This window comes from Oncorhynchus mykiss, chromosome 23, assembly GCF_013265735.2.
Source record: "Oncorhynchus mykiss isolate Arlee chromosome 23, USDA_OmykA_1.1, whole genome shotgun sequence".
Taxonomy (NCBI): Eukaryota; Metazoa; Chordata; class Actinopteri; order Salmoniformes; family Salmonidae; genus Oncorhynchus; species Oncorhynchus mykiss.
The window spans coordinates 32,473,045-32,545,133 of NC_048587.1; the positions used below are offsets into that span (position 1 = coordinate 32,473,045).

The 72,089-nt window shown below is 42.7% G+C and overlaps 2 protein-coding genes across 4 annotated transcripts in view; both read left to right on the forward strand.

Annotated features, from left to right (window-relative positions):
- Positions 1-1,608, forward strand: part of mrps5 (mitochondrial ribosomal protein S5) — a 25,867-nt gene extending 24,259 nt beyond the window's left edge. Inside the window, exons 9-11 of the mRNA XM_036960218.1 lie at positions 65-127; positions 719-855; positions 998-1,608. Of these exons, the coding sequence (XP_036816113.1) occupies positions 65-127; positions 719-855; positions 998-1,222 (425 nt within the window). The 3' untranslated portion in view covers positions 1,223-1,608. The remainder of the gene's footprint in view (positions 1-64; positions 128-718; positions 856-997) is intronic.
- Positions 1,609-16,222: 14,614 nt separating this feature from the next.
- LOC110502602 (tau-tubulin kinase 1) lies at positions 16,223-56,156 on the forward strand. Of its 3 annotated transcripts, none has more exons than XM_036960219.1 (15): positions 16,223-16,615; positions 19,354-19,512; positions 19,900-20,047; positions 20,794-20,867; positions 21,121-21,264; positions 21,704-21,808; positions 23,903-23,968; positions 24,144-24,236; positions 24,552-24,677; positions 25,209-25,366; positions 29,408-29,612; positions 29,995-30,176; positions 42,688-43,237; positions 51,436-53,444; positions 53,706-56,156. In XM_036960219.1, the coding sequence occupies exons 2-15, from the start codon at positions 19,405-19,407 to the stop codon at positions 54,157-54,159; spliced, it is 4,422 nt and encodes a 1,473-aa protein (XP_036816114.1). In that variant the 5' UTR covers positions 16,223-16,615; positions 19,354-19,404; the 3' UTR covers positions 54,160-56,156. The 3 variants fall into 3 exon arrangements, with proteins under 3 accessions (XP_036816114.1, XP_036816116.1, XP_036816115.1); XM_036960221.1 differs by having other exon boundaries at positions 21,124-21,264; XM_036960220.1 differs by lacking the exon at positions 16,223-16,615 and adding an exon at positions 17,287-17,452.
- The last annotated feature ends 15,933 nt before the right edge of the window (positions 56,157-72,089 follow it).

Consider the following 72,089-nt stretch of genomic DNA (forward strand, 5'->3'; position numbering starts at 1 on the left):
GACAGGCTGGGATGAACTGACAGCTGGGTTGACTTTGATGGTTTGTTTCTTCTGTTTTTAACAGTTTACCATGATATCAATTCCACTTTCAAGAGGACTACCCTACTCATGAAGAAACAGCATAAAGGTATAGTAGAGGGGGTTCAGGGCTGCCCCTAACAGAATGTGTTCCACCTAAAAGAGCAACGAGTTGATGAGAGTTGAACTGACAGTGCACTGAGAAATGATACCATGACAATGCTGCTCTCATACCCTATACACAAACACACACAGTCTCTCTGATACTGTTCACATAGACACAGTCACAAATCTATTCACTCACACAAAGGAACCCACACATCTCTCTCTCATTTACGCCCTGTCATGTAAACCGCCTAAGGGGCAGTTGGGGTCTTGTGTAAAGGATTATGAAACTCCAGTGTAGTTGTGACACTGGCTTTTGGAGTAGTATCCACTCAGACCTTTGTCCTCACTCACAACACTAGTGTTAGTGTCTGTTCCCCAGTCTTAGACTCAAGCGATGTAGGCACAACCTCTCCTAAATATATCACTTATCAGAGATTAGTTTGGTGTCAGTTAATACTCTTAACCGTGCATGTTTTTCATGTCTATGAGTATGTGCTTCTGTGAATGTCATTTGTTTGCAATGGAAGAGTCATTGACAACACCGTGATAGGCATAGAGGTTGGCTACTAGTCTGACTAGTCTCTCTCTCTAGGTTACGGACTACACTGTCACCGTGCGGTCATCACCATCTGTAAGCTGATTGGTATAGAGGACATGTACGCGAAGGTAGAGGGCTCCGTCAACCTGCTTAACATCACCAGGGCTCTATTCACCGGACTGGCTAATCAGGTGAGCCGTTGTCAACATCGTCAGGGAGACCTGCTGGCTCTGGCCAATCGCAGGAAATCTTCCTGCAAAAACATAGACGAGCTCTAAACACACGCACACAGACACTGCTTTAGACTAACCCTCTCCCCTTCTCTCTGTGAAGGAGACCCACCAGTCCCTGGCTGAAAAGAAGCAGCTCCACGTGGTAGAGTTTCAGCCGGAGCGCGGGCCCCTACCCCTCATCGTGGCCACCCCTAAGAAGGGTGTGCGACCCGACCCTGAACCTGAGGAGGAGATCCCCAACACGCGGCTCAACTGGGACGACGTCCGTGCCTCTCAGGGCATGAAACGCTCTGTCTGGGCCGGGCTCAAGAGGACCATCTGGTGACCACAACACAACCATAACAGTAGACCCGCCCTATGGACCGGTTGAGATAGGTTGGGGCGATGTTTGGCTGGGTTCAGGTTGTTGGGTTGAGAGTGTTACTAGGAAGGAAGCCTGTCTCTCAGGCATCATACGACTCGTAAGATTGGACCCCAGTGGAAATAACATCATCAAACCGAGACATTTACTGTATGCATATGTATAGCATCATGACTTAGTATTTCACCAAAGGTTGTGAAATACTCCCAAAAGAGTTTCACATCTAAACAGTTTAATTCAACCAGTGGATCTTTTAGGCTCTGTAAGAATAATGTTGTTTCAAAATCACTTGTTCATGTGACATTGCTGAAGATCTGAGCTGTCTAATTAAAAATTGAAACTCTCCAAAATGGTTTGTGTTGTGAAGTATTGCTTTTGAAAGAGCTGTCGGGACATTTCATGCTAAGATCACAGTTGTGATTGTTTGTGTATACCATTTCTCCTCAGCGTCTGTCTGTCGCTCGCTCCGGAGGCTCTTGATGTTTTAGCTTTTCAGGGATTTCGGGCCTACACTTCCAGTATGCCACTTGTTACGGTGCGTGAATGAGGACCCAAAAGCGAATTAACTTAAACAGAGCTTCTTTAATTACCAAACATAGGTAGGCTCAGACGGACCGGCAGATTCCGACAGGACAAGACAAGGTTACAGCAAACATGACGACAGTCTGGTTCAGGCATGAAACACAACAAACAAGAATCCGACAAGGACAGGAACAAAAACAGAGAGAGATATAGGGGACTAATCAGAGGGAAAAAGGGAACAGGTGGGAAAAGGGGTGACGAGGTGGTTAGGAGGAGACAAGGCACAGCTGGGGGAAAGAGGGGGAGAAAAGGTAACCTAACAACGACCAGCAGAGGGAGACAGGGTGAAGGGAAAGGACAGAGACAAGACACAACATGACAGTACATGACAGTACCCCCCCACTCACCGAGCGCCTCCTGGCGCACTCGAGGAGGAAACCTGGCGGCAACGGAGGAAATCCTCGATCAGCGCACGGTCCAGCACGTCCCGAGAGGGAACCCAACTCCTCTCCTCAGGACCGTACCCCTCCCAATCTACGAGGTACTGGTGACCACGGCCCCGAGGACGCATGTCCAAAATTCTACGGACCCTGTAGATGGGTGCGCCCTCGACAAGGATGGGGGGGGGGGGGGAAGACGAGCGGGGGCGCGAAGGACGGGCTTGATGCAGGAGACATGGAAGACCGGGTGGACGCGACGAAGGTATCGCGGAAGAAGAAGTCGAACTGCGACAGGATTAATGACCCGAGAAATACGGAACGGACCAATGAACCGCGGGGTCAACTTGCGAGAAGCCGTCTTAAGGGGAAGGTTCTGAGTGGAGAGCCAAACTCTCTGACCGCGACAATATCTAGGACTCTTAGTTCTACGCTTATTAGCAGCCCTCACAGTCTGCGTCCTATAACGGCAAAGTGCAGACCTGACCCTCTTCCAGGTGCGCTCGCAACGTTGGACAAAAGCCTGAGCGGAGGGGACGCTGGACTCGGCGAACTGAGATGAGAACAGCGGAGGCTGGTACCCGAGGCTACTCTGAAAAGGAGATAGCCCGGTCGCAGACGAAGGAAGCGAGTTGTGGGCGTATTCTGCCCAGGGGAGCTGTTCTGACCAAGACGCAGGGTTACGAAAAGAAAGACTGCGTAAGATGCGACCAATAGTCTGATTGGCCCGTTCTGCTTGACCGTTAGACTGGGGGTGAAAGCCGGAAGAGAGACTGACGGAAGCCCCAATCAAACGTCAAAACTCCCTCCAAAATTGAGACGTGAATTGCGGACCTCTGTCCGAAACGACGTCTGACGGAAGGCCATGAATTCTGAAAACATTCTCGATGATGATTTGTGCCGTCTCTTTAGCAGAAGGAAGCTTAGCAAGGGGAATGAAATGAGCCGCCTTAGAGAACCTATCGACAACCGTAAGAATAACAGTCTTCCCCGCTGACGAAGGCAGTCCGGTGACAAAATCTAAGGCGATGTGAGACCACGGTCGAGAGGGAATAGGAAGCGGCCTGAGACGGCCGGCAGGAGGAGAGTTACCGGACTTAGTCTGCGCGCAGACCGAACAAGCAGCCACGAAACGACGCGTGTCATGCTCCCGGGTGGGCCACCAAAAACGCTGGCGAATGGAAGCAAGCGTACCCCGAACGCCAGGGTGGCCGGCTAACTTGGCAGAGTGAGCCCACTGAAGAACGGCCAGACGAGTAGGAACGGGAACGAAAAGAAGGTTCCTAGGACAAGCGCGCGGCGACGGAGTGTGAGTGAGCGCTTGTTTTACCTGCCTCTCAATTCCCCAGACAGTCAACCCGACAACACGCCCCTCAGGGAGAATCCCCTCGGGGTCAGTGGAGGCTACTGAAGAACTGAAGAGACGAGACAAAGCATCAGGCTTGGTGTTCTTAGAGCCCGGACGATAAGAAATCACGAACTCGAAACGAGCGAAAAACAGCGCCCAACGCGCCTGACGCGCATTAAGTCGTTTGGCAGAACGGATGTACTCAAGGTTCCTATGGTCAGTCCAAACGACAAAAGGAACGGTCGCCCCCTCCAACCACTGTCGCCATTCGCCTAGGGCTAACCGGATGGCGAGCAGTTCGCGGTTACCCACATCATAGTTACGTTCCGACGGCGACAGGCGATGAGAAAAATACGCGCATGGGTGGACCTTGTCGTCAGAGAGGGAGCGCTGAGAAAGAATGGCTCCCACGCCCACCTCTGACGCGTCAACCTCGACAACGAACTGTCTAGAGACGTCAGGTGTAACAAGGATAGGAGCGGATGTAAAACGATTCTTGAGGAGATCAAAAGCTCCCTGGGCGGAAACGGACCACTTAAAGCACGTCTTGACAGAAGTAAGGGCTGTGAGAGGAGCTGCCACCTGACCGAAATTACGGATGAAACGACAATAGAAGTTCGCGAAGCCGAGAAAGCGCTGCAGCTCGACGCGTGACTTAGGGACGGGCCAATCAATGACAGCTTGGACCTTAGCGGGATCCATCTTAATGCCTTCAGCGGAAATAACAGAACCGAGAAATGTGACGGAGGAGGCATGAAAAGTGCACTTCTCAGCCTTCACAAAAAGACAATTTTCTAAAAGGCGCTGGAGGACACGTCGAAAGTGCTGAACATGAATCTGGAGTGACGGTGAAAAAATCAGGATATCGTCAAGGTAAACGAAAACAAAGATGTTCAGCATGTCTCTCAGGACATCATTGACTAATGCCTGAAAGACAGCTGGAGCGTTAGCGAGGCCGAAAGGAAGAACCCGGTATTCAAAGTGCCCTAACGGAGTGTTAAACGCCGTCTTCCACTCGTCCCCCTCCCTGATGCGCACGAGATGGTAAGCGTTACGAAGGTCCAACTTAGTAAAAAACCTGGCTCCCTACAGGATCTCGAAGGCTGAAGACATAAGAGGAAGCGGATAACGATTCTTCACTGTTATGTCATTCAGCCCTCGATAATCTATGCAGGGGCGCAGAGACCCGTCCTTCTTCTTGACAAAAAAAACCCCCGCTCCGGCGGGAGAGGAGGAGGGGACTATGGTACCGGCGTCAAGAGCTACAGACAAATAATCTTCGAGAGCCTTACGTTCGGGAGCCGACAGAGAGTATAGTCTACCCCGGGGGGGGGTGGTTCCCGGAAGAGGGATAGCAGACATTAAACATTTCACATGACAAGAGACGTTCCAGGAGAGGATAGAATTACTAGACCAATTAATGGAAGGATTATGACAAACTAGCCAGGGATGGCCCAAAACAACAGGTGTAAAAGGTGAACGAAAAATTAAAAAAGAAATGGTTTCACTATGATTACCAGAAACAGTGAGGGTTAAAGGTAGCGTCTCACGCTGAATCCTGGGGAGAGGACTACCATCCAGGGCGAACAAGGCCGTGGGCTCCTTTAACTGTCTGAGAGGAATGTCATGTTCCCGAGCCCAGGTCTCGTCCATAAAACAGCCCTCCGCCCCAGAGTCTATTAAGGCACTGCAGGAAGCTGACGAACCGGTCCAGCGTAGATGGACCGACAAGGTAGTGCAGGATCTTGAAGGAGAGACAGGAGTAGTAGCGCTCACCAGTAGCCCTCCGCTTACTGACGAGCTCTGGCCTTTTACTGGACATGAAGTGACAAAATGACCAGCGGAACCGCAATAGAGACAGAGGCGGTTGGTGATTCTCCGTTCCCTCTCCTTAGTCGAGATGCGGATACCTCCCAGCTGCATGGGCTCAGCACCCGAGCCGGCAGAGGAAGATGGTAGTGATGCGGAGAGGGGGGCGACGGAGAGCGCGAGCTCCTTTCCACGAGCTCGGTGACGAAGATCAACCCGTCGCTCAATGCGAATAGCGAGTTCAATCAAGGAATCCACGCTGGAAGGAACCTCCCGGGAGAGAATCTCATCCTTTACCTCTGCGCGGAGACCCTCCAGAAGACGAGCGAGCAAGGCCGGCTCGTTCCAGCCACTGGAGACAGCAAGAGTGCGAAACTCAATAGAGTAGTCTGTTATGGATCGATTGCCTTGACATACGGAAGACAGGGCCCTGGAAGCCTCCTCCCCAAAAACAGATCGATCAAAAACCCGTATCATCTCTCCCTTAAAGTCCTGATACTGGTTAGTACACTCAGCCCTTGCCTCCCAGATTGCCGTGCCCCACTCACGAGCCCGTCCAATAAGGAGAGATATGACGTAGGCGACACGAGCAGTGCTCCTGGAGTAAGTGTTGGGCTGGAGAGAAAACACAATATCACACTGGGTGAGGAACGAGCGGCATTCAGTGGGCTCCCCAGAGTAACACGGCGGGTTATTGATTCTGGGCTCCGGAGATTCGAAAGCCCTGGAAGTGGCCGGTGGATCGAGGCGGAGATGGTGAACCTGTTCTGTGAGGTTGGAGACTTGGGTGGCCAGGGTCTCAACGGCATGTCGAGCAGCAGACACTTCCTGCTCGTGTCTGCCTAGCATCGCTCCCTGGATCCCGACGGCTGAGTGGAGAGGATCCGAAGTCGCTGGGTCCATTCTTGGTCGGATTCTTCTGTTACGGTGCGTGAATGAGGACCCAAAAGCGAATTAACTTAAACAGAGCTTCTTTAATTACCAAACATAGGTAGGCTCAGACGGACCGGCAGATTCCGACAGGACAAGACAAGGTTACAGCAAACATGACGACAGTCTGGTTCAGGCATGAAACACAACAAACAAGAATCCGACAAGGACAGGAACAAAAACAGAGAGAGATATAGGGGACTAATCAGAGGGAAAAAGGGAACAGGTGGGAAAAGGGGTGACGAGGTGGTTAGGAGGAGACAAGGCACAGCTGGGGGAAAGAGGGGGAGAAAAGGTAACCTAACAACGACCAGCAGAGGGAGACAGGGTGAAGGGAAAGGACAGAGACAAGACACAACATGACAGTACATGACACCACTTCTAACATATTCGCCACATTTTACAAACATGAAAACGAAACTCAGTGGTAACAATGCACCAAGAAAATGGCTTCAAAGAACTAGTGCTTTTAACAGTGAATGACTTGGTAAACACAAAGTATTAAGTTCTGCCATACTTTACCGTACTCTTTCCATGTTATCTCTCCTTGACTATAATCTGACTCTGTTAATGTGTATAATTATTCTCTTTTAATGGCCCCTGTAGTCAATTTATAAATTATAAATAATTCTGTGTGTGTGTGGCAGGGAGTCTCTTGGTTTGAAGTATGAAGAAGCATTAATTCACACATGAGAAGTTCTCCAAAGAAGAGATCCTACCAATAGTGCCATCTGTCTTAAGCCGGACAGGCATTTCAATAATGTTCTATTCATGCGATTTTGAATTTGCCTTGAACTTGGTGGTGGATATTATAGTAGGATTCAAGCAAAGTAGTAAACTCTTTCAGCTGAAAATGTAGGGTAGCACAGGACTAGGGTTGCAAAGCTACCAGTAATTTACAGAAAAATCTATGGTGACTTTGGTAATTGGGTGGGACTTTACATCTTCGTCATACTTTTCTATTCTTCTTCTGTACACTACTCTTTTACACGTTTAATCTCTACGGGATTGGTGGCCTATTTTTGGACTATTAGGCCTAGTCCAGTAAATCTTGCATGCGGACTAGCCTATAGCCTATGTTCTATTCAGTTTGAGATAAAGAGCGTGAAGATGAGGACCGGAGGTCAACTTTGATAGCTTTAAAAACATGTTTATTGCACATGATGTATTTATCAGAGTTCTTGACCTCACAAAAAGCCAAATTTGAGTCATTTACATTGTGGTCCTGAAAATGGAAGCGGCAGCCGTGGCACAAATAAATCGGAAAAGGACCGCTCATGGTGCTGAAAGTAGACACATTTGAGTAGGCATAATTCATTTCAAACATCAAATCCGAGACACCCCAATCAGTATGATATGTTAGGTTTCATATGGTATGTATTCATTTTTGGGTGTCCTTCACCAATTTCGTATGATATGTTACTAATTAGAATTCATATTGTATGTTACGAATTTGAAAAATGTACAATATGTTATGAATTTGCAGAAGGTATGATAGCTTACTAATTTGCAAAACGTATGATATGTTACGAATTTAGCTAACTCACTAATGCTCACCCATCCACCCCGACCAACCATCCTACAAACGTAACATACGTAACACCTAAATGGGGTGTTTCGGATTTACGTACAGAATGATATGAAATGCTCTATGTATCATTTTAAATCGTCTTATTTAATTATTTCATATTTTAAATGTGATAAGGCCACAGAGAACCAGATATGATTACAGACACCTGTGATAATCTGAAGCACCCAAATAAGGCCAGTAGATGTCACCTTATAAATTCCTAATAAACCGTGAACGTTACCACAATTCTGGTAGTTTACTGGTAATATACCTTCCATTTGCAACCCTACACAGGACAGGTGCATTGTGTCATGTGACCTCTCCACCACCTGGGGGTGTTACTACTAGTATATCTGATATTCAGGCTTCTCATTATTGTTTGTCTTTATTTGTAGATACAGACAGGATCATTTCTTTGGTCATGAGTGATATGGAAAAAAACAACGTAAATGTCTCTATTGAATTATCTTATAGCTCAAGTTCCTTGGCTTTCATGGAAAATCTGTAGATGTATTGTAAAGAATTACAATAGCTGTATCATCAGAGGGACTAGGTTGCTTTCTATAGGTAGTACATGTGACTAAAAGCAGATATGTCACACTTATTGTAAACAGTGGGATCTATATCCATTCTCTGATTGAGTTTCTGTAGTGCTAGCTGAGCAGACACTTAGCACAAGTATGACTTATAACACAATTGACCAACATCATATAAATGCAATCAAGATAATTAAGCATATTTAACAAAACTAGTCAGAGAGCATGGCATGTTGAAATAGTTTTTTTATGCAGTCTAATGAATATCATATAAAGAATTGTTAAACTAAAGAGTAATTTCAGTTGCAAGACTATACCTTACACTCGTTTTGTACCATATCACATTAAACATTCAATAGCCTTGACAAAATGAATTGTGCAATAGTTATAAAACATATATCATTGGTAAAAATGTGAACTGGTATGTAAAGTGATGGTAAAAGATGGGGTGCCCAGACAGTGGCTGTTTGGTTAGTCAAGTGTACTTTAAAAAAAGGAATTACAGACATACATATATCACCAATGGACTACAGTATGTGACAATATTGCATATACAAAAACAAAAATAAACAACAGGATGATGAGTTCTTTAAAGGCCCAATGCAACCATTTTTATATCATTATCAAAAATAATTTCTGGCTAACAATGACCGCTGCCGCCCATCCGCCCTTGTTTTTGTGTCCTCTGGCGGCGAAGATGACGAGCCAGAGGAAGGTCATAATGAAGCAGAACAACGACACAAACAGCCCTGTGGGTTCCCTGGCTTTACATGGGTGGATGCCACCAGGATCCACACCAGACCCCCGAATATCTGTACACTCGCACACACACACACACACACACACACACAAACACTCACACAACCACAACAGCCTGCTCAAAAACGAATCAAAACAATCCTGTCCATACATGCTACTCATCTGTACTCTCTACAAAGGTCTCCTGAAGCCTTCATTGACTTGGAATGACATCAAGTGCAAGGCTGTGTCCCAATAGTCTTCAATTACTCTTGTCGGGGATCACTGATTTGTCATGGCTGGAAAGGGAAAAGCAATATGGTGTGAATTCAACTCTTTCCCCCTTCAGTCAATCTTCTTAGTTCCAACTGAAAACCAGGGAGTCTCAAATTCAAAGTGTGAGCTATGTATGTAATGACTGACCATCCATAATATCAAAATTCCAGTGATAACCCTGTTTTGAGGCTATACAGTGTTTGTTTATAATTACTTTGTTTACAAACAGAGTATAATAAGCTTATATTTTAACTAAGCTCATTAGGCATTTATAATTTATATTGTTGAAGAATCAATGCCGTTTATTCAATTTATATGTCCAAAAATTGATGTAGCAACTAAAGATTGTAGCTTTAACTTTTTCGACAATTGACAGGACAAATGTGAAAGAGATCATGCCTATTTGAGTGGAATAAAAGCTGTATTGTGAAATTAGGGATGGTGAACGTTCAGGCAGCTGCACATACTCTATAATATAAACGCTCTAGTCAGTGCACCCAGTTCAATTCTGTTTGAGAGACTTTTTAAACTCTCTAAATGGTTAAATGAGTAATAAATATATGTAATTGTTGCAGTAGTTTGTGAGTGTACATAGTGAGTGTACATAGTGAGTGTACATAGTGAGTGTACATAGTGAGTGGGCAGTACATAGATACAGTATACAGTGCATTGGGAAAGTATTGAGACCCCTGGCTTTTTCCGCATTTTGTTACGTTACAGCCTTGTTCTAAAATGTATTCAATCGTTTTTCCCCCTCATCAATCTACACAGAATACCCCATAAAACAGCCACATCTAATAAGTGTTCTGCTCTCAGCTGTGACTGGACCACTGGCATTGCTCTTTACTCTAGAAATATTGGAATGAATTGGCTTTACATTAACAGAGGGAGATAAAGAGATTTGATTGTTTCATGTAATATTTGGGTATGCATGCATGCTGTAATTCAGAGTGTACTGTGAGAAAGGAGTATTACTTTAGAATGGTATAGACTCATACCAAGCACTTAAAGGCAAACTTGTGGATGAACCCTTGCCCAAGAACCCTTGCCCTGTGCCCAAGAACGCCAACGGAACCTGTAAAAATGACTATTGCCCCATAGCACTCACATCTGTAGCCATGAAATGCTTTGAAAGTCTGGTCATGGCTCACATCAACACCATCATCCCAGGATAGCACTCACATCTGTAGCCAAGAAATGCTTTGAAAGGTTGGTCATGGCTCACATCAACACCATCATCCCAGGGTAGCACTCACATCTGTAGCCAAGAAATGCTTTGAAAGGCTGGTCATGGCTCACATCAACACCATCATCCAAACACACTAAGACAGTTGTGAAGAGGGCACGACAAAGCCTATTACCCCTCAGGAGATTGAAAAGATTTAGCATGGGTCTTCAGATCCTCAAAAGGTTCTACAGCTGCACCATCAAGAGGTTGCATCACTGCCTGGTATGGCAACTGCTCGGCCTCTGACCGCAAGGCTCTACAGAGGATAGTGCGCCCAGTACATCACTGGGGCCAAGCTTCCTGCAATCCAGGACCTCTATACCAGGCGGTGTCAGAGGAAGGTCCTAAAAATTGTCAAAGACTCCAGCCACCCTAGTCATAGACTAGTCTCTCTGCTGCCGCACGGCAAGTGGTACCGGAGCACCAAGTCTAGGTCCAAAAGGCTTCTTAACAGCTTAACAGCTTAACAGCCATAAGACTCCTGAACATCAAAGGGCTACCTAGACCTCTATTTTACGGTGCTGCTACTCTCTGTTTATAATCTATGTATAGTCACTTTAACTCTACCTACATGTACATATTATCTCAATTACCTCGACTAACCGGTGCCCCCGCACATTGACTTTGTACCGGTACCCGCTGTATATAGCCTCACTATCGTTATTTTACTGCTGCTGTTTAATTCAAATCTAATCAAATCAAATGTATTTATATAGCCCTTCGTACATCAGCTGATATCTCAAAGTGCTGTACAGAAACCCAGCCTAAAACTCCAAACAGCAAGCAGTGCAGGTGTAGTAGAAGCATGGTGGCTAGGAAAAAACTCCCTAGAAAGGCCAAAACCTAGGAAGAAACCTAGAGAGGAACCAGGCTATGATGGGTGGCCAGTCCTCTTCTGGCTGTGCTGGGTGGAGAATATAACAGAACATGGCCAAGATGTTCAAATGTTCATAAATGACCAGCATGATCAAATAATAATAATCGCAGTAGTTGTCGAGGGTGCAGCAAGTCAGCACCTCAGGAGTAAATGTCAGTTGGCTTTTCATAGCCGATCATTAAGAGTATCTCTACCGCTCCTGCTGTCTCTAGAGAGTTGAAAACAGCAGGTCTGGGACAGGTAGCACGTCCGGTGAACAGGTCAGGATTCCATAGCCGCAGGCAGAACAGTTGAAACTGGAGCAGCAGCACGGCCAGGTGAACTGGGGACAGCAAGGAGTCATCATGCCAGGTAGTCCTGAGACATGGTCCTAGGGCTCAGGTCCTCTAAGAGCGAGAGAGAAAGAAAGAGAGAAAGAGAGAATTAGAGAGCGCATACTTAAATTCACACAGGACACTGGAAAGACAGGAGAAGTACTCCAGATATAACAAACTGACCCTAGCCCCCCGACACAAACTATTTGTTAATTATTTGTTACTTTTATTTTATATTTTTTACTTATCTATTTTTTTTACTGAACACTTGTTTTTCTTAAAACTTCTTAAAGCATTGTTGGTTAAGGGCTTGAAAGTAAGCATTTCACTGTTGTATTCTGTGCATGTGACAAATCAAATTGGATTTGATTTGATCCCAGACACCCTGGACCCAATCTAATTCGAAAACCACCCCAACAGATACACAGATGACATTTCAACTCCTATGGGTTAAAGAGCACATTTGTAAATATTTCATAGGCCTACAAAAGCTACAACTATGATGGTTGGCAAGTCCGAGCCAACCAAGCTAGTTGGTGAAGTTAATAGTGACGTTTCCGTTGATGGCACAGGAAGGGAGGAACTGTCCATGGTCTTGGCACTGGTTGATGACAGTGCTTCCAAACTCGATTTGGAAGTGCTTGCCTCTTTTTTGGTAGAGAATGGGACGTCTAACTCACATCTTTGCCAGCTAAAATGGCACCCCCGTGCTTTTTGTTCTCAATGTTAGGCTGCCAATAACTCTTGGGTGAGCTCTCACACCGATGGCCACTCACAGCCATTACCGCATCGGAAAAGTTTTGCATTCTAAAGTTGCGACCCAACCAGGCTGTTCATTAGGTATTTTGTCATGTTTTGACCCCGTCGTTAATTGTATGTTCAATGTTGCGTTGCGAAACAAATCATATGCATGTAGCTAGCTAGCCGAGATTCAATTATGATGAGCGACAACTCCTCCTGACATGTTAACCCGCAATAGGACAATTTGGTCCTGCCGTACATACCTACACATACACAAGACGCAGGCCTCCTAATTGTCCCTAGAATTTCTAAGCAAACAGCTGGAGGCAGGGCTTTCTCCTATAGAGCTCAATTTTTATGGAATGGTCTGCCTACCCATGTGAGAGACGCAAACTCGGTCTCAACCTTTAAGTCTTTACTGAAGACTCATCTCTTCAGTGGGTCTTATGATTGAGTGTATTCTGGCCCAGGAGTGTGAAGGTGAACGGAAAGGCTCTGGAGCAACGAACCGCCCTTGCTGTCTCTGCCTGGCCGGTTCCCCTCTTTCCACTGGGATTCTCTGCCTCTAACCCTATTACAGGGGCTGAGTCACTGGCTTGCTGGTGCTCTTTCATGCCGTCCCTGGGAGTGGTGCGTCACTTGAGTGGGTTGAGTCACTGATGTGATCTTCCTGTCTGGGTTGGCACCGCCCCTTGGGTTGTGCCGTGGCGGAGATCTTTGTGGGCTATACTCGGCCTTGTCTCAGGATGGTAAGTTGGTGGTTGAAGATATCCCTCTAGTGGTGTGGGGGCTGTACTTTGGCAAAGTGGGTGGGGTTATATCCTTCCTGTTTGGCTCTGTCCGGGGGTATCATCGGATGGGGCCACAGTGTCTCCTGACCCCTCCTGTCTCAGCCTCCAGTATTTATGCTGCAGTAGTTTGTGTCGGGGGGCTAGGGTCAGTTTGTTATATCTGGAGTACTTCTCCTGTCCTATCCGGTGTCCTGTGTGAATTTAAGTATGCTCTCTCTAATTCTCTCTTTCTCTCTTTATTTATCTCTCTCAGAGGACCTGAGCCCTAGGACCATGCCCCAGGACTACCTGGCATGATGACTCCTTGCTGTCCCCAGTCCACCTGGCCGTGCTGCTGCTCCAGTTTCAACTGTTCTGCCTGTGATTATTATTATTTGACCATGCTGGTCATTCTTTAAGAGGAGCCTCTTAAAGAAGAAGTTACAGGTCTGTGAGAGACAGAAATCTTGCTTGTTTGTAGGTGACCAAATACTTATTTTCCACCATAATTTGCAAATAAATTCATAAAAAATCCTACAATGTGATTTTCTGGATTTCTTTTCTCATTTTGTCTGTCATAGTTGAAGTGTACCTATGATGAAAATTACAGGCCTCTCTCATCTTTTTAAGTGGGAGAACTTGCACAATTGGTGGCTGACTAAATACTTTTTTGCCCTACTGTATAAACTGGTTATCAATGTAATTAGAACAGTAAACAAGTAGTTTGTGTCATACTCATGGTATATGGTCTTACTGTATATATCACAACTTTCAGCCAATCAGAAAAATCTGAATTCAGGGCTTGAATGATCCGGTTTATAATTCTAGTTGTAGTATACCAGGGAAGTCAGTACATTTTCAGAGTGCAGGAAGTCAATGGCACACTTTTATCCATTTTCATCCAAGGTGTGGCAAGTGAATGTTGACATTGGTTACTTTCAGAAGTAATATGTGATGTCATTTCTGCTGGCAATTGTTACCATAGTACTTGAAAATGTGTTGGGTCATGGTGATTTCTGTTTTGTGAAAATCTTTGAAATCTTTATCTAAAATTAAAACTCTGGATGTCGCAAGTTCCAGGCCGTATCAAACTGGTATTCATCCTCTCTTCACTGGCATGTTTGTCGAAGGGAGGAATGTGTGTTAATAGAGTTCAAAAGGTACTTGCACTAAATTCATGACAAGGAATGAGGCAGAAATACAAAAATAATATACTTAATTTTAAACCATGGTCGCAAGAATTCCTAAGGGTAAAAGTGCAAGGTGCTTAAAAATAGGAGCATACATTTTGGCTTCTAAACCTTCATCAGTGCTGTATCAGTGCTGTTAATAGAGTTTGGAAATTATTGTGATGTTGTGTGGTGGAAAAAGTATGCAATTGTCATACTTGAGTAAAAGTAAAGATGCCTTAACAGAAAATGACTAAAGTAAAAGTGAAAGTTACCCAGTAAAATACTACTTGAGTAAAAGTCTAAAAGTATCTGGTTTTAAATGTACTTAAGAACAGTGGTAGAAAAAAGTACTAAATTGTCATACTTAAGTAAAAGTAAATGCTATAGATCAAATTCCTTATATTAAGCAAACCTGACGGCACTATTTACGTATTATTTTTAATTACGGACAGAAAGGGGAACACTCCAACACTCAGACATCATTTACAAACACAGTAGTTGTGTTTGGTGAGTCCGCCAGATCACAGGCAGTAGCTATGACAAAGCGTTATATTGATAGGTGCCATAATTCTGTCCTGCTTTAGCATTTTAAATGTAACGAGTACTTTGTGATACACAAATGTAAGGAATAAAAAGTACATTATTTTCTTTAGGAATGTAATGGACTAAAAGTAAAAGTTGTCAAAAATATAAATAGTAAAGTAAAGTACAGATACCCCAAAAAACAACTTAAGTAAACAACTTCAAAGTATTTTTTACTTAAGTACACCACTGCATATCGGCTATACCAGCACTGTATCTGCAAGCGGTTGGCTAGAGCACACATGCCAATACCAATCCATTCGCTATACCCACCCATCATTTTTAGTGTCTGTAACCCATCAATATGGTTACAGATGAAAATATGATGGACACTCATTTCATTTGTATTTTTTATTTGGTACATGGCAATTTAATCACAAATAGTATTTTTATGTGCACTACGTCATCACACACAGCTTTTTATCTGCAACAAGTCCATCTCTGGTGGGAAAATGTGCATATTGTTTTTATGCGGAGTTTCGAATATTCACGTGAAAATATGTTGCCAATTGGATGGAAACCTAACTAGTGCTAAAGTAAATTGGTTGCATTTCAACCCATTCTGCCATGGGGCTGAGCAAAAATGTAAAATGCTGTAGTTTCAAAGGTAATATCTGCCAATTCTACATATTTTTCCCATCTGGTGGTAAGAAACTTTGGCAGTTGTAAAGCTAATTTCCTGCAATTCTACACATTTTGCCATGACTTATGCCAGGTTCATGATATCTGAATGAGTGTGACTAGCAAAATCAATGACTGCCCCGCTGGAGTTCAAGGACCCGGGCACATGCCCTACTGTATGTGTCTGGTTGTTGATGATTGGGCCAACTACACGGTTTAGATTTGAGTGACTATCAGACTGACATAACAAGTGGAAAACTGCTGATGCACTACCAAATGTCGAAATTGCACCTTGTTTATTCTACCTTTCTAACACTCAACAGTAAATTGAGTACCCCCTCCAAAAACAAAAGTCTGTAATCTGCATATAGGCAGAGGCGCTTCGGTTATGAGGGCCAAACGTCAAGGTTAAACGCACGAATGAGAACTGGAATTTATCTGTGGAGAAACAGTGCCCTCTTGCGTGTAAAATTAATCTACACAAAGGAGGTCATGGTTAGTGACTCAGTGAAACCATTGTGCACTAGTGCATTTTGCATTTGCCTAAGATCCTACAGACACACTGTTAGTTTGGTGCTGCTACTGAATCTGCTATTTCTGGCACATTTCACACAATACATAATTTCTCAACAGGCGCTTATCGAGCGCCGTGCGCTCCTCACGTTACCACGCAACAACCATCCATGGTCATGCAAGACTGCGCGCGTTGCGTAATGGGAGAATCTCAGTGATGCTGATTCAGAGGCGTAGAGGCGTATAACGGGGAGGATGGAGAATGGTGCAACGATAACCGACACATATGTCATTAACACGACCTCGCACAAGGACTGATGCACCTCTCAAATGCCTCGCGAACCGAGACCCTACAACGATGTCAGAAAATCAGGTCTGGATACAATGTTTTGCTCTTTGTTGAATTGATGTAGATGATCTTGCGGACATAAAGAACATCCAAGGCATTGGCACTTTGTCAATAATGATGCTGAATACAAGGTCGCTCGCTTTGGTATGATAACTTGGGAGAGCAACGCCACCTCGATGCGCTGTTTCTCGAGAATAAAGCAATCTGGAATAGATCACGGTGTCTGTCCACAACACAGTTATTGGCAATGATGCCAGATGACGTAAGGAGCTTGAACATAACAATTAGTATTTTTTACATCTATATAACAAGAATCATGAATAATTTAGAATGAAGCATCATAATGCAGACTTACGTCAGTGATTTGAGTCGCTCACACAGGAGGTGTAGTCTTTTACAAGCATCTAGTCGGGTCCCTTTGCATCGGCTTTCCCGACTATAAACGACATTTCCCAAAGTGCAACTCGCGGCTTACCGGCTGATTGACTGATATTGATCCAATGGGTGATTCCTGAAATATGTTTTAGGGGCGGAGTAAAGGTACACAACCTGTCCATTGGGCCAGGGGCGCAGGGCGATGGTGAATGTTGATACTTAGAAAACGTCAATCCTAGAATTAGAACTCTGTATGGGCTGTGCGCACCGCCTGCCGCTTGGATGGTAACCCTCCCTACCCGTTGAGAGAGCGCCGGAACTGCAGTGCGGAGAAAATGTAACAGTAGGAGGAGAATGATAGTAGAGCTTATGGGCCTGGGGACTTCTGTTAGTTGCGATGGAGGAGAGGTTGTGTCTTATGGAATGATATCTAAGGAAAGCCTATTGGAAACAGAACGTTTCCCACCCTGTGATTGTAGCAGTAAGGTGAGAGCGCAAATTACAAGTAATTCATAGGCCCAACATTAGACAGTGCAGTGGCCTACTAAAATGTTACACCCTTTTCCTAATTCTAAATATAAATGTAGCTGTAAAATGTAGCCTAGTTACATACTTGAAAATTATCACAGGGTTTTCTTAGTAGCCTACTATGATAATGGATTTTGGGTGTTGCAATTGACCAGTCTATTTTTTGTGATGGGGTTCGTTATAGATTTGGAAGAATATAAAGACATGGTTTAAATATTGGCCTACTAAAAGTGTTTTGCCAACACTGGGTGTGTGGTATTGGAGTTGTTCAATCCAAAGTCCCCAATGCAGGTGTACTTAACTTGAATCACCCAAGTGTAAATTGACATTATTGAACCTTGAGGTAATTGCATGACAGAGTTAATTAACTTGAACATTGCTTTATTACTTTGCATTGTTGCATTGAGTGTACCTTCAGCACATGAACTGTCTAGGGCAGTGGGAAGCTTCCACACTAGTGTAAGGCTCAGGATGTTCTCTCCTGCTTCTGCATTTGATTTGGGAATGCTTTTAGCCCAGCCGTTCTAATACAGGTAACTGACAAAATAAAGGAAACTTGCGTAAATGAGGGATATAAGTTATATTGAAATCAGGTGCTTCGACACAGGTGTGGTTACTGAGATATTTAAGCAATTAACATTCTATGCTGAGGGTCATGTATAAAAATGCCCAGTTGTCCATTATTTTGGCTACCATGACTAGAAGAGATCTCAGTGACTTTGACAGAGGGGACTCAAAGGAGCATAAGGGGTTTAAAGGGTGTGTGTGTGTGTGTGTGTGTTTATCTCACCAGATCTCAACCCAATTGAACACTTGTGGGAGATTCTGGAGCAGTGCCTGATATAGCACTGTCCACCACCATCAACAAAACAATCAATTATGTAATTTCTTGTGGAAAAATTGTTGCATCTCTCCAATAGAGTTTCAGACACTTGTAGAATCTATGCCAAGGTGCATTTAAGCTGTTCTGGTTTGTGGTGGCCCAACACCCTATTAAAACACTTTATGTTGGTGTTTCCTTGATTTTAGCAGTTACCTGTAGGTATGCTGTCTGGCAGGCAGCGCAAGCCTAAAGCAGTGTTTCCTAACTACAGTCCTCTAGTACCCCAAACAGCACACATTTCTGTAGTTGCCCTGGACAAACCCACTTAATTCAACTCATTGAGTGCTTGATGATTAGTTGAATCAGGTGTGCCTGTCTGGGGCTACAACAAAAAAGTGTATTTGAGGAGTGGGGAAACACTGGCCTAGAGAATGCCAGCAAGTGTGTTAAATGAGGGGTGCTGCGGCGCTGTCCTTGGCCAGCACGTTGCTGTAATGAGTGGTGCTGTCCAATGTGCTGAAAAGACAGCTTCAGTCACACCTATGCCTATGGATTCCATTTGTAGCAAAATTGCATGCAATCTATCTAATATTTTAGCGCTAACTGTTGTTGTCCCTAGTGCTGAATCTGTGACCAACACATTTGTTTTAAACACGGGTCGCAGTGCTTTCCGTGGTGCTGAATTGTTGTTAAGCGAGGATAGTGGTGCTGTCTGTGGTGCTGAATTTTTGTTAAGCACGGATAGCGGTGCTGTCCATTGGGCCAAATTGTTTACTTATGACCACATAGACATATTTGTGGTTCAGAGACGTTAGTGACATGTCGACAGTTTACCATGAGACCGAGGCTAAATCTGAAGGCTGAGGTTAAATTCCTGACATATTGGTTTTGTGGCCTCATTGTATTGTCAAGCTTGTACCTTGTTGTTTTAAAATGAGTTAGTCAGTTTAGAGAATACTTTTTTTATTCATAATGTATGTGTTGTATACTCTATTTGTGTATGTTGTAGCTTACATTACTGTGTTCTTCTTCACAGGTAAATGGCTGAATCAAGTTGGGAGCTGCTGTGTCTCTGTCTGGCCGGCCAATGCAGTGCGTAGGGACGGCCGCCCAGCCCGACGAAAACATGAACGGAGCGGGGGAGCAGGTGGACATCCTGCCCCCAAACTGCTTGGTAAAGGACCGATGGAAAGTGGTGAGTTTGGTTTTATCTTCAGAGACATTTTGACCATGTAATTGAGTGACTGGTGGAATAATTAAGCAATTGATTAAAATGAAACACATAATGCAAGAGTTGAGAGTCCCTGATTTAGAATGTTCCTTCACCTGATGAGAACTAGCCTGGTCACAGATCTGTTGGTGCTGTCTTGCCAAATGATATGGTCATTGTTAGGCGTGATAATGACCATAGAAATTGGCAAGACAACACCAACCGATCTGGGACCAGGTTAGTGGAGAACTAGCATTTTCTAAATGTTCACTTTAAAGAACAGGCAGCAAACAGTAAGAAGCAGGCATCCACAATCCTGACTTTTCTACTGTGTTTATTCCACCCTTGTTTCTCCTCTGCCACCATTCCCAGCTGAAGAAAATTGGCGGGGGAGGTTTCGGGGAGATCTACGAGGCGTTGGACCTGCTGACCAGGGAGAATGTGGCTCTCAAGGTAGAGTCAGCCCAGCAGCCTAAACAGGTCCTCAAGATGGAGGTGGCTGTCCTCAAAAAACTGCAAGGTAAGGGCCTATGTGTTTAAGCAGTAACACACAATCACACGTACAGCTGTGTGTCTGTGTGGTTAAGTGGTAACGCCACTAATACAAGCATGTATTAGAACCTCAAAGGTTGTAGGTTCAATCCCTGTGACCTTTGCCACTTTCTCTTCTCCTGCACTACATGTCACCCTTTGTGATGAAATTCCACTTTACTGTTATGAAAAAGAAACTGCAAGGTAAGGGCAGGGCAGGCAGATACCGGGGACAGATTGGGTTCACTAAGGACATGATCAATCAATGACAACATCACCTTGTACATGAATAAGCATGGCAAGGTTAATTAAGTTGTCTGGCTATGGTCTGATGTGACATCTGACTGTCTAGCCATTTGATCAGTGTGATAGGCAAGGTTGTAGGTGTGGTGATTGTTTGTTCTTTTCTGGGGTTTGATGAGTTAGGGAGTCAATCAGTTGACATGTCTGCTGCACTGGGGTTTATACTGCTTTGTGCAAAATTATATTTTGGCAGTGAGTGTTTCACATCGTCGATCTCTTAGGCAGTATTTATTTTGGGGTATTTCTGTGTCTGTCAGCTTTGCTTGTTCTGGTCTGTTGTCCCAAAAACAGATGCTAAAAGAAAGTCATCGTAATCTTAAACATCCAACTGAATCAGTTGTTTAACTGTGATGGTACAAGTAGATTCGTAGATAGCTCATTTTATTATGACTGTATAATCACATTTACACTAACCTCTCACTTCTGTCACAGGAAAAAATCATGTCTGTAAATTCATTGGATGTGGAAGGAACGAGAAGTTTAACTATGTGGTCATGCAACTTCAGGTAACCATTTATCAGAACAGTCTGATACAATTGCTTTAGGTAGAGAGAATCGTAGCCAAGGCTACAACTAAGTAGAAAAAAATGAATGAAAAATATTTCTCTCCCTCTATCTCCCCGCTCTCCCTCTCTCTGTCCCCCCTCTCCCTCCCCCTGTTTTCTCTCATCTCTCTCTACCCTCCCTCCCTCTGACCCCTCCATCTCACTCTCTCCCCCCACCTTCCCCCTCTTTCCCTCCCCCTTCTCTCCACCCCAGCAGGGGAGAAACCTAGCGGACCTGAGGAGGAGTCAACCTCGTGGCACTTTCACCATGAGCACCACGCTACGCCTGGGCAAACAGATCCTGGAGTCCATAGAGGCAATCCACTCTGTGGGCTTCCTGCACAGAGACATCAAGCCTGTAGGTGGCCCTCTCTGTAGCACTTTACCTAAAGCTTGCAGGTATAAGGCATTGTGATGTGTGGTTATAATGCATTGTAAGACTATTTAATCTATTCTAGAGTTCATAGAGGCCATTGACTCTGGGGGATTCCTGCACTAAGCCATCAAGCCTGTAGGGGGCACTTTACATGTCAGAGATAGAGAGGGGTGGGTGAGAGAAAGAGCAAAGATGTGAGATAGAAAGAGTGGGTGTGAGATAGAGAGAGGTGTGTGTGTGTGTGTGTGTGTGTGTGTGTGTGTGTGTGTGTGTGTGTGTGTGTGTGTGTGTGTGTGAGAGAGATTGCGCGAGAGAGAGGGTGTGAGCTAGGGTCATGTCTATACACTGCTTTGGGCTTCACTTGTTGACATGCCTGTGATGTCCTCGACTCAACTCTGTTTTTCTGTTGTTTTTTTCCCAGTCTAACTTTGCCATGGGTCGACTCCCCTCCACCTATAGAAAGTGCTTTATGTTAGACTTTGGCCTGGCTCGCCAGTACACCAACACTACCGGAGAGGTCCGACCGGTAAGTAGCCGTGGAAGGATTTTCTTCATTTAATTTATTATGTTATGAATACAGCAAGAATATAGGACATGGGGAATAAGGTTTGCTGTTTTGGTGTTGAGTTAGGAGGGGTAGTTCACACAACCTGGGGGTAGTGGCAATGTTTTTTTTGCACAGGAAATGCTTGGTCCTCAGGGCACAGTGGGTAGGAGCACAGGGCATGTGCCTTTTTGTGATGTGATTAATAGTTGGCTAGCCTGATACAGACGGATCTAGAGTTGGCTAGCCTGATACAGGCTGATGGAGAGTTGGCTAGCCTGATACAGGCTGATGGAGAGTTGGCTAGGCTGATATAGGTTGATGTAGAGTTGGCTGATATAGTTTGATGGAGTTGGCTAGCCTGATATTGGCTGATGTAGAGTTGGCTAGCCTGATATAGGTTGATGTAGTTGGCTAGCCTGATATAGGTTGATGTAGTTGGCTAGGCTGATATAGGTTGATGTAGTTGGCTAGGCTGATATAGGTTGATGAAGTTGGCTAGGCTGATATAGGTTGATGAAGTTGGCTAGGCTGATATAGGTTGATGTAGTTGGCCAGGCTGATATAGGTTGATGTAGTTGGCTAGGCTGATATAGGTTGATGTAGTTGGCCAGGCTGATATAGGTTGATGTAGTTGGCTAGGCTTATATAGGTTGATGTAGTTGGCTAGGCTGATATAGGTTGATGAAGTTGGCCAGGCTGATATAGGTTGATGAAGTTGGCCAGGCTGATATAGGTTGATGTAGTTGGCTAGGCTGATATAGGTTGATGTAGTTGGCCAGGCTGATATAGGTTGATGTAGTTGGCTAGGCTGATATAGGTTGATGTAGTTGGCTAGGCTGATATAGGTTGATGAAGTTGGCCAGGCTGATATAGGTTGATGAAGTTGGCCAGGCTGATATAGGTTGATGAAGTTGGCCAGGCTGATATAGGTTGATGAAGTTGGCTAGGCTGACATAGGTTGATGAAGTTGGCTAGGCTGATATAGGTTGATGAAGTTGGCCAGGCTGATATAGGTTGATGAAGTTGGCTAGGCTGATATAGGTTGATGAAGTTGGCCAGGCTGATATAGGTTGATGAAGTTGGCCAGGCTGATATAGGTTGATGAAGTTGGCTAGGCTGATATAGGTTGATGAAGTTGGCTAGGCTGATATAGGTTGATGAAGTTGGCTAGGCTGATATAGGTTGATGAAGTTGGCTAGGCTGACATAGGCTGATGGGCCACAGTGGAGATTCTTTCTGCTTTTCTTTTTGCTGACTCAGCCTCCACTCATCGATTAGAAGGGCGGGTCTGTACTGCAGATTTAGAACAGCAACTAGACCACACACACACACACACACACACACACACACACACACACACACACACACACACACACACACACACACACACACACACACATACAGTATACATACACACACACACACACACACACACACGCTGTTGTAAATTCTAACATGCAGTTTCTAAGGTAATATTCATAGGACTACCTGCCGAATGGAATGGGTGTTATTATCAAGGTCAAACCTGTCATCCTCCACTCTTGAGCCAAAATGGTGATGCAGATTCCAGTTATTATATCACAGATTCCAATGACTATAAGATACTACAAATATTAGGAAGATATCACAGGAAAATGATACATTTAAATGATGCCTTATGCTTTGTAAATGCATTAGTTCATAGTTTGTTACTGTAAATTACTGCAACATTGTTTCATATATTATGTTCACAAAGTGTTGATGTTAATAAAGCGTTTACAGTTGTTTTGCTGCAATGTGATGCTGTCCTTTTTTCACCTGTGTGATTTTATGTTTTGCAGTTTTGCTGTTCCTTTTTGGCCTTTTCTGTTCGGTGCGCATGCTTGTGATCCGTCTCATCAGTAAGGTGCTTGATCCCATTTCAGTTTTTATTATCTCTCCCTGCCTGAGATATTTTCCATATCCTTCCTCGTCTCTTTTGAGTTTTTAATTGAAATACTTTATTTCCATCAATCTTTTTCTTTCTAGTTGTCAGTGTGAAATTCTTTTAGGTTTCATGCTGAAAAGAGAATTTACCGAATTTTATTTTTCCAGCCCAGAACTGTAGCGGGATTTCGGGGCACTGTTCGTTATGCTTCAGTAAATGCTCATAAAAACAAAGTAAGTGTCTTTTTGGATTCGAAAAATGCAATGCACTACAAATTAATTTAGACCTGAGGGTTTTGTGTATCATCAGTTTGTCGGGAAATCCAAAATAACTGTTGCAGATGTACTTCAGGAATTCTAATAAGTCATGAAAATAATTAATTGATTCATTCATTCTTTAACTTCTCAGGAAATGGGTCGCCATGACGATCTATGGTCGCTATTTTACATGTTGGTAGAATTTGCAGTCGGTCAGCTACCATGGCGAAAAATAAAGGATAAGGTGAGCTACTGTCTACTGCAGTTTAAGTTATTTCCAATATTTCTGTATCCTGGTGCAGTGAACCCAAATGGGTGCACATTGTTATGTTTGGCCGAGCACTACACACCTGGTTAGACTCAACTATTCATCATCAAACCTTTGATTAGTGGAATCATGTGTGTAGTGTTAGGGCAAAAACCAAAAATCCCTTCTTTGGGTCCCCAGGAACAGGATTAAGAAACCCTGCAGTAGAGAATGGTTACTGGTGTCTACTGGTGTCTTGCTGGGCTCAACTGATTTCTAATGGTTTCTACTGTATCTCTTGTGTGCCACCAGGAGCAAGTGGGTCAGATTAAGGAGCGCTACGACCACAGAATGCTGCTCAAACACATGCCTTCTGAGTTTCATGTGTTCCTGGATCATGTTTTAGGCCTTGACTACTTTACCAAACCAGATTACCAGGTACGTACTGTTCACTTGGAAAAGAAAAGGAGAGCCACACACTCTAGGAGCTCAGATGCAATAATTGAATAACCTAATAACCAACGTTTCAACAGACAAGCTGTCTTCATCAGGGTATAATGACAAACACTGCAGATCACTAGTTTATATAGTGTCAAAGGACACACACAGGTGTCTGTAATCATGGCCGGGTGAGGCGTGATATCATTGGTTAATTCTTAGACATGAATACGTACTGTTCACTCCCTGCACGTGGATTCACCTTGTTAATCCCCACGGAACCTTGATTTCCTTGCGTTCACTTCAATAGCAGAGTGAACAAGACCTGGAAGTGTTGCAATGTGAGACTAACTCCCATACTATACCCGCTCTCTTAAGTGTCAGTAATAAAACTACAGTATATCGAAACTAAACAAAAGTAAATAACTTTTAGTACTTAAAGTAAAGCCTATTATTTTATAGCATTGTAGGTTTGACTGAATTCCACCTTTATACCTTACTTTTTACATTTCTCTGTGATCCTCTTTGCAGTTGCTGATGTCTGTCTTTGAGAACAGTATGAAGGAACGCATCATCACAGAGAACGAGTCTTTTGATTGGGAAAAGGGAGGGACGGATGGAGTGCCTCTGTCCACCTGCACGTCAACGCCCCCTCAACAGAACACACGACAGACCCCCGCTGTGGTTGGGTAAGGAAATCAAAATGAGCTATTTAGGTTTATTACAAACGCATCTGTCACGCCCTGACCTTAGAGAGACGTTTTATTTCTCTATTTGGTTAGGTCAGGGTGTGATGTGTGGTGGGCATTCTATGTTTTGTTTTCTATGTTTCTTTATTTCTATGTTTTGGCCGGATATGGTTCTCTCAATCAGGGACAGCTGTCTATCGTTGTCTCTGATTGGGAATCATACTTAGGTAGCCCTTTTTCCCCTCCTTTCAGTGTGGGTAGTTATCTTTGTTAGTGGCACTTAACCCTGTGAGCTTCAGTTGTTTTTCGTTTGTTGGCGACATTTACTAAAATAAAAGGAAAATGTACGCCCACCATGCTGCACTTTGGTCCAATTCTTATGACGGCCATGACAGTATCAAAATAAAGATGAAGAAAGCTGACATTTTACGTGTCTCTAACCGATTGTGTTTTTTTTGTTAGTTTCTTTGCGTTGTTTGTAACTTATTTCTTTACTTATTTTTTACATAATGTTGCTACTACCGTCTCTTATGACCGAAAATATATTCTGGACATCAGAACTGCGATTACTCACCACGAACTGGCAGAATCCTTTTTTTCCTTTAACGAGCCCGATGAGCCCGACGTGAATGACATACTGCTTTCCCGGGAACAGGCCCAGATGCCCATCATTTGCGTAGAGAAGGCAGAGAAAAAGGGGCCGGAGGGCGGGCTGCCTTTCGAGAATTTGTAGGCGATCAAATAAACCCCCACTGCCTTCCATTCTGCTAGCAAACGTGCAGTCTTTGGAAAATAAAATCGATGACCTACGCGGAAGATTAAACTACCAATGGGACATTCAAAACTGTAAAATCTTATGCTTCCCAGAGTCGTGAGTGAACGACGACATTATCAACATACAGCTGGCTGGTTATTCGCTGTATCAGCAGGATAGAACACTGGAATCTGGTAAGACAAGGGGCGGTGGACTATGTATATTTGTAAATAACAGCTGATGCACAATATCTAACGAAGTCTCGAGGCTTTGCTTGTCTGTGGTAGAGTATCTCATGATAAGCTGTAGACCACACTATCTACCTAGAGAGTTTTCATCTGTATTTTTCTTAGCTGTCTACATACCACCACAGACTGAAGCTGGAACTAAGACCACACTCAATGAGCTGTATTCCGCCATAAGCAAACAGGAAAACATTCACCCAGAGGCGGCACTCCTAGTGGCCGCGGACTTTAATGCAGGGAAACTTAAATCTGTCTTACCAAATTTCTATCAGCATGTTAAATGTACAACCAGAGGGAAAAAAACTCTAGGCCACCTTTACTCCACACACAGAGACACATACAAAGCTCTCCCTCGCCCTCCATTTGGCAAATCTGACCATAATTCTATCCTCCTGGTTCCTGAATAGTGGTCAGATGAAGCAGATGCTAAGCTACAGGACTGTTTTGCTAGCACAGACTGGAATATGTTCTGCGATTTCTCCGATGGCATTGAGGAGTACACCACATCAGTCATTGGCTTCATCAGTAAGTGCATTGATGACGTCGTCCCCACTGTGACCATACGTACACACCCCGACCAGAAGCCATGGATTACAGGCAACATCCACACTGAACTAATGGCTAGAGCTGCCGCTATCAAGGATTGGGACTCTAACCCGGAAGCTTATAAGAAATCCCGCTATGCCCTCCGACGAACCATCAAACAGGAAAAGTGTCAATGCAGGACTAAGATCAAATCGTATGTGGCAGGGCTTGCAAACAATTACAGACTACAAGGGAAGCTCAGCCGAGAGCTGCCCAGTTACACAAACCTACCAGACGAGCTAAACTACTGATATGCTCGCTTCGAGGCAAATAACACTGAAACATGCTTGAGAGCACCAGCTGTTCAGCAAGTCTGTGTGATCATGCTCTCCGCAGCCGATGTGAGTAAGACCTTTAAACAGGTCAACATTCACAAAGCCGCAAGGCCAGATAGATTACCAGGATGTGTACTGCGAGCATGCGCTGACCAACTGGCAAGTGTCTTCACTAACATTTTCAACCTCTCCCTGTCCGAGTCTGTAATACCAACAGGTTTTAAGCAGCCCACCATAGTCCCTGTGCCTAAGAACACTAAGGCAATCTGCCTAAATGACTACCGACCCGTAGCACTCACGTCTGTAGCTATGAAGTGCTTTGAAAAGTTGGTCATTGCTCACATCAACACCATTATCCCAGAAACCCTAGACCCACTCCAATTTGCATACCGCCCAAACAGATCCACAGATGATGCAATCTCTATTGCACTCCACACTGCCCTTTCCCACCTGGACAAAAGCAACACCTTTGTGAGAATGCTATTCATTGACAATAGCTCAGCGTTCAAAACCATAGTACCCTCAAAGCTCATCACTAAGCTAAGGACCCAGGGACTAAACACCTCCCTCTGCAACTGGATCCTGGACTTCCTGACGGGCCGCCTCCAGGTAGTAAGAGTAGGCAACAATACATCCGTCACACTGATCCTCAACACAGCGGCCACTCAGGGGTGCGTGCTCAGTCCTCTCCTGTACTCCCTGTTCACTCATGACTGCACGGCCAGGCACGATTCCAACACCATCATTAAGTTTGCAGATGACACAACAGTGTTAGGCCTGATCACCGACAACGATGAGACAGCCTATAGGGAGGAGGTAAGAGACATGGCCGTGTGGTGCCAGGACAACAACCTCTCCCTCAACATGATCAAGACAAAAGAGATGATTGTGGACTACAGGAATAAGAGGACCGAGTGGAGCAGGTTGAGATCTTCAAATTCCTTGTTGTTCACATCACCAACAAATTAACATGGTCCAAGCACACCAAGACAGTCATGAAGAGGGCACAACTAAACCTATTCCCCCTCAGGAAATTAAAAAGATTTGGCATATGTCCTCAGATCCTCAAAAGGTTCTACAGCTGCACCATCGAGAGCATCCTAACTGGTTGCATCACTGCCTGGAATGGCAACTGCTCAGCCTCCGACCGCAAGGCACTACAGAGGGTAGTGCATACGGACCAGTACATCACTGGGGCCAAGCTTCCTGCCATACAAGACCTCAATACCAGGTGGTGTCAGAGGAAGGCCCTAAAAATTGTCAAAGACTCCAGCCACCCAAGTCATAGACTGTTCTCTCTGCTACCGCATGTCAAGCAGTACCAGAGCGCCAAGTCTAAGTCCAAGAGGCTTCTTAACAGCTTCTATCCCCAAGCCATAAGACTCCTGAACATCTAATCAAATGGCTACCCAGACTACTTGTATTGCCCCCCCCCCCCCCTTTTTGCACCGCTGATACTCTCTGTTGTTATCATCTATGCATAGTCACTTTAATAACTCTACGTACATGTACATTTTACCTCAATTACCTCGACTAACCAGTGCCCCCCCGCACATTGACTCTGTAGCAGTACCCCCCCCTGTATATAGTCTCACTATTGTTATTTTACTGCTGCTCTTTAGTTACTTGTTACTTTTTATTTCTTCTTCTTATTTGTATTTTACATTCTTTATAACTGTATTGTTGGTTTGGGGCTCGTAAGTAAGCATTTCACTGTAAGGTTCACTGTTGTATTCGGCACATGTGACTAATAACATTTGATTTGATTTGATTTGAACAGTGTATCCACTACTTATCAACCAGATTGAACAGCAGAAAGGAATTCAAATGGGATCACACTTAAGAACATTTTGGACACATTAATATTAAATATTAAAACCTCCAGCTAGCCAAGAGATTGTACAATTCCCATTACCTGTAGCCTAATTTACATTCAAAAATCAGGAACAAATAGTCCAATGCCTTGTTGTGATAATTCATTCAGGATTAGAATGCCACTATGAGAATTTGTAGCACACTGTTTGCATTTGAAGTGGTACAGGATATTTTCGACAACACAAATCTATTTAATTTACTGGTTGTTTTGGAAAAGAGAATGTGTTCTCAATAACTTACCTGGTTAAATAAAGGCAATCAATAAACAAATAGTAAAAATGTCAGTGTATGTTCTGTGCTTTCCCAGGGTGGTGAACGTGACTCTGATTCCTGGGGAGCTGCCGAGGGAGAACACAGATGACGTTCTACAAGATGAGCACCTGAGTGACCAGGAGAATGCTCCACCTGCAGTACCTAGCAGGCCTTGCGAGGGGACACGACCCCAGGCGGAAGGCGAGGCATGGAACGACACCGACTTCAACCGCAACCAACTCAGGATCAGCATCAGCAAGGTACAGGAGGGACCATCTAATACATCCTCTGTGTGTCTCACTTTGGTGATGGCAGCACTGTAAAACATGGCCTTACATTCTTTAAATATACTCAAAGTTAGAAATAAATTAAAAGGGCTAGTTTAGTTTCTTGTTGGTTTTCAATTACCATCTATTACATTCAGAGGATATAGACATACCTGGTTGTAGATAGAGCAAGAGATATATTTCAGGTACTGTGTTTACCATGAATTTACAGTGCTCAAACATGGTAAAGCAAATAGTAATGCATTTACAGTACAATTCAAGCTAGAATTCTTATTTGAAATTAGTCAACAGAATAGGTCTAACTCTTGACAGTGCTTTCTAACAGTGGTAACCCTAGAAACCCTCATTCCCCCAGGGACAGTTGGCTGCGGAGGAGGAGCCTGCTAGAGGGGTGTGTCCTGAGGCCACTGTGGGTGGAGCTCCCCCAGAAATGACTGGTGCTCAGGTCTGCGCTCTGCGGTACCGGAGGATCAACAGCCCAGAGTCAGACCGTCTGTCCGGCGCAGATGGGAGACCAGATGTCTACGATAAACGAGGGTGAGGGCTCTATAGAGTGCAGACAAGTTATAATACACTTTTGTGGAGATGTATACTTTATGTACACCATACATGCATGAAATTGATTTTATAAAGACCTTTTTGCATCAGCACCAGCCTCAAAATCAAATCAAACCTTATATGTCACACGCGCCCGAATATAACAGATAGACCTTACATTGAAATGCTTCCTTACCAACAATGCAATTTTAAGAAAATACTTTTTTTTAAGTAAGCGATAAGAGAAACAAATAATTAAAGAGCAACAGTAAATAACAATAGCGGAGCTATATGCAGGGCGTACCGGTGTTGAGGTAATTGAGGTAATATGTACATGTAGGTATAGTTATTAAAGTGACTATGCATAGATAATAACAGAGAGTAGCAGCGGCGTAGAAGAGGGGGGGGCAATGCAAATAGTCTGGGTAGGCATTTGATTAGCTGTTCAGGAGTCTTATGGCTTGGGGGTAGAAGCTGTTTAGAAGCCTCTTGGACCTAGACTTGCCGCTCCAGTACCGCTTGCCGTGCGGTAGCAGAGAGAAGAGTCTATGACTAGGGTGGCTGGAGTCTTTGACAATTTTTAGGTCCTTCCTTTGACACCGCCTGGTATAGAGGTCCTGGGTTGCAATAATCTTGGCCCCGGTGATGTACTGGGCCGTACACACTATCCGCAGTAGTGCCTTGCGGCCGGAGGCCGAGCAGTTGCCATACCAGGCAGGGATGCTTTCGATGGTGCAGCTGTTAAACCTTTTGAGGATCCATCAAATCTTTTCAGTCTCCTGAGGTGGTTTTGTCGTGCCCTCTTCATGACTGTCTTGGTGTGTTTGGACCATGTTAGTTTGTTGGTAATGTGGACATCAAGGAACTTGAAGCTCTCAACCTGCTCCACTACAGCCCTGTCCATGAGAATGGAGGCATGCTCAGTTCTCCTTTTCCTGTAGTCCACAATCATCTCCTTATTGTCTTGATCATGTTGATTGAGAGGTTGTTATCCTGGCACCACACGGTCCTCCCTATTTTTTTAAATTGTATTTTACCTTTATTTAACTAGGCAAGTCAGATAAGAATAAATTCTTATTTTCAATGACAGCCTAGGAACAGAGGGTTATCTGCCTTGTTCAGGGGGCAGAATGACAGATTTGTACCTTGTCAGCTCGGAGATTCGATCTTCCAACCTTTCGGTTACTAGTCCAACGCTCTAACCACTAGGCTACCTGCCACCCATGTGTCGGTGATCAGGCCTACCCCTTTTGTGTCATCAGCAATCTTAATGATGGTGTTGGAGTCATGCCTGGCCGTGCAGTCATGAGTCAATCAATCAATGTGTTTTTAAAGCCCTTTTTACATCAGCTGATATCTCAAAGTGCTATATAGAAACTCAGCCTAAAACAGCAAGCAATGCAGATGTAGAAGCACGGTGGCTAAAAAAAACTCCCTAGAAAGGCAGGAACGTAGAAATAAACCTAGAGAGGAACCAGGCTCTGGGGGGTGGCCAGTCCTCTTTTGGCTGTGCCGGGTGGAGATTATAACAATACATGGTCAAGATGTTCAAATGTTCATAGATGATCAGCAAGGTCAAATAATAATAATCACAGTGGTTCTAGAGGGTGCAACAGGTTTTACCTCAGGAGTAAATATCAGTTGGCTTTTCATAGCCGATCATTCAGAGTTAGAGACAGCAGGTGCAGTAGAGAGAGTTGAAAACATCAGGTCCGGAACAAGGTAGCACGCCTGGGGAAAAGGTCAGGGTTCCATAGCCGCAGGCAGAACAGTTGAAACTGGAGCAGCAGCACGACCAGGTGGACTGGGGACAGCAAGGAGTCATCAGGCCAGGTAGTCCTGAGGCATGGTCCTAGGGCTCAGGTCCTCCGAGAGAAGAGAAAGAGAGAAAGCGAGAGAGAGAATCAGAGGGACCATACTTAAATTCACACAGGATACCGGATAAGACAGAAGAAATACTCCAGACATAACAGACTGACACTAGCCCCCGGACGCATAATTTCTGGAGGCTAAGACAGGAGGGGTCTGGAGACACTGTGGCCCCGTCCTACTATACCCCCGGACAGGGCCAACCAGGCAGGATATAATCCCACCCACTTTGCCAAAGCATAGCCCCCACACCACTACAGGGATCTTCAACCACCAATTTACTACCCTGAGACAAGGCCGAGTAGCTCACGAAGATCTCCGCCACGGCACGAACCCGAATGGCGCCAACCCAGACAGGAAGATCACGTCAGAGACTCAACCCACTCAAGTGACGCACCCCTCCTAGGGATGGCAATGAAGAGCACCAGTAAGCCAGTGACTCAGCCCCCATAATAGGGTAAGAGGCAGAGAATCCCAGTGAAGAGAGAGGAACCAGCCAGGCAGAGACAGCAAAGGTGGTTCGTCGCTCCAGTGCCTTTCCGTTCACCTTCACACCCCTGGGCCAGACTACACTCAGTCATAGGACCTACTGAAGAGATGAGTCTTCAATAAAGACTTAAAGGTCGAGACCGCGTTTTCGTCTCTCACATGGATAGGCAGACCATTACATAAAAACGTAGCTCTATAGGAGAAAGCCCTGCCTCCAGCTGTTGCTTAGAAATTCTAGGAACAATAAGGAGGCCTGCGTCTTGTGACGTGTAGGTATGTACGGCAGGACCAAATAGGAAAGATAGATGGGAGCAAGCCCATGTAATGCTTTGTAGGTTAGCAGTAAAACCCTAATATGATCACATTTTTTGCCTCTAGTCAAGATTTTAGCAGCCGTGTTTAGCACAAACGGAAGTTTATTTAGTGCTTTATCCGGGTAGCCGGAGAGCAGGGCATTGCTGTAGTCTAATCTAGAAGTGACAAAAGCATATATACATTTTTCTGCATAATATTTGGACAGAAGGTTTCTGATTTTTGCAATGTTACGTAGATGGAAAAAAGCTGTCCTTGAAACAATTTTGATATGTTCGTCAAAAGAGAGATCAGGGTTCAGAGAAACGCCAAGGTCCTTTACAGTTGTATTTGAGATGACTGTAAAACCATCAAGATTAATTGTCAGATTCAACAGAAGATCTCTTTGTTTCTTGGGACCAAGAACTAGCATCTCTGTTTTTCCGAGTTTAAAAGTAAAACATTTGCCGCCATCCACTTCCTTATGTCTGAAACGCAGGCTTCCAGGGAGGGCAATTTTGGGTCTTCACCATGTTTCATCGAAATGTACAGCTGTGTATCGTACAGGGAGTACAGGATCGGACTGAGCACGCACCCCTGAGAGCCCCCGTGTTGAGGATCAGTGTGGTGGATGTGTTGTTACCTACCCTTACCACCTGGGGGCGGCCCATCAGGAAGTCCAGGATCCAGTTGCAGAGGGAGGTGTTTAGTCCCTGGGTCCTTAGCTTAGTGATGAGCTTTGAGGGCATTATGGTGTTGAACGCTGAGCTGTAGTCAATGAATAGCATTCTCACATAGGTCTTCCTTTTGTCCAGGTGGGAAAGGGCAGTGTGGAGTGCAATAGAGATAGCATCATCTGTGGATATGTTGGTGTGGTATGCAAATTGAAGTGGGTCTAGGGTTTCTGGGATAATGGTGTTGATGTGAGCCATGACCAGCCTTTCAAAGCATTTCATTGCTACAGACGTGAGTGCTACAGGTCGGTAGTCATTTAGGCAGGTTGCTTTAGTGTTCTTAGGCATAGAGACTATGGTGGTCTGCTTGAAACATGTTGGTATTACAGACTCGGACAGGGAGAGGTTGAAAATGTCAGTGACACTTGCCAGTTGGTCAGCGCATGCTCGGAGTACACGTCCTGGTAATCCGTCTGGCCCTGCGGCCTTGTGAATGTTGACCTGTTTAAAGGTCTTACTCACATCGACTGCAGAGAGCGTGTTCACACAGTCATCTGGAACAGCTGATGCTGTCATACATGTTTCAGTGTTACTTGCCTCAAGGCGAGCATAGAAGTTATTTCGCTCGTCTGGTAGGCTCATGTCACTGGGCAGCTCTCGGCTGTGCCTCCCTTTGTAGTCTGTAATAGTTTGCATGCCCTCCTACATCCGACGAGCGTTGGAGCCGGTGTAGTATGATTCGATCTTAGTCCTGTATTGACACTTGGCCTGTTTGATGGTTCGTCAGAGAGAATAGCGGGATTTCTTATAAGCTTCCAGGTTAGAGTCCCACTCCTTGAACGCAGCAGCTCCTTGAAAGCGGCAGCTTAAACCCCAAAGAGCAAGCAATGCAGAGGCAGAAACACAGTGGCTAAGACACACCCCTGAAACGCAGGAACCTAGAAAGAAAGCTAGAGAGGAACCAGGCACAGAAGGGTGGCCTGTCCTCTTCTGGCTGTACCGGTGGAGATTTAAGAGTACATGTGACCATTAAGGCCAGATCGTTTTTTCAAAATGTTAAAACGTTCATTGATGACTAGCATGGTCAGATTAGTAACCATGATGGCTATAGAGCAGCCATGCTCAACAGGCGGTCTGGATCCGGACCCGGAATGGGGTCAATACGGACCGCAGGTCCCTACACAGGGGGGGAGTAGTGGGAGAATGCATTAGATCACAGTACACCAGATAAGACAAGCTGACCCTAGCCCCCAGGCACATACAAGCTATTGCAGCATAACTACTGGGGACTGAGACATGGGTCAGGAGACACTGTGGCCCCGTACAACATCACCCCTGGACGGGGCCAACCAGGAAGGAGTTAACCCCAACCACTCTTCCAAAGCTCAGCCCCCACACCACTTAAACCTAGAACCGCCTGACCTTTCAGCCTATAAGTACCCACTAGAGAACGTTGCCGATCTTCCTCTTTAGTATATGCATCAGATGCATATAAATCTGCAAGATGCAGCAAACATTATATTTGTGTAAATATAGTGCATTTGGAAAGTATTCAGACCCCTTGACTTTTTCCACATTTTGTTCCCCCAAATCAATCTACACTCAATACCCCATAATGGCAAAGCAAAAACAGGTTTTTAGATTTTTTTGCAAATGTATAAAAAATAAAAAGCTGAAATATCACATTTACGTAAGTATACAGACCCTTTACTCAATACTTTGTTGAAGCAACTTTGGTAGCGATTACAGCCTTGAGTCTTCATGGGAATGACGCTACAAGCTTGGCACATCTGTATTTGGGGAGTTTCTCCCATTCTCCTCTGCAGATCCTCTCAAACTCTGTCAGGTTGGATGGGGAGCTTAACTGCATAGCTATTTTCAGGTCTCTCCAGAGATGTTCGATCGGGTTCAAGTCCGGGCTCTGGCTGGGCCACTCAAGGACATTCAGACACGTGTCCCGATGCCACTCCTGCATTGTCTTGGCTGTGTGCTTAGGGGCGTTGTCCTGTTGGAAGGTGAACCTTCACCCCAGTCTGAGGTCCTGAGTGCTCTGGATCAGGTTTTCATCAAGGATCTCTCTGTACTTTGCTCCGTTCATCTTTCCCTCGATCCTAACTAGATTCCCAGTCCCTGCCGCTGTAAAACATCCTCACAGCATGATGCTGCCACCACCGTGCTTCACCATAGGGATGGTGTCAGGTTTCCTCCAAAAGTGACACATGGAATTCAGGCCAAAGAGTTCAATCTTGGTTTCATCAGACCAGAGAATCTTGTTTCTCATAGTCTGAAAGTCTGTAGGTGCCTTTTGGCAAACTCCAAGCGGGCTGTCATATGCCTTTTACGGAGGAGTGGCTTCCTTCTGGCCACTCTACTATAAAGGCCTGATTGGTGGAGTGCTGCAGAGATGGTTGTCGTTCTGGAATGTTCTCCCATCTCCACAGAGGAACTCTGGAGCTTTGTCAGAGTGACCATCGGGTTCTTGGTCACCTCCCTGACCAAGGCACTTCTCCCCCGATTGTTCAGTTTGACCAGGCGGCCAGCTCAAGGAAGAGTCTTGGTGGTTCCAAACTTCTTCCATTGAAGAATGATGGAGGCCACTGTGTTCTTGCGGACCTTCAATGCTGCAAAAATGTTTTTGTACCCTTCCCCAGATCTGTTTCTCGACACAATCCTGTCTCGGAGCTGTACGGACAATTCCTTCGACCTCATGGGTTGGTTTTTGCTTTTACATGCACTGTCAATTGTGGGACCTTATATACACAGGTGTGTGCCTTTCCAAATCATGTCCAATCAATTGAATTTATCGCAGTTGGACTCCAATCAAGTTATAGAAACATCTCAAGGATGATCAATGGAAACAGGATGAATCGGAGCTTAATTTCGATTCTCTTAGCAAAGGGTCTGAAGACATATTTAAATAAGGTATTTCTGTTTATTTATTTTTTGACATTTGCCCCCAAAAATGAAAAACCTGTTTTCGCTTTGTGATTATGGGGTATTGTGTGTAGATTGAAGATTTTTTTTTTTTTTTAAGTCAAGGGGTCTGAATACTTTTCAAATGCACTGTTTATAAAAAATATATATATATAAAAATAACAATAGTTATTTGTTTAGATAGAGTCATGGATATGTTTTGTGCAAGTCTACAAAGTCCTAGAAAAAACATAGGCCTGTAGCCTATTTTAGTTTCCCTTTATCACGAGATACTAGGAGTGGTGGGTGGAATCAGGCGCAGAGAACAGGGTTCAGTAGATTGTCAATTTATTCTCCGGCGCACAAAAACGGTCACGCCAACACACAGTGACCATACAATTGACCAGCCCAAACACAGGACCAAAATAGTCCGGAGAATACATACACGAAAACCACCATACAACAGAGTAACAAAAACAATAAACTAAATAACAACCGTGAAGCTAATGCGAACTGCGCTGAAACAAGCAATCAACATAGACAGGAACAATCACCCACAAAAACCCAACACCAAACAGGCTACCTAAATATGGTTCCCAATCAGAGACAATGACTAACACCTGCCTCTGATTGAGAACCATATCAGGCCAAACATAGAAATAGACGAACTAGACATGTAACATACAATGCCCACTCAGATCACACCCTGACCAAACAAAACATAGAAACATACAAAGCAAACTATGGTCAGGGTGTGACACCCTTACAATAAAAACATTACAGTGTAATCAATTTGAACAGCTTTATTTGCAGAATCGATTAGTCATAGAGTTAGTAATAGAGTTATAGTAATAGAGTTATAGTAATAGAGTTATAGTAATAGAGTTATAGTAATAGAGTTATAGTAATAGAGTTATAGTAATATAGTTATAGTAATAGAGTTATAGTAATAGAGTTAGTAATAGAGTTATAGTAATATAGTTATAGTAATAGAGTTATAGTAATAGAGTTAGTAATAGAGTTATAGTAATAGAGTTATAGTAATAGAGTTATAGTAATAGAGTTATAGTAATAGAGTTATAGACATAGAGTTATAGTAATAGAGTTAGTAATAGAGTTATAGTAATAGAGTTAGTAATAGAGTTATAGTAATAGAGTTAGTAATAGAGTTATAGTAATAGAGTTATAGTAATAGAGTTATAGTAATAGAGTTATAGTAATAGAGTTATAGTAATAGAGTTATAGTAATAGAGTTATAGTAATAGAGTTATAGTAATAGAGTTATAGTAATAGAGTTATAGTAATAGAGTTAGTAATAGAGTTATAGTAATAGAGTTATAGTAATAGAGTTATAGTAATAGAGTTATAGTAATAGAGTTATAGTAATAGAGTTATAGTAATAGAGTTATAGTAATAGAGTTATAGTAATAGAGTAATAGTAATAGAGTTATAGTAATAGAGTTATAGTAATAGAGTTATAGTAATAGAGTTATAGTAATAGAGTTATAGTAATAGAGTTATAGTAATAGAGTTATAGTAATATAGTTATAGTAATAGAGTTATAGTAATAGAGTTAGTAATAGAGTTATAGTAATAGAGTTATAGTAATAGAGTTATAGTAATAGAGTTATAGTAATAGAGTAATAGTAATAGAGTTATAGTAATAGAGTTATAGTAATAGAGTTAGTAATAGAGTTATAGTAATAGAGTTATAGTAATAGAGTTATAGTAATAGAGTTATAGTAATAGAGTTATAGTGATAGAGTTATAGTAATAGAGTTATAGTAATAGAGTAATAGTAATAGAGTTATAGTAATAGAGTTATAGTAATAGAGTAATAGTAATAGAGTTATAGTAATAGAGTTATAGTAATAGAGTTATAGTAATAGAGTTATAGTAATATAGTTATAGTAATAGAGTTATAGTAATAGAGTTATAGTAATAGAGTAATAGTAATAGAGTTATAGTAATAGAGTTATAGTAATAGAGTTATAGTAATAGAGTTATAGTAATAGAGTTATAGTAATAGAGTTATAGTAATAGAGTTATAGTAATAGAGTTATAGTAATAGAGTTATAGTAATAGAGTAATAGTAATAGAGTTATAGTAATAGAGTTATAGTAATAGAGTTAGTAATAGAGTTATAGTAATAGAGTTATAGTAATAGAGTTATAGTAATAGAGTTATAGTAATAGAGTTATAGTAATAGAGTTATAGTAATATAGTTATAGTAATAGAGTTATAGTAATAGAGTTATAGTAATAGAGTTATAGTAATAGAGTTATAGTAATAGAGTTATAGTAATAGAGTTATAGTAATAGAGTTATAGTAATAGAGTTATAGTAATAGAGTTATAGTAATAGAGTTATAGTAATAGAGTAATAGTAATAGAGTTATAGTAATAGAGTTATAGTAATAGAGTTATAGTAATAGAGTTATAGTAATAGAGTTATAGTAATAGAGTTATAGTAATAGAGTTATAGTAATAGAGTTATAGTAATAGAGTTATAGTAATAGAGTTATAGTAATAGAGTAATAGTAATAGAGTTATAGTAATAGAGTTATAGTAATAGAGTTAGTAATAGAGTTATAGTAATAGAGTTATAGTAATAGAGTTATAGTAATAGAGTTATAGTAATAGAGTTATAGTAATAGAGTTATAGTAATATAGTTATAGTAATAGAGTTATAGTAATAGAGTTATAGTAATAGAGTTATAGTAATAGAGTTATAGTAATAGAGTTATAGTAATAGAGTTATAGTAATAGAGTTATAGTAATAGAGTTATAGTAATAGAGTTATAGTAATAGAGTTATAGTAATAGAGTTATAGTAATATAGTTATAGTAATAGAGTTATAGTAATAGAGTTATAGTAATAGAGTAATAGTAATAGAGTTATAGTAATAGAGTTATAGTAATAGAGTTAGTAATAGAGTTATAGTAATAGAGTTATAGTAATAGAGTTATAGTAATAGAGTTATAGTAATAGAGTTATAGTAATATAGTTATAGTAATAGAGTTATAGTAATAGAGTTATAGTAATAGAGTTATAGTAATAGAGTTATAGTAATAGAGTTATAGTAATAGAGTTATAGTAATAGAGTTATAGTAATAGAGTTATAGTAATAGAGTTATAGTAATAGAGTAATAGTAATAGAGTTATAGTAATAGAGTTATAGTAATAGAGTTAGTAATAGAGTTATAGTAATAGAGTTATAGTAATAGAGTTATAGTAATAGAGTTATAGTAATAGAGTTATAGTAATAGAGTTATAGTAATAGAGTTATAGTAATAGAGTTATAGTAATATAGTTATAGTAATAGAGTTATAGTAATAGAGTTATAGTAATATAGTTATAGTAATAGAGTTATAGTAATAGAGTTATAGTAATAGAGTAATAGTAATAGAGTTATAGTAATAGAGTTATAGTAATAGAGTTATAGTAATAGAGTTATAGTAATAGAGTTATAGTAATAGAGTTATAGTAATAGAGTTATAGTAATAGAGTAATAGTAATAGAGTTATAGTAATAGAGTTATAGTAATAGAGTTATAGTAATAGAGTTATAGTAATAGAGTTATAGTAATAGAGTTATAGTAATAGAGTTATAGTAATAGAGTTATAGTAATAGAGTTATAGTAATAGAGTTATAGTAATAGAGTTATAGTAATAGAGTTATAGTAATAGAGTTATAGTAATAGAGTTATAGTAATAGAGTTATAGTAATTCATAAAGTCCAGTTACAGCACAGGTGAAATGATTTACTGTATTCCTGAACAAAAGCACCAGTGCATAAACAACTAAAATATGAATTGCATAAATAAATAGCATATTTTAAGTTTATTATGTTACTAGTTTTTGCTTAGAAGCCAGATCAATGCTTCCGTGCGAGTGGTGCTGAATGCATGGACAGCATGGATATTCTTGGAAAAAGTGAAATTTGGAAATAGAGCTGGACCTCTTGAATTATGAGTTATTTGACAAAGGTATGTGTAATAGAAACTGCAGAATATTCTCTTTCTAACATGCTGACCACACCGCTCGTTCACGTAGCGTGCGTGAGCATGGCAAAATAAAATGTACACATATATGTTATTCAATCTTTGCACTCACACTGCTCGCGTGCGTCAATGAGCATCTGCGTAGCCAGGCGCTAAAATAGAACTTGGTTTTATTTGTGACGCTTGACGCGCTGAAAGTCCCGGCTCTCCCATCTTCTCCTTGGTTTTTAGAAGCATATAGCCACGCGGGTGATTGAAAGATTACTGAGGTCCACACTCCAGTCCAGAGTTGGTAGTACAGTTGTAATCCACCTTAAAGTTGGTTGCCAACCGCAATATAAAGACCAAAGAAGAAGAAGCCTGAAGGAGGATAGATTACTAGAATCAAACTTCCCCATTATTCTGTGGATTAATTGTTGGAGAAGAGGACCTTGTGCATTTCAGGTAAAATAACAACCCAATGTTTATATCCCAAAATAAATTACCTAGCAACAGCAAGCTAGCCAGCTAAATTGCCATAAATGTTTAATGCTTTTCGACCTCTCCCCAAATTAATATAGTTGGTTGAGTTTATTTTTTATATTTCAACCTGTGTGTCCTGATCGCGTCTGGTGTGGGTGAACAAAATCAACATGCGCGCGATGTCCGTGTGCGGTCTGATCAGCATGTAATACTAAATAGAAATCGCAATGTTTTACCTGCATGTGACTCTGAAGGAGGATTTGATTAAGTGATGCTCCTTTACATGCATCTGTTAATTACAAGATGCGCCCATCTCTTAATGTACAATTTATCAACTGATAGGCCTAATATTGTCACTCATTACATTATTGTCAATATAATCTTGTCTATAAGTTGTCTTATTATGTGTGAAATTAGCTTCGGTATAGTTTTGGTATAGTTTAGGTGTAGTGTTGATGTGCAGGCTGACTGGCATCGTTTCTTTCCCGCTCATCAAGTTGGGTGCAGTCAAGGATATGTTTTTCATTATTCTAAAGTCCCAAAGCAGCACACAGCATGTTTTCGTTTCCCTTACAATGTATTTGATTAGTAATACAGTTATAGTAAATAAAACAGTTATGTAACAGCTTCCTTTTACAAATTAAAATGTAAAAGAGAATGGTATCAACACGCAAGGCGTGCGGTCAAATTATTAACATGAGCGCCAACATAGATAAATAAGCGTAACACAAACTCATCGTTACACTATTGTTGTTTTAAATTAAAACGACCTCTTCACCCTCATCATTCAGTTAGGCCTAATTCAGATTCAGTTGTGAAGTAAGGTGCACAATTAAATCACCCATTCATCAGTTTGGTCATTCATACAGTGAGGAAAGAGAAGCATTAGCATCTGGCTGGGTACCAGCGTCCTACAGCACATTGTCTTGGCGGATTGAGTTAGGAATAGGTGTGGTCAGCATGTTAGGAATAGGTGTGGTCAGCATGTTAAGAATAGGTGTGGTCAGCATGTTAGGAATAGGTGTGGTCAGCAGGTTAGGAATAGATGTGGTCAGCATGTTAGGAATAGGTGTGATCAGCATGTTAGGAATAGGTGTGCTCAGCATGTTAGGAATAGGTGTGGTCAGCAGGTTAGGAATAGATGTGGTCAGCATGTTAGGAATAGGTGTGGTCAGCATGTTAGGAATAGGTGTGGTCAGCATGTTAGGAATAGGTGTGGTCAGCATGTTAGGAATAGGTGTGGTCAGCATGTTAGGAATAGGTGTGGTCAGCATGTTAGGAATAGGTGTGGTCAGCAGGTTAGGAATAGGTGTGGTCAGCATGTTAGGAATAGGTGTGGTCAGCATGTTAGGAATAGGTGTGGTCAGCATGTTAGGAATAGGTGTGGTCAGCATGTTAGGAATAGGTGTGGTCAGCATGTTAGGAATAGGTGTGGTCAGCATGTTAGGAATAGGTGTGGTCAGCATGTTAGGAATAGGTGTGGTAAAACAGGTAAAAAGGCTCCAAATGCTTTTCTGTTTGTGATTTTAAAAGTCTGACAAATTAGCAGTGTAAGATACAAACATTTAGGAAAAGTCAGGGAAGGAGCAGGACATAGTTTTTTGGGGGGGTTCTAGTGTTATGGGATGTGAACAGACCACTAACTTACTACCCTGAGACAAGGTTGAGTATAACCCAGGAAGATCTTCCCCACCGACTCACACACACACACACACACACACACACACACACACACACACACACACACTGAAAACGCAACACACAGTCAAGTTACCAAGATTTTGGACAGTGATTTTTTTGTCTCCCCACCAGGTCTCGTATGGACATCCTGGGATCCCCGTCCCGCTACGTGCACTCCTCCCAGCCAGCCCAGATGCACTCCCTGGAGGGAGGAGGTGGGGACCGGCAGGGTGGCGGTGGGAGACCAGGCCAGGAGGTCTCCGTTGCCTCCGCGGCTGACCCCGAGGCCCACAGTAACGCCTTCATCCGGTCTGTACCACTCGCCGAGGAGGAAGACTTTGACAGCAAGGAGTGGGTGATCATTGACAAGGAGACTGAGCTCCAGGACTTCCTGGGTCTCCTGGGCCCGGGTGCCGAGCCCACCACCTCGGGGCCCACCACCGATGAGGAGCCGGAGGAGCTGAAGCCACTGGATGAACTGGAGGAACGGAGGAGGTTACGGGGAGCTGTAGGTGGAGAGGTGGTGGTGAGGCCTAAGATGCGAGCAGGAGGCATAGTGGCACTTCCGGAAGGGGAGGGGTCTAATGGGGCTAGTCCTGGACACTCGGGTTATCACACTCTGCCTCATAGCCGTGGACAAAGACCACGGCCACAGTCGGAGCACTTTGGAGCTCAAGGACAGGTAAGATCAAGGGACTGCGGGGTGGAGAATTGGTGTGTGTCTTGGTGTGTGAGTGTGTTTGTATGGGTTGGGGTCCATTTGAACTGAATTGAAATTCTAATTAAATTGAAATGTACTTGGCCACCTGTCTGTCTTCGTCTGCATCTGTGTTTGTCTTTCTGCGGGTATATGTCTATGTTATTTTGGGCCGTGGGCCATTTCCTGTTATTTCCTGTGTCGACAATGTAACTGGACACAATTTGAATGAATGGTATACTTATTCTTAATCTTCTCAGCCATTGGTAGTTACTTTTTGAAGGTCAATTTATGTACACCCAGTGTTAATTTGACCAATAACAGTGCATTACATAGCTTACTGTATTTTTGCTTCATCTATCCACTGACTAAAGCCTATAATTACCAAGCTGTCATAAAGTCAATGGATAATGTTTTATTTATACCGGTAGTATTGTATTTAATAAGTCATCCAGTGTGTGCAAGAGGACTGCAGATTCCTATCTCCTATGAAGAATGAATTCCCTCCATCCGGGATACACAGCTGTGCAAGTGAAACACACTTCATGAAGCACAGCAGTGTGGAGGAACAGTTATCGGCAATGGTTCAATTCTGGCCATAGTTTTAATAACATTAATTTTGTCAGCTACTGAAATGGGTGGAGCGAACGTTCCTTTGTAGTTTGCTTTTTTAATTTTTTTATACAAAGAGTTATTTTGCAAGAGAGACCTGTTCAAGATAGCAACCATTGCAACCATTTTGTGCTGATGATGCAGGATAATGCTGTTGTGTGAATACATGTTCTGATAGATGATATGTTATGGGTTCAGACGGTAAACTGCTCCAGACAGTTACACAAAAACTGTTTCACAAAACAAGTAGGGATATGTTTCTCCTCTCTCTCCTCTCTCTCAGCGCCATGTCAATCTCAGCCCCTCGGAAACCCCATTCAATATCTTGCCAGAACAACTTTGGCCCTGTGCCTGCATATCCATATCCAGTGACAGTCCGCAAACACTGAAATGCTCGAACATCTGTTTTTATTCATTCAAAATAAAACCCAACCCAAACCATTGCGCTTCGGTCTCGTTTATCCCTCCCTAAAAAAAGAGATTGAAAAATAGATCCCTCCCCTTATATTTCTGCTGTATGTGCGTGTGTGTGTGGTGTGCTCACTACAACATGCACACAGACACACAGAGACCCAGACATTCCCCTGCCAGCAGAGATAGAGAAGAGACGGAGTCTTCTTGGCCACACCCACGCCTGATGCCTTTCTCCTCCACTCTTATTGGTCTTTTTCAGTTGGAGGAGGACAGGCCCCACCCCCACCACTCTTTCCCGAGGCCCAACCAATTGAGGAGATTGGCGTCGTACGTGTTCTCGTCCTCTACCCTGGAGACGGAGCAGTATCCCCATGGTAATTCGGAAGCTGGGGCGTTGATCCAGAGAAGCCGCTCCGCCGAGAGCAGCCCCGCCCGTCTCCCCTCGCGGCGCCACATACCCCTGGTACCCGGCAGCCCCGGGGGGTCGCGACCCAGACACTCTGTCCTCAACCTGTCCCGACTCCAGATACAACAGATGCTGGCCAAACTAATGAATAAGACGTGATCGGATAAAAAACCCAGTAAGGGTTGTAGCTAGCGTTTTGTGTAATCACATACAGCGCTTTTTCCCAAACCACAACAACAATACATTCTGCTCCCTCCTCCACCTCGTCACAGAAATAAACACAATCCTGGCTATATCTAAGTGGACTGGAGGGTTTAACAAAAGGGAATATTACAACAAATATTACTTTTTTATTTATTGTGCAATAAACTGGGGCCGGCCTGTACCCTGTGCTCCAGATAAGCCTGTGGGCCTGTAGACCAGGAGTAGTATGGTCGGGTTTCGTCCTTCTGGAGGAAATGCAGGCAAGGTCACTGGATACGAACCTCAGGCTCCTAAAATGGCCACTCCACGAGGCATACAGCTCAGTGGATATTGTGGATGTGGAGGGAGAGAATAGAGCTGGGAAGATAAACCGAAGATTATCAACACCGACCATAACGATCACTAAACGCAGGCATTTTGCTGATATTGTTCATTACGATAAGTAGCCTATACTAGAGAAATGTCAAGTTTGAAATGAAATATGTTTGCTAATATGGGTGATTGTATGGAGCGATTTTAGTGCCAACAGAGCCAAATTCATAGTTAGAAAATTCATGTAACATGCAAAATTAGCTTCAGAAACCGCCAGAAGTTTCTACCACAGAGAGAGTTTGATTATGTCTGTTCTCCTCTACCAGTTCTATAAAGGCAATGTACCAGGATGTTGTCTATGGTTTTGAATCTGAATTTAGAGAACTGAATTTGAAAACTGAATCTGAGCGCATCTGAGAAGTTGAATGTATGAAACTTTGATCAACTTGAAATAATAGTTTGTAAACTTCATACACAGACAATGAATGCAATATCGGAATATCTAAATATTGAATTTGAATATTCAATTTAATTGAAAATTAATTTTAAATATTCATTCAATTCAGTTTAAAATCATGAAACACAAGTTCAATTTATGAATTAAATTATTAAATTGTTGCATTACAAATTCAAAAATATTACATTCAAACGCAATATCCGAATACAAATAAAAACATTATGGACTTCAAATATAATTTCTGTTGGCACTGAAATCACTCCATGTGATTGTTAATGGCACAATTGATGGCTACAACCAAGTTAGTAGTAGTACTCGTTTAAAGAAGAATAAAACAACTGTGGTGCAATTTTATGTTATAAACTTTTTATCGTTTTTGCATCAATTTAGGCAATTTATCGCGGTATGGATTTTTGTCTATATCACCCAGCTTTAAAAGAGAGACAGAGGGAGAGATGGGTATTGTGAGAAAAGAGAGAGGAGAGAGAGAGAACGATCCACATGTTTCAAAAACTTGTACACCACAGACACTGTACACTCCACTTTACTGTACACTCCACTTTACTGTACATTCCACTTTACTGTACACCCCACTTTACAGTACACTCCACTTTACTGTACACTCCACTTTACTGTACACCCCACTTTACAGTACACTCCACTTTACAGTACACTCCACTTTACTGTACACTCCACTTTACAGTACACTCCACTTTACTGTACACCCCACTTTACTGTACACCCCACTTTACTGTACACACTTTACTGCAAAGATGCTGTTTTTATTCAAGCGCTGAGTACTGTAGCTTTGTTAGAGGTAGACTTTTAGGGAAAGAGTTTTCTGCTCATTTCTGCTCTGCCCAGGCTTTCATCTGCACATGCTTAAAGTGCTTTAAGACTGGCTTTTGTGTGTGTGTGTGTGTGTGTGTGTGTGTGTGTGTGTGTGTGTGTGTGTGTGTGTGTGTGTGTGTGTGTGTGTGTGTGTGTGTGTGTGTGTGTGTGTGTGTGTGTGTAGGGGGGATAAGTATTATTCCCCTTCTACTCATTATTATCATCATCACCACAAACACAATTACCCTCTTCATCACCATGTATTGTTCTTGTTTGATCAAGTTTAAGGTTTTGTTATTTAAAATAACGAAGCATAGCAAAATGTTGAATGGCTATTCCGGATGCTGCTTTATCATAGTCAATGTGCCAGGATGCAGAGATGAACAGAGATGGATTCTATATGATTGTTTACTGTCTGAGGGTCAATTATGGGCCATTATAGGCAATAGATTCATAGGCAATAGATTGATAAGCAATAGATTGATAGGTAATAGATTCTATCATTTTAGTGGAATGCTGCTTTGTCTTACCACATATAAATGTTTATAACATGTATGTAGAATGCCTATAACATGTCTATAATATTGTATTATTCATATGCACACAAACAATTGCATCTGTTTTTTTTCATGTCAGTTTTGACAGTTTTACCAGTGTTACCAGCAATAATTATTCATTTTTCATAATTTTATAGTTTATAATGTTTATTGTTGTCAATCGTTTCATTTCTCTTGCCTTTGATACTGCTGTTTGGACTCTGGATAGAAGACAGATCTTGTTGCTTCAAGAACATGCCTTCATTTTGCTGCACCAGTCACAACTATAGATTGTGTGAAATGTCCATATTGTCAAATTTGTTGCTCACTTATGTAATTGTTTAAAAGGAGGGGATTAAGGACGAAATTCAATTGAACCTGTCCTAGCTATGTTTATGCAATGTTTGTTTACAAACATATATACTTGTGAGAGGAGTCTACCTGGTAATAGTAGTAGATTTAACTTTTTTACAAAGTAGAACGGAATTTCCGAACTCCTTTAGTTATAATTGTTTCATGACAGGATAGGAGCAGAAGAAGGGAGACAGAGTAGAGGGAGCAGAAATAGCTCATGCGAGGATCAAACTGGGATCCATTCTGCAGGGGGATGAAGGCCTTCAGTGCATTCGGAAAGTATTCAGTCCCCTAGACGTTTTCCACATTCTGTTACATTACAGCCTTATTCTAAAATGTATTAAATAGTTTCCCCCCCCCCCCCCCATTATTCGACACACAATACCCCATAATGACAAAGCAAAAACTATTTTTTAGAATTTTTTGCAAATGTCAACAAAAAAAACCCCGGAGAATATCACATTTACATAAGCATTCAGACCCTTTACACAGTACTTTGTTGAAACACCTTTGGCAGCAATTACAGCCTCTTGGGTATGACGCTACAAGCTTGGCACACCTGTATTGGAAGAGTTTCTCCAATTCTTCTCTGCAGATCCTCTCAAGCTCTGTCAGGTTAGATGGAGAGCGTTGCGGCTCAGCTATTTTCAGGTCTATCCAGAGATGTTTGATCGGGTTCAAGTCCGGGCTCTGGTTGGGCCACTCAAGGACATTCAGAGACTTGTTCCGAAGCCACTCCTGCATTGTCTTGGCTGTGTGATTAGGGTAGTTGTCCTGTTGGAAGGTGAACCTTTGCCCCAGTTTGAGGTCCTGAGCGCTCTGGAGCAGGTTTTCATCAAGGTTCTCTCTTTAGTTTGCTCTGTTCATCTTTCCCTCGATCCTGACTAGTCTCCCAGTCCCGGCCACTGAAAAATATGTCCACAGTATGATGCTGTCACCATCATGCTTCACCGTAAAGATGGTGCCAGGTTTCCTTCAGAAGTGACACATGGAATTCAGGCCAAAGAGTTCAATCTTGGTTTCATCAGACCAGAGAATCTTGTTTCTCATGGTATGAGAGTCCTTTAGGAGCATTTTGGCAAACTCCAAGCGGGATGTTATGTGCCTTTTACTGAGGAGTGGCTTCTGTCTGGCCACTCTAGAAATAAAGTCCTTGTTGGTGAAGTGCTGCAGAGATGGTTGTCCTTCTGGAAGGTTCTTCCATCTACACAAAAAGTCTGGAGCTCTGTCAGAGTGACCATTGGGTTCTTGGTCACCTCCCTGACCAAGGCCCTTCTCCCCTGATTTCTCAGTTTGGCCGGGCGGCCAGCTCTAGGAAGAGTCTCTTGCTGGTTCCAAACTTCTTTCATTTAAGAATGATGGAGGTCACTGTGTTTTTGCGGACCTTCAATGCTGCAGACATTTTTTGGTACCCTTCCAAAGATCTGTGCCTCAACACAATCCTGTCTCGGATCTCTATGGACAATTCCTTGAACCTCATGGCTTGGTTTTTGCTTTGACATGCAGTGTCAACTGTGGGACCTTATATAGATAGGTGTGTGCCTTTCCAAATCATGTCAAATCAATTGGATTTACCACAGGTGGACTCCAATCAAGTTGTAGAAACATCTCAAGGATTATCAATGGAAACATGATGCACCTGAGCTTAATTTCGAGTCTCATAGCAAAGGGTCTGATACTTATGTAAATAACGTTTTTCTTTTTTTTTTTTTTTACATTTGCAAACAAATCTCAAAACCTGTTTTTGCTTTGTCATTATGGGGGTATTGTGTGTAGATTGAGGAGGGTTTTTATTTATTAATCAATTTTAGAATAAGGCTGTAACGTAACAAAGTATGGAAAAAGTGAAGGGGCCTGAATATTTCCTCGAATGCACGGTATATGGTTCCAGAGCAGAGAGTCTCATCTGCTTGCTTTAGGCCAGTAGTAGTAGGATTTAACCATAGAGATCCAATAAACATTGATTGATGCTCAATGTTAAATTCCAGTCTTCCTTCCATCAAATCTAAGCCGATGTGACACCCATGTCGATGAAACTTTGCAAGTAAACTTGGTTGGAGGTACACAACATATTCCCTCCCTCTCATCATGATCCATTTGTATTCTAATTCCTAATTCTATGGATTTAACAGTACCCAACACCGCTCTGTCATTTCATTTGACCGTGGGAAAGGAAGAGCTATGCAGCGTAAACAAGACAATGCAGGTTTAATTGAATTGAGACCATGTAAAGATTGTTATAATGAGCAAAAAATATCTTCTAATACACTTGCCTTTTTGGTCTTCCATCAATTTCACTTTTTCAGAGATCTAATAATGAAACTCACTGAATGTATTTCTCAACCTCTGGTTAAGCTCAGTTCTGAGGCTGTATGTATCCAGCATCTCAAAATACAAGTGCTGATCTAAGGTCAGGTACCCCCGTCCATGTAATCTTATTAGTTATTAGTTATTAGTTTAAAATGAAAAATATATCCTAGATCAGCACTCCTTATCTGAGACGATTTGTGAATAGGGGCCCTGATCTCAGTTCAGTTCTCACAATAAACAATAATGGTTGCCTCTTTGCTTGAACTATATTTGGTCAAGTCTGATTTGTATGTGATATGTCCTTGTGTACGTTGGTCTAGAGTTTATCTTCTGCACTTTGGTTTATTTCCAAACCAAATAAGGATACTCACGGATCAGGGATTACCTTAGTAGGCTTGGTAACCATGTGTTAAAAACATGCATGTCAAACATTTTGTTTGGCTGGTAAACGTTGAAATGCGTTTTGGGACTTTTCCTGCCGAAGCATTTTCATGTAAAATTACATGCAATCATATACTGTAATGATGCTGCTTTAGCCTGTGTTATGTTGCCCCGGTCTTGTGTGTACGTCAGAGGAGGCTGGTGGGAGGAGCTACAGGAGGACGGGCTCATTGTAATGACTGGAATTGAGTCAATAGAATGGTACCAAATATCAAACACTTGGAGACAATATTTTTGACTCCGTTTCATTAGGGCCTCTTCTATGAAAGTCCTTCCTGACCAAATTCTTCCTAGGATGTATAATGATTTGCAGTACTTGCATACCTGTGCTTATGATCTCCTCCAGTTCATTGCAGATAATGTATGTGTGCGGTGGGGTGGGTTGGCATGGGAATGTGTAAGATAATACAGTACCAATCATTATTTTCTAACACTTTGGAGTGAATGTAAAAGATGTCAACCATTATTTGAACAACATCGTGATCTGTGAGTGTCTTTCTCAGTAAAGGAGTACGGGATAGTCCCTATCGCCTTTTGTGAATATATTATAAGCATTTGTTTTTGTATCGCAATAACCCTGTAGAGTCATGTATTACATAATGTATTTAAAAGCATGTATATCAAGCAATTTTTTCAATAAATGTTTAAAAACATGTATATTAGTACATTGCTGGATCAACAACATTGCAACACTTTAATGTCAGCATGTCATGTGATCTTGTATATCTGCTTCACACCTGTACATACATTTGGCAACACACTGTTTTTAATCATGGCTACACCTTGGCCACACTTGAAATCAAACCTGGTTTGAGCATTTTAAAAGAAAACAGAGAACATAACATGTACATACAGACAGTATGGACTTTCCGTGCCTTTTCTATCCATGGATGTAAACTATACTAGACAATCCTCAGACGCTTGTATACAACCAACATATGATTCAAGGATTTGGGGAAGTACTTTGCGGAAATGTTGTCTTTGCGTGAGCTGTTTTGATGCTAGGATAGTCATTTTAAACATATCTGAATTGTTCTAATAGATACATATTTTTAAGGTCATACACTGGTTCTGCTCTGCAACTGTTTACAGGTGTCTGCATTCATATGTGTACTAAAGTCGTTGTGACGGTGTTCTTCAAATATGTTTGTTCTGTTTTCATTTCTGTAACACATTGTTAGATAATACATCTGATATTTCATTATTATATACTGTATGTATTATGTCCTAGGCTTCAGGGAAAGTGTTTCCTTTTCTTTGATACTCATGTACTACAGCCAGCCTCTCTCTTTGTCATATGTTATAGGCCCAGGAGCAGATCAACACATACCAGGGTGGCAGTGTGGAGGACCAGAGAGAGAGACCTGACCTTACCATGCTGGCCCAGCATCGCATACATCGGGTGGACTTCCTCTCTGCCATGCTCATCGCCACCCTTCCACCTCTCCAAACCTCTTTTGAGGTTGGTTCCAGAACCCTTGTTGAGCAGGATCGTGATGGGGATATGAATGGGGCCGGGGTTGGGTCCAGCGGTGTCGGGAGCCCCAAAAGTAGCGAGCACAGCCAGGAGGGTGATGATGGAGCGCCCTCTACTCTCCTTGCAGACGAGCCTCCTCTGGACTACCCTCACCTGGTCTCTGTGGGAGTGGGGTTGGGGGGTGATCCGGACCTGGAGCTGGAGGAAGGCTCCAAGACCCTGGTGCTCTTCTCCCCTGGAGACATGAGGAAGTCCCTTGCCGTGGTGGGCGATCTGCCCCCTGACGATACCGCGAGCCACCAGGGGACCCTGGCAGCCGTCACACCCCAGTGCGAGAGAGCCCTGGGAGCTCTGGGAAGCCTGCTGGACGTATCTGAGCCAGGTACTCTGTCCTCCCAGCTGAAGTCCGAGCCCAAATTGTCTTTGACAGCCGTCACTGCCATCCTGGTCAATATGGCATCCAATGTGGTTGCTCCCACTAGCACCTCCCCTCCTTTCACCAAAGTGGAGCGTACATTTCTCCACATTGCCGAGACCACCCACCATAATGTGATGAGCTCCTCGGGTACCCTGCAACCCAGGCTGCTGCTCCCTGGGCTGGTTGAGGAGCCCACAGCTGAACAGGAGGACTGCTTGGAGGGAGAGAAAGAGGAGGATGTCTCCGATGGAGAGAAAGAGAAAGGTAGGGAGAGCAGATCCAATGGGGACCTTTCAGAAAATGACGTTGAGAAGGGGACGGAGAGGGAGTCTGAAGGTGAGGTCCCAAAGACATACAACGTACACAGGAGGGAGAGTGGATCAGAAGGCAATGTCTATGACAAAGTCGAGGAAGGGGACAAAGAGAACAGGTTTGAGGAGAACATTCCAGAGAGCGACAAGGAGGATGAGAAAGATCCGGATGAGGAGAAGAGAGATGGTAGGTCCAAGGAGGAAGTTCCAGAGAGCGAAACCCCAGGTTCCCCAGATGGAGACATGGCTAAGGAGGAGGAGGAAGAGGATGTTGCAAAGAAAGAGGTTGAGGAGTTAATCTCTCCAGAAAAAGAGAAGGAAGAAGAGACGGAACTTGGGGCGGAGGCTCCTCCAGAGATACAGTCAAACCTCTCCTCTCCCATTCTCTGTCCCTCCGAAGAACCTGAAGCCCAGGATGTCCTGGTCGTTTCCACAGAAACCAAGTTATACTCTGAACAAGAGGATACCCCTATTGCCGTTTCCCCTGAGAAGGCGCCTGCCCAAGACGTGACAATGGCAGAGATGGAGAACCAGGTCCACCTCAAACGAAACATTGAGGCTTCTCCACAAGAAAAACCTAAGGACTCTGGTGATCCAGAAACATTGGCAGTGCACCAGGTAGAGAGAAAAGACGTGGCAGAGACTAGCAAACAAACCAGGCCTCGTAAACTGAGCCGAATCCCGGTTCTCTCCCGGTCTGAGGAGGACACTGGCTCGGACCAGGACCAGTCGGCGGCGTCCCAGTCACTCAAGACTCGTCAGAAGGCCAAGCGACCTCACCTAGCCCGGCTGGTCATGGAAAGGACACAAGGTCGCATGCTAAGACTGGCTTCTGTTTCCTCAGCTTCGTCTGTTGATGATGGCTGTAAAGCAGCAGCAGAGACTCAGTCGGAGGAAGACACCCATGATGAGGACGACTCTCTGCCCAGGAAGGAGAGGGGTGTTGGCTGGGAAAGGGAGAGGCGTGGCGGGCGTCAAAGAAGCAGGATACCCCGTCCTGTCACGCCTGTTAAGCTGCAGGGTCCCTCTGTTACAGCATCTGATGCCATCTCCCAAACTGGCACCAATGCTAGTGTCCACAAGCCACAACTTTCAACTGTACATACTAGGTAGGTTCAGTTATAACATATCTGACAGGAAACACATGCTCTTATCAATTCTAAATCTATAGGGGCTCAAGCCAAGGCTGCCTTCTGTCGACTGTGTTGTTCACCCTGTCCTTTGAATAATATTCTGCATGGATAATAATATTCATGTTATTTGAAAGACTCCATATTATAAACTCAAAGCATCCTTCTAGAACATAATTGAGTATTCAAAGCGTCATTCTAGATCTCTGACTATTTCTGTGTTGTGTTTCTGTCTTTCAGGCATCAATCTCACAAATCCAGGACCCCAAGCATGAATGTTCCACTGCACCAGAGGTCCCAGACTCTGCAATCCCGACCTGGACCCGGGGCCGACTCCACCCTATTCTCCACCTCCCGAACCCCCGTGCGTGGGATCATCTTCCGAGCCCCTCACTCTGCATTCCCCTCCCCCCGTAGCCTCAGCACCTCCCCCCGCAGCTACTCCACCTCCCGGACCGACAGCCCCTCCCCTCAGCGCCCACGACGGGGGGCTGCAGTCACAGAGGTCCGTAGGCAGCTCATATCTGTGCGGGCGCAGACTGCACTTCCGCTAAAACCCAGACCGCCTCAGACCGAGGACTCCTCCGCCACTGGGATGCCCAGAAGGCGAGGCAAATTTTACCCATCGTCATCTACATCCACACCCACTAAGGGGAAGTCAGATGCTTCTGAGAGCAAGACAGCCACCAGATAATATAGACTAGCCCAGGGCAATCTATATATCAGTCTATCCAAACCTCACTTCACACACCCCTTTATCAACTGTATGTCAGAGTAACTCCACAACCACAAACGTGTTTGTCGCAAATTGTGCAAAAACGCTTTGTTTTAACTCTCAGCTTAAGAATACAAAGAGGGGTCTGCTTCAAATTACAATTAAGCCCAAGAACAAAACAAGTAATAGGGAGCACTAGGCAGCGGTGTGACCCCCAACGCCGCACAGACTAGGGAAGTGGGTGATACTAACCTCTTTCTGCAACTAAGGCCTCCCTGCTCCAGTCTAGGAACATGTTCTTTAGCAGGGTTCGAATTACACATTGAATCTTGATGGCTCTGCACGACAATGGTGCCCAACGTCCATGTCGTTGACAAATGTGGGGTCCCCGTTTGTTATGGGGGGGGTCCCCTAGCCCCTCTGTAATTAAATCCTGATCCTGGAGGAATCTAATGGAGTCTGACTCAGTACAACAGCCCTCAAAAGCCTTAATAAGACCTGTTCTAAGACCTGTTCTTATCTGCTCCTCCCATCACAAACGCTTCCAGGGACAAAACAAGAACTGTAACAGGAGAGCAGCAGCCTCATCTGATCTTACTGACTAGTTTGCGTAAAGAAGTGCTTTAAATTAGAATGATCATGTGTGATATGAACATAATACATAGCTAAATTATAGGATTCACTTTGTATAGGTCAGACCTCAGAAGTAATTTAGGTAACACTTTATTTGACGCTCCTTCTTATGAAGGGTTATCAACTGTTGTATTGCTTTACAAGCATTCATATCACCTTAAAGATGAAGTCAAATAAACTGTACAATAAAGCAATAAGGTGCCAGAGACTGTTATATATCATTAATGTCTCTCTCATGCCTTATTACCTGTATTGTAAAGTTTCACAATGCTCAATGACTGTATCTATGAGCTGCATTCATGTTTTAAAGCGTTATAACACATAAGGGGGATCAAGTAAAGTTTTACCTTCATGTACTTAAGAATCAGATCTGAAATGGTGTTTGATTATAAAAAGGCAATGTGCAGTTTACACTTGGCGTTATTATTTATCTCTCACACCCAATCAGGGACTATCACAGCTGGTAAGTCTGCATTTGGAGTGAAAAAGTGTGCCGTATCAATGATAACCATTATAGAGTATTTATTATACAGTCTTATTAAGCCCTACGAAGGCATCTATAAAGTGCTATGAATGTGCTTATTAGACAATATAACACTTCACGAGGAACTGCTTCAAGTGTTACTAAATGTTACCTACAGTAGGCCTATATCGCCATTTGAAATAACGGTAATACTACATTAAGTAAAGTATTACAGAAATAAGTGTCATTATTACTCTTTCTTTGTTCATTGAGAGAGAACAGGATTTGGGGGAGAATCGAAATGAATGCGTTTTGCAAGATAAAGTCGATGTATCTACTTGTGGCTTTGTAATGGTCCGCATGTGTTCTTGTCTACCTCGGGAGATGGTTTCACCCAGATATGATCACAAGTGGCTTTTCTTTAGGGGAATTCACTGGATGTACCCAGAGATGAACATTACGTCCCAAATCGCACCTTATTCCCTATATAGTGCACTACTTTTGACCAGGGCTCATAGGGATCTGTTTAAAAGTACTGCACTAAATAGGGAGTTGAGTGCCATTTGGGGCACATTTTAAATCAGAAACAAATTTGAAGATAGATACTGTGGAATGTGTCGAAATAAACATGATTTCTGTTATTTTTGTATTACAGCTAATACGCATGAATAGGGGGTGCTAGCTATACAGTTTCACAGAATCTTTACTTCAGGTGTAAAATCATCAGTCAATCATTCACATTTCAGAGATTTAGCTAATTCCTTTTTCAGTTACAAATAACTATTATTCTGAACATATATGTCCCCTTACTACATGCTGCATATTAAAAACGTCACTGTAGAATATGATTTATTTTGCACTTTAAATGTCACTGTTTATTTGTCTTTAGTACAATGCAACGTTTTAAAATGTATTTATTTTGCTTCGTACAATATCCCAACAACAATACCACAACAAAATGTCTTGAGCAATTTAGTAGGACATGCAATCAGGTAGAGCTGCTATGTGATGTGTCAATCATTCACAGTTTAATAAGAAGCCATTTCATTGGCTCACACCAATAAAAGTTTGCTTTTAATTGGTCCATCTATAGTGTACACCAATTAGCATTTCTAAGAAATTTGCCATGCCTTGCCATTGAAATATACTGGTGTTCCATAATAATTTACCCATAGTGTATTGTACATAAATAGTTACTTCTAGAGACAAGGAGTTATCTTTATTTTTATTTGATAAATCAAGTATTTAGAAAAAAATGTGCAATTGCATTTGTTTCACTTACTTTCATTTTCAGAAGTGTCAAATTGTTGAACGAGACCTGAAGCTTTAACAATACTGCTTCATTCAAACTAACAAGTCAAAATGTGTTTAACATTTCTGTGGTGTTAAATATACAGCATTTGTTTAGTTTATTCAAAATAATGTTTGGTGAGAAAGAGAACTTATGGAAAGTTATCAGAACAAATACTTGCAGCAATGACAAACTACAACATTCATAATTAAATATGCTATGTAAACTGAAGTGCAACAAAATGCTAACCAATCAAGGGTATTACGGACTACATGTACCTACATTTTAAAGAACATCAAGATAAAGTATCCAATGTAAACAGTGAACTATTGTACATGTACTTTAACTTTGATTAAAGATCTATCTAAAAACAAAAGTAATGAATCGATGAATACATAAAATGATGGTAGGAAGAGGGAGAAATGATATTATTCTGTTATGGGTACATTCAAGGCGTTTTCTGTCCTCCATCCACGTTTACTTATCTAGACTATTGATCTTCCCAATCTAGGACAGACTTTGCATGAATGTGTTTCATGAATTAAATCATTATCAAGTAAACTGCTTATTATATGAACTAGCTTGCTGACAAGTTATCTATTTCATCAATGATGACGGACAATAAAGACCTGCTTCGTTCATGTTGGTATTGACCATTGTCTTGGTTTGAATCGATTGCCTTGTTTAGCTCACCAACATGGATACCCTACATGTAGATTCTTTGCATTATGGTGGCATATACATTTCCTATTGGTTTTCCAAACTGGTATTACACCTTTTATATATGCAACATGCACGACATTCTAACAATCGTTGCAGTGAAATTATGCACTGAAATGTGTCTAATGTATGCTATGGTTTAGAAGAAATCAAACAAATGGCTAATATTCTGTGTTCAGATGTTCTAGGATTTTATTAACATGTAAAGGAAAGAGTGCCACCTAGTGAAAAATATGCACCTTTGCCTTTGTTCTGTTCACGTCAGAGTCAAGTACAGTCACGTCTAATATTATTGGCACCCTTGATAAAAATGAGCTAAAAATAAATATTTAAAATACTGAGCTATATTGTAAGCTCAAAGAAATTGGGAAATTATCTTATTTTATACTAACACAGTTGCTCAGAGACAGACATTTTCTTTAACAAGTCATTTAAATGAAAGGATAAAAAAAGATATGTCAAAAAATGATTGGCACCCCTGTTTTCAATACTCTGCACCCTCCCTTTGCGAGGATAATGACACTGAGCCTTTTTCAAAAATATTTTATGAGAATAGATAACACATTGGGAGGGATCTTAGACCATTCCTACACACAGAATCTTTCCAGATCCTTGATATCCTTCATCTGCGCTTATGGACTCCACTCATCAATTCAAACCACAGGTTTTCAATGGGGTTCAAATCCGGAGACAGAGATGGCCATTGCAAAATTATGATTTTGTGGTCAATTAACCATTTCTTTGTGGATTTTGATGTGTGCTATGGGTTATTGAGGCAACTCGTTTTTTGTCTAAAATGTCCTGGTACTTGGTAAATGAAGTTCATGATGCCGTTGCCCTTTAAACCTGTTAAACTCTGAGGGGTTGTTTTGGACCAGTGCGTTTGGGGGATATATCATTTGAAAGCTACAGTCCTTGTCTTTTTGAAAATTGAACCCAGATCTTACTGCTGGCAATGTCATAAGAATCTTCCCCCACCACCCCCCTCCTCATGAAGGCCTTAAATCATGTGCTGTGGTCATATTCATAGTATATGAAATGTAGGTCAAGTCACCAAAAGTGGCAACATTTAGCATGCATGGAAAGGGTACACCCTGATGGTCATTGTAAAGCGAGGCATTTCCTTCTCCATCCACATTACTTTGTGTGCATCCTCCACATGCGCCGTTGTTCTAGCTCATTGTTTACAATAGGACAATAAGTTTGACGTTTCCTCACCTGTCTGTGTCTTCTTTTTTTCAACAAACTCCAAAAATGAAAAGCCCTGATGACTAAGGTCATTGTAAGATGTCAGGCTTGAAAATCCATTAGGCCATTTTGGCACAGTCACTCAAATCAAATCAAATGTTATTGGTCACATACACAGCAGATGTTAATGCGAGTGTAGCGAAATGCTTGTGCTTCTAGTTTAGACCGTGCAGTAATATCTAACAAGTAATCTAACAATTTCACAACAACTACCTTATACACACAAGTGTAAAGGAATTAATAAGAATATGTACATATAAATATATGGATGAGCGATGGCCGTGTGGCATTGGCAAGATGCAGTAGAAGGTATAGAGTACAGTATATACAGTTGAAGTCGGAAGTTTACATACACTTAGGTTGGAGTCATTAAAACTTGTTTTTCAACTACTCCACAAATTTCTTGTTAACAAACTATAGTTTTGGGAAGTCGGTTAGGACATCTACTTTGTGCATGACACAAGTAATTTTTCCAACAATTGTTTACACACGGATTATTTCACATATAATTCATTGTATCACAATTCCAGTGGGTCAGAAGTTTACATACACTAAGTTGACTGTGCCTTTAAACAGCTTGGACAATTCCAGAAAATGATGTCATGGCTTTAGAAGCTTCTGATAGGCTAATTGACATCATTTGAGTCAATTGGAGGTGTACCTATGGATGTATTTCAAGGCCTACCTTCAAACTCAGTATATCTTTGCTTGACATCATGGGAAATCAAATGAAATCAGCCAAGACCTCAGAAAAAAATTGGAGACCTCCACACGTCTGGTTCATCCTTGGGAGCAATTTCCAAACGCCTGAAGGTACCACGTTCATCTGTAAAAACAATAGTACGCAAGTATAAACACCATGGGACCACTCAGCCATCTTACCGTTCAGGAAGGAGACACGTTCTGTCTCCTAGAGATGAATGTACTTTGGTGCGAAAAGTGCAAATCAATCCCAGAACCACAGCAAAGGACCTTGTGAAGATGCTGGAGGAAACAGGTACAAAAGTATCAATATCCACAGTAAAACGAGTCCTATATCGACATAAGCTGAAAGGCCACTCAGCAAGGAAGAAGCCACTGCTCCAAAACCGCCATAAAAAAGCCAGACTACTGTTTGCAACTGCACATGAGGACAAAGATCGTACTTTTTGGAGAAAGGTCCTCTGGTTTGATGAAACAAAAATAGAACTGTTTGGCCATAATGATCATTGTTATGTTTGGAGGAAAATGGGGGAGGCTTGCAAGCCAAAGAACACCATCCCAACCATTTTTGCACAGGGGTGGCAGCATTATGTTGTGCGGGTGCTTTGCTGCAGGAGGGCCTGGTGCACTTCACAAAATAGATGGCATCATGAGGAAGGAAAATTATGTGGATATATTGAAGCAACATTCAGTCAGGAAGTTAAAGCTTCCAAATGGACAATGACCCCAAGCATACTTCCAAAGTTGTGGCAAAATGGCTTAAGGACAACAAAGTCAAGGAATTGGAGTGGCCATCACAAAGCCCTGACCTCAATCCTATAGACAATTTGTGGGCAGAACTGAAAAAGTGTGCGCGAGCAAGGAGATCTACAAACCTGACTCAGTTACACCAGCTCTGTCAGGAGGAATGGGCCAAAATTCCCACAAATTATTGTGGGGAGCTTGTGGAAGTCTACCTGAAACGTTTGACCCAAGTTAAACAATTCAAAGGTAATGCTACCAAATACTAATTGAGTGTACAGTATGTAAACTTCTGACCCACTGGGAATGTGATGAAAGAAATAAAAGCTGAAATAAATTATTCTCTCAACTATTATTCTGACATTTCACATTCGTAAAATGAAGTGGTGATCCTAACTGACCTAAAACAGGGAATTTTTACTAGGATTAAATGTCAGCTATTGTGAAAAACTGAATTTAAATGTATTGGCTAAGGTCTATGTAAACTTCCGAATTCAACTGTACATATGAGATGAGTAATGTAGGGTATGTAAACATTATATAAAGTGGCATTGTTTAAAGTTACTAGTGATACATTTATTTCATCCAATTTTTTATTATTCAAGTGGCTAGAGTCAGTATGTTGGCAGCATGTTGTCAGTATGATGGCAGCAGCCACTCAATATTAGTGATGGCTATTTAACAGTCTGATGGCCTTGAGATAGAAGCTGCTTTTCAGTCTCTCGCTCCCAGCTTTGATGCATTTGTTCTTACCTCGCCTTCTGGATGATAACGGGGTCAACAGGCAGTGGCTCGTGTGGTTGTTGTCTTTTTGGCCTTCCTGTGACATTGGATGGTGTAGGTGTCCTGGAGGGCAGGTAGTTTGCCACCGGTGATGCGTTGTGCAGACCTCACTACCCTCTGGAGAACCTTACGGTTGTGGGCGGAGCAGTTGCCGTACCAGGTGGTGATGCAGCCCGACAGGATGCTCTCGATTGTGCATCTGTAAAAGTTTGAGTGAGTGTGAGTGTTTTCAGTGACAAGCCAAATTTCTTCAGCCTCCAGAGGTTGCAGAGGCACTGTTGCACCTTCTTCACCATGCTGTCTGTGTGGGTGGACCATTTCAGTATGTCCGTGGTATGTAAGCTGAGGAACTTAAAACTTTCTACCTTCTCCACTACTGTCCCGTCGATGTGGATAGGGGGGTGCTCCCTCTGCTGTTTCCTGAAGTCCACGATCATCTCTATTTTGTTGACGTTGAGTGTGAGGTTCTTTTCCTGACACCACACTCCGAGGGCCCTCACCTCCTCCCTGTAGGCCGTCTCGTTGTTGTTGGTAATCAAGCCTACCACTGTAGTGTCGTTTGCAAACTTGATGATGGAGTTGGAGGCGTGCATGGCCACGCAGTCATGGGTGAACATGGAGTACAGGAGGGGGCTGATAATGCACCCTTGTGGGGCCCCAGTGTTGGGGATCAGCAGGGTGGAGATGTTGTTTCCTACCCTCACCACCTGGGGGCGGCCCGTCAGAAAGTACAGGAACCCAGTTACACAGGGCGGGGTCGAGACCCAGGGTCTCAAGTTTAATGACGAGTTTGGAGGGTACTATGGTGTTAAATGCTGAGCTTTAATCGATAAACAGCATTCTTACATAGGTATTGTCCAGATGGGTTAGGGCAGTGTGATTGCGATTGCGTCGTTTGTGAACCTATTGGGGCGGTAAATTAATTGGAGTGGGTCTAGGTGTTAGTAAACCCCCTACAAACCCCCTAGTGTTAGTAAACCCCCTACAATCATGCAATCATGCAGTACAGTGTACAGCAAGCAGTTTAGCAGTTACAATTGCGGACCCCGGTGGCAGTAAATTAATAAAACCAAAAGCTTACCTTGACTTGGAAGAGTCAAGAAGGAAATGGTAGAGCAATTTCCACACAGTGCATCTTTAAGTGAAAGTTTTTAAAAAATACAACAAAATATAGCTAGCTCTCTCTCTCCAAAACTTTTCAACTACTGTCTTTCTCTCTCAAGTCAACTACCCACCACATTTTATGCACTGCAGTGCAAGCTAGCTCTATCTTGTTTTAATTGTATTTATTTGTATTTAACGTTTATTTAACTAGGCAAGTCAGTTAAAACTTCTTCGGGATCTGTGTCCCGTCCACGGGACGGTTGAGATTAACGTAGGCTAATGCAATTAGCATGAGGTTGTAAGTAAAAAGAAAAGAAGTCCCAGCACACAGACATATCTGATATTGGCAGAAAGCTTACATTCTTGTTAATCTAACTGCACTGTCCAATTACAGTAGCTATTACAGTAAAATAATACCATGCTATTGTTTGAGGAGAGTGCAAAATTTTGAACATGAAAAGTTATTAATAAACAAATTAGGCACATTTGGGCAGTCTGGATACAACATTTTGAACAAAAATGCAAAAGTTCATTGGATCAGTCTAAAACGTTGCACATACACTGCTGCCATCTCATACACTGCTGCCACTGCTGCCATCTCACACACTGCTGCCACTGCTGCCATCTCGTGGTCAAAACATAAATTGCACCTGGGCTGGCCTTTCTCTTGCATTTTAAAGATGATGGTACAAAAAAATACATAAGAACTGTTGGTTGTTTCTTTGTATTATCTTTTACCAGATCGATTGAGTTATATTCTCCTACATTCCTTTAACATTTCCACAAACTTCAAAGTGTCCTTGCTTCAAGGCCTGAGCTACATGCAGTTAGACGGGTATGTCATTTTAGGCAAAAAAAATGTTAAAAAAGGGAGGATCCTTTTAAGAACAAATTCAAATATTTTACAATGACGGCCTACCCCGGCCAAACCCTCCCCTAACCCGGATGACGCTGGGCCAATTGTGCGTCGCCCTATAGGACTCGGAATATGCTTTCAGTATTAGATGAATTCTCTGATCCTTTGATTGGGTGGACAACATGTCAGTTCATGCTGCAAGAGCTCTGATAGGTTGGAGGACTGAAGTTGTCATAATTACTGTGAAAGTCTATGGAACGGGGTGAGTACCATAATCCTCCTAGGTTTTGTATTGAAGTCAACGTACCCAGAGGAGGACTGAAACTAGCTGTCCACCGGCTGGCTACACCATGGTGCTACTCCAGAGAGTACTGTTGAGGCTATTGTAGACCTTCATTCATCAATTATTTGGTGATGCAAATTTACAATTAACAAAAATATAAAGGCAACATGTAAAGTGTTGGTCCCATTTTTCATGAGCTGAAATAAAAGATCCCAGAAATGTTTCATACACACAAAAACCTTGTTTATCTAAAATTTTGTGCACAAATTTTTTCACATCCTATGTCTGTGCATATGAATAGGATAGGGAAGGAGGATGAATATGAATATGTGGAGGAGGGCGGGAGAGAATGGGTGTATGGAGGCATAGGGTGTCTTGTTTTGCCCACTTTATTCAACATAATAAAATGCAGTACTACAGGATATTTCTTAACGTAGCTCTTTATTAGCAAGCTACAACTGGCATGTTCACGTATCTCCAACCATGATCAACCGACCATCACCTAACCATCTGGGTGGTCTTAACCAATCATAGCACAGTTATGATGGTAAAATGCATCCAATTACAATTCAGTATGTTTACACATTTGAATATTACAAAGAAAAATGTTGACATATTCTAAGCGTTTCTTTTGAATACATGCTCTGTGGTTTGAACTCAAGGTAAGTAACCATTTATATTGCATACAATACCAACTGAATCAACATAGACTCTGAAACAATAATCCAACATACTGTTACTTTTCAAACAAGGGATTCTCAGCAACTCAGCTTCCACTGTAGAAATGACATCTTAACATTTCAAAACAATATAATACCAAAGGATTTGAAGTGAACTTTCAATAACAAGTTTACAGTCTGGAACTCTTCTAGGGCAGCGATCCGCTTACACCCTTTGACATTTCACAGGTTTAGGACAGCTCTGGGCTTGACCTCTCTTCCTAACCTTGTGCAAAATGATGCTGAGCATGCTTCTGTGTCAGTCAACAGTTCTTGTGGTGTTGCAGGTAAGTATGGTGTATGTTGTGCTGTGTGTGTGTGTGTGTTTAGTCCATCACGTTCTCTTTCAGGGGATCAGTTAATCTCATCAGTGTGTTGTTCTTTTGTGTTCAGTAGGTGACGACAATTGCGCTCCTTCTGCAGTGCGGATGTGATATGAACACACAGTGTCAGCTGGCTGGATGACGACTGCTGGCTTCCAGAGGCCATGCTCCTGGATTCTAACTGACTCTCCGTCGATCAGTGGTGGCAGTAGTCTAGCTGACCTGTCGTAGTATCGCTTTTGTTGTTGTTGTCTCTGTGCACGTTTTTTATGCATTTCCTTGTAGCTGACGACCTCAGGTTGCTGGTTGGTGCTGGGAAGGATTGAGCGAAGTCCGCGGCTCATCAACAGCTGGGCTAGTGATTTGAAGTTGTCAACTGGAGTGTTGCGGTATTCAAGGAGACTGAGGTAGGGGTCTCTAGTCTGCTTTTTCTTTGTCCATGAGTGATTTAGCAATCTGCACAGATTTTTCAGCAAGGCACTTACTTTGAGGGTAATGTGTGCTTGTGGTGACATGTGTGAACTCCCATGCTTTTGTGAAGGATTCAAACTCATTTGATTTGTAACAGGGGCCATTGTCAGATATTAAAGTCTCTACAATGCCATGCCTGGCAAAGGCTGCTTTTAGCTTGTGTATCACAGCTGCAGCTGTGATGCTGTGAAACTTGTCGAGTTCAAAGTATCTGCTGTAGTAGTCCACTGGTACGATGTAGTCCTCGTTGTTCCAGGTGAACAGATCATTTGCCACGACCTGTCAGGGTGGGTCTGGGATACAGTGAGGTAACATTGGCTCTTTGGTGTTTGAGGGGCGTCGTTCAAGACAGATGACGCATTTACCAACAATGTCCTTTATTTGTTTGCACATTCCGGGCCAAAACAAAATGTTCCGTTCTCTCTGTTTGCACTTTTCCATGCCCATGTGTCCAGCATGGATCTTTGTCAAAATCTCTTCTCTAAGACTGGTAGGAATGATGATTTTCTCTCCTTTGAAAATCATTCCGTTGATCTGTGATAGTTCATCACGATCGTTCCAGAATTCTGAGACGCTCTGAGGGCATTTTCTTCTCTCCTCAGGCCATCCATCCTGTATGACTTTCCTCAGCTGTGTGAGTTGTGAGTCCTTTTCTGTTTCTGCTCGGATCTCCTTCAGTTTTGTGTCACTAACTGGTAAGTTGCTGTACACAGTGTGCACTTGCATGGCCATGCCTTCACTGAGGGCTGCTGTCCTTATAGGTAACTTCCTGGAGAGTGTGTCTGCGACAGGGATGTCTTTGCCTGGACGGTGAGTGATTGTGAAGTTGTATTTTTGTAGTTGAAGGATCATTCTCTGTAGCCTTGGCGGGGCTGCGGCTAGCGGTTTCCTCATGATTGACTCAAGGGGCTTGTGGTCGGATTCCTCTATGACTTGTGGTCCATAGACGTACTGATGGAAACATTTACATCTAAACAGAATGGCGTACAGCTCCTTTTTGATTTGAGCGTAGTTGATTTCACAGTCTGTGAGAGATTTGGAAGCGTAGCCGATGGGGTTTCCTTCTTGCAGTAGCACTGCACCTAGTCCATACTTTGACGCGTCCACTTGGAGTCTGAGCTCTTTGTTGGGGTCATAGTAGCAAGGATTGGTCCTGATTCTCTCGTCTTTCACACTCTCTCGTCTTTCACACTCTGGAAAGCAATGTCATGTTGTTTGACCCAGAGAAACTCACTGGACTGTTTTAGCAGTTGACGCAGGGGTGCATTAGCATTGGAGAGGCTGGGTGCGAACTTGGCTAAGTAGTTAACCATGCCAAGCACTGTTTCCGGCTCTGCACGGTTCTTTGGTGGCTCCATTTATTTTATGGCTGAGATCTTCTGTGGATCTGGCTTGATTCCATTCGCTGTGAGAAGATGTCCGAAATAGCTGACCTCTGTAGTGCCGACTGTGCTCTTCTCGGGGTTGAGCCGGACTCCTCTCTCACGGGACCTTTGCAGCATTGTGCGGAGGTTTCGGTCGTGCTCTTCTTTGGTTTGACCATAGACAAGGATGTCGTCCACAATTGCCACAACTCGTCGAGGCCTTCGTACACTTCGTCGATCTTTCGCTGAGACTCGTCTTGGGCTGAGATAATCCCAAAAGGCAGGCGACGGAACCTGGTAGCGTCCAAACGGTGTGTTGAATGTTGTGAGCTTAGATGACTCTTCTGTGAGCTTGATAGCCCAGTAGCCTGATCTAGCATCCATGACACTGAAGTAGTGTTCTCCCGCTAGCTTGTGTGTTGCCATCTAGCGTCGGTAAAGGATAATGGGGGTGTTTGATAGCCTTGTTCAAGTCTCTTGGGTCGAGACATACTCGGAGCTTGCCTGTGCGTGGTTTCTCCACCACCACTAACGCGTTTACCCAGTCAGTCGGTTCTGTAACCTTGGTGACTATGTCAGATTGCTCCATGTTCTACTACTCTTTATTCAGACATGCATGGAGAGCAAGGGGAATCTTTCTCGGTGGGTAGACCACAGGGGTTGCGTCTCGGTCAAGGTGAATGGTACATTCTCCTGTGAATAATCCTATTCCTGTAATAACATCAGCAAACTACTCCAGTACACTTTCTGTCTCTACTGGTGCTGTCACTGATAAAACTAGCTTGATGAGGTCCATGTCTAAACATGCTTTAAGACCTAGCACTGCAGGTGCTCTAGTGTCAACAACGTAAAAGTCCAACATCATGTCACTTTCCTTGTATTTGTATTTGAAAGTGCATGTGCCTTTTACTGGGAGCTGTTCACCACCATACCCAGTCAGTATGCGCATGGTGGGCTGTAGCTCGCACTCAGATGTCAAGCTGTGGTACTTATTCAGAGGAATAATGTTTACTTGTGCACCAGTGTGTAGTTTGAACTTTAGCTCTGTGTCTTGTGTTCCTATCTCAATGTCAGCAAAGGCTTGCTCTGTCTCTGATATTTGACTTTTCTTTGTCACTGAATCAACAAACAGTTCATCAGCGTTTGACTCTTTGATTGACATTTCATCTTCACTCACTGCATGTACTGTTTTTCCACGGTAAGCTCTGCACACTTTTGCAAAGCAATTCCATTTTCCACATTTAGTACTGTTTGCCTTTAGCTGGGCAATTTCCTTGTTCGCGATGCACTGTGTATCCACAATATCCACATGTTTTGAGTCTGTGTCGCTCTGTTTTGGAGTTAAGTCTCTCCCCGTTCTAAAACGCGCTCTCTGTGCACCGGAGGCGTGCTTTGATGTCTGCCTGACTGCGTGCACTGCTTGTTCACGTGATGCGCTCGTGCTACCGCGGGAAATAGTTTTCATCTGAGCCTGTGCTAGCTCGTGAGATCTGGCTATGTCGATAGCTTTGTCCAGCGTTAGCTCAGACCCAACATTAGCTCTCCCCCTTTTGACAAAAACAGGATAAGACTTTATTGTTTATTAACATGTAAGATGTAGGATAAAACTTTGGTCATGGAAAACAGAGTAAAGCAGAGCAAAGTCTGGTCCTCTCAGCTACTCCTATCTTGCACCAGGTGGGCACCATGCCACCCAGGGACTCCAAACCTTCACAACAGGGAGAACAAACATACTGGAAATAAAACTTATCATAAAACAAAAATGTAAAACAAGGAACTGTGGTGTTGTAATATTTATTCTACTACCTCACCCACAGCATACCATGGGTCATCCTCAGTCAGTCCCATCATCCCCTGAAAGCATGATTCAGTATCAGCATCTCCAACTGGAGCATCAAGCAAAGGCATCATGCCTGAAGCCTTCACCACATCTGTAACAGACTTCTTAAAACATGGTATGATGCAAGCAGCACAACACATCAATAATAAAAATACAAGAATTAGGGTCAGAAATCCAGTAACCACCATACCAGTGTACTTACCAAACCAGGCTCCCAACCAAGAGAACAGTCCAGACTCCTCCACCCCCACCATGGTCCTCATCTCAGCAGATAGTGCATCAAGCCCACTAAGGGCCTTAGATATACTACCATCTGGACTGGTGTTATTAGGAATATACGTGCAACATTGTTCACCGAACATCTTGCAGACGCAAGACCTGAATGTTTTCAGGTCCCCTGGATACAGAACCCAACAGCTGCTCAGCAGTAACATCAACAATGGTCAGTGGAATTATCAAACTGGTCAGACCACACGTACGTTGCCAGTCTCCTCTAAGAATGGGTCTCAGTACTCTTTTGGGTCCACAGATCCACCACACATCAGCCAAACCACTAGTTTGGTTTAGGCCTGCAACTGGCCAAGTGGCATTAATGGTAATGTTACTACTGCAATCAGCTTCAGGCAACCTCCCATAGTCTATGCCATTACCTGTACCCGTGATGCAACTGTAATTGCCCCCATATGCCTTAACACCCCAAGGGTCCCGATGAGGAGGTACTGTAGGAAACACAAGGCTCAAAGAGGAACAGAGAGTTGAATTGGGCTGAACCTGGTAAAAACCTCTCAGAATACACAACCACCCCTCTCCTTCTCCTATAGCAAATGGGTGTGTAGCCAGAACAGTTCTAGCATGACCACAGATAATGCAGTCCTTTCTTTTCAGGGTCTTAGCTGTATACCTCATATAAGACAGCCACAAATTGTCCCTACCATCAAAACCAGTCTCAGTGCCTAATTGATCAATAGCTGAATAGTCTCTAACGTTAATTACCTGAATGGGATTTGACACAGTGGTGGTGGGTGGCAGGTTCGGTCCAGGGGTGGCAGAGGAGTGTGTCTGACTCTGGTTTGTCTGGGACCTCTGTGGTTTTGGCAGCACCTTAATAGAAAACACACCCATTGTGTCTGTCCTGGTCCTTTGTAGTCCGAGGGTGTAAGTGCCTGCATCAGAGAGCTTAATAGTTTTGATGGTTAGTAGGATTTCATCACCTTTACAGAGTTCAACAGTGCTCCCAGGTTTCCCCCATATCATGGAAAACCTATCCACCTTTGTGGGATCCCCTATGCTATAAGGATACCCTCTTCTCCAATCCTAGAACTGTCCCAAGTTGGTTATCATGTAATCCCCATACAGACACCCTCCCCCATTTGATACCTGGCTCTGCCCAGGCAACAACCTTACCTACTCTAAATAATGACTTAGGTAAGATTAGTATTATCCTTATGTTCTGACATTATCATGTAGGAGCGCCCCTTTCATTCTCCACATGTCCAATTCTCCCTTTTGTCTCCACTCAGTAACTGTTATCTACACATTCTGTTATCTTTGCTCGTCCTGGCACCCCTTCTAAAACTTCTCCTCTCTGCTCTCCAACCTTCAAGGTCTCCGCAGCGCGGGGGGGGGGGGGGGGGGGGGGGGGGGTTGTTCTGTCTGCCTTTTCCCCCTATCTGTCTGTAGCTCTTTTTCTCATGTTTCCAAATTTTAACTAAATGTCTCACTGTTTGACTTTATCTAAACTCATGGATTTTTTAGAAAAACATGTCTATGGTGGCAATTTCTAAAGTCCTTATATAGGTTAATTAAACTCCACTATAATTAATTTACCTTAAAAAATACATGTAAAAACATTTTAAAAAGTATTACCCATGACCACAAATTCATTATTCAAATGGCACCTCCCTGTGGCTGATCAGACCACCTGGGAGAGCCATGAAAGCAGGTCAAAAGTTACACCATCTCCTTACATTCGTGTTCCATACCATATTAGACATATTAAAGAACCCTTTATCTTAATCCACTCTGCGGGCCTTTCATTGTTCCCCATAATGAAAACAGATTCTAATGTTAGTATACCTTAACTTCCTTTAATTTCAATGGTGTTATCTGAACAATCAAACCAAAATCAATAACCGGGAAGTACTTGTGTAAATTAATTAAAAGAACAAAATAAATCTACCTTATTTCTCAGCAGGGTTAGAACACCCCTCCTGTCTTATGTCGACCACACCCGTTGCCCCGTCTCCCGTACCTAGAGTATATCTTATCTATTACTCAGTGGCTCAATTAATGTTTAACGTAAGTATGTTCAGATGTTGATCATGTAATTCTACAATATTAGTATAGTTCAAACCTCATAATATAAATCTACACACTGAATTTTAGGTTAATAGAGTTGAACACTTTTTCCAATAGTCATGCACACCCCCTCAATATTCTATGATATAACTCATCTGCAAGTCCGCTACTTTTTAAACATTCTCACCGGTACCAGCTCCAACTGAAATGCCTAATGTACCACACTCGCTTGGCAGGCTCAAATTAATACAACTCAGACATCTCATCTGAAGGTCCCCGACCTCATTCATACCGATATTAGTCCCCGACTGAATATCAAGCGTATTTCATGCACACGATTTGAGTCTCACAAATCTTCATTCACGCCAGTAAGCTTCAATTTACACCATACACACACAAATCTTCATTCACGCCAGTAAGCAGACCAGTAGGAGACGCAATGGCCCCGCCTTCTATCCATTCTCTGTACAGATTTTCACCCAGTCTCTCCACTCCTTACCCTCTTTACCTCCATTCACTTCTAGAGTGGACTTCAGCGTTTTCAACACCTTTTCTATTTCCAACAATATTTTATGTACACTACAATACTGTCAACAACTTATGCCTTTACTCAAACCCAAGTGGTACCCTTTCCTTACGGCTAAATCGGCCCCCAATTAGGTCTAAAGTAAGAACTCAATTATGCACTGTGGGTCCCCTAGGGTATTAATTAGTCTAGTGTCCCCCGGATTATCACCTTTACTTCAATACCAAATGTACAAAATAAAAAATCCAATCACCCCATATGACTAACGTGTCGACCGGATCACGTTTCTAGAACAACTTAATCTCACTCAAACTTGGTAGTCAGTGCGCCGACTTTACTACCCGATGTACTCCACACACACATATGCTTTGTTAGGACCTTAGAGAGACCCTTTCCCAAAGGCTAAATCGGTCTCAAGTCCAAGTAATCAATTTAAATATCTGTCATTCACACTTGGCCCTGCCTAGTACATCACATTCGCATCATATGGCTTTACATTCGCACTTTGGTGGTCACTCGTTACCCACCACTCATACATGTAGTCCCAGACCATCCAGTCACACTTTTATAATCAACTAGAATGAATCATACATGTAGTCCCAGACCATCCAGTCACACTTTTATAATCAGCTAGAATGAATCATACATGTAGTCCCAGACTATCCATTCACGCTTTGGTGGTCACCCGTTACCCACCACTCATACATGTAGTAAGTGTCCTCTGTTACCACCCACTAGCCAGGCATACTAGTACATCCCATACACAATGCATTATTAAGTATTGTTGATAAATAATAAAATTGCAGTTGCCAATGGAGATATTACTTTCTCAACTATTTTCCAGTCTCACACATCATAATAGTTCAAATTTAGTAACTTACATCAAACAAGTGTTCTCACAAAATGAATTTGGATAAAGCCAATTTGCAGAATTTCAGTTATTACAATAGGTATCTGCTTACCTTTTTAGTAGACAGGTCTTTTTGTGAGAAACACCGTCTGATGACAGCAATGGCCAATCGGCTGGAGAATCTCCAGCGTAGTCCTTCTATCACGTCGGTGGTTACCAATTGTTAGAGTTGCGTAAATTTGAATCTGGTATCAGGATAAATATAACAATGAGTCACCGATTTTATACTATGTATTTTTTATTAGCTAAGTAATAAATGGCAAATGCAACTTTCGTATATACGGGCTCACTGTAATACCACGCAGGGCAGAACAGAGAACTGACAAGATGTATGTAAACAGTGTTCTTATACTGTGATAGACATTGTTCCAACCCGTCTGGGCGTGGTTTAAACTTGCTCAGCCTATCGCAGGCGCTCCGGCCTCTTGGCGCTTCTTGGAGTCCTCCCTCCGTGGATGTATAGATTCCTACTGTTCTGGTATCACCCCCTAGTTATAACAGTTGCTCAGTTCCTGCTATTGTGTTGTTCAGTATTTTTCCATCTCAGTTAAACCTCGTGATGACCACCCCTCCCTATCACAAATTTGTAAGATACAGAAACTGGTATCTACAGTTTTGCAACATGCAGGTCACA

Bases quoted from the DNA above. Each gene is read 5' to 3' on its own strand.
- LOC110502602 (XM_036960219.1), top strand. From the start codon at position 19,405: ATGCAGTGCGTAGGGACGGCCGCCCAGCCCGACGAAAACATGAACGGA. The intron at 20,868-21,120 runs GTAACCATTTAT...TCTCCACCCCAG, and splicing joins ATGTGGTCATGCAACTTCAG to CAGGGGAGAAACCTAGCGGA. The intron at 43,238-51,435 runs GTAAGATCAAGG...CATATGTTATAG, and splicing joins ACTTTGGAGCTCAAGGACAG to GCCCAGGAGCAGATCAACAC.